Source organism: Eschscholzia californica, unplaced genomic scaffold (genome assembly GCF_041429995.1).
Source record: "Eschscholzia californica isolate CP2 unplaced genomic scaffold, dmEscCali1.0.p SCAF_3, whole genome shotgun sequence".
NCBI lineage: Eukaryota > Viridiplantae > Streptophyta > Magnoliopsida > Ranunculales > Papaveraceae > Eschscholzia > Eschscholzia californica.
Genome location: NW_028238420.1, coordinates 20,358,424 through 20,430,512, shown reverse-complemented (window position 1 = coordinate 20,430,512; position 72,089 = coordinate 20,358,424). Strand labels below are relative to the sequence as shown.

Here is a 72,089-nt window from a genome sequence, read left to right as displayed (position 1 = left end):
ATAAAATTTCCAAACCTCAGAGGTTTTGTCTCTCTTACAGGTTGATTTTTTAGTTGGCAAATCCACTTCGATTGCGGGAGAACTAGCAGGAGCAGATGCACCAGGAACAGGAGGATCAGCAGTACCAGCAGGAGCTATCTCTCCTTGAGCACCACTTTGACACTCCGTCAAATCAACCTAATTAGAACCACAACCAATATAGAAATGTCATTCTAATAGGCTGAGTTCATTTCTAAAGAACTATGACAATGAACTTCATCATCGGTTTGTAGGGATTGTCAATTTTTGTTCCGACAATCAATTTCAAACCAGCTTCCTTGAATCACCCATTTTGGTTACTATGTTTTAACAACAAAGAAGTTTCCACAATTGTAAGAACCATTTTGGTTCTTCATCAATTCGGTGCTTCTAAGTGTTTAAACAAAGCATCCTTAAAATGGAATGAGAAGTTATCCAGTATGATACCATGAATCCTACAAAACTCCAAGAAAGATCTGTTTTAGAAATAAGAAATAAAAAATGATTTAAAAATCAGAGAAGTTCTATTTTAGAAATAGTAAATAAGAAACGATTTAGAAAACAGAGAAGATTTATTTTTGAAATAAGAAATGATTTAAAAATTAGAGAAACTCTATTTTAGAAATAGTAAATAAGAAATGATTTAGAAAATAGAGAAGATTTATTTTTGAAATAAGAAATGATTTAAAAGTCAGAGAAGTTCTCTTTTAGAAATGTTTTTAAAAACAAAAAAGAAAAAGAATCTGTTTTAGAAAGATCGATGGTTAGATACTTAGATGTTAGATCTGTGTCTAACAAAAAAACTTCAATACAAAATGTTTTTTTTCTAAAGAATGATCTATTTTAGAAACATCAAACATTAAATATTTTTAGAAATATTAAAGATCTGTATCATCTATCAAGTATCAACATAACTCTTTCATCTGTTTAATCAGACAGATCGATAGGAAAAAATAATCCACTATTTTTTTAGTACATCGTACAACATAGTATCTTACATAAAGATTACATCAAATAAAATACATGATAACACATCCTGAAACAGATCAATGATCTGTTTGATCAGACAGATCACATGTTTAGATTTGTCTGATCAAATAGATCTGACTCGTGAGAGTGAAGATCTATTTTACAAACTTCAAAATAACACACAAAAATGAAGTAACAACGTAATATCATAAACAAAAATCATTAAAATAAATTATTAACTTCTCTAAGATGAGTTCGAAGGCTTAACCGCGTCATTTGATACGTAGATCATCGGCGTATACCACTTAATCGAACATCCTCGCACTGTATGTATCGCCTTTACTCCAAACCCACATGCATATCAGCATCGTATAGAAGACTAGAAGAGTAGAAGTAGATCGAAGAAAGAACATTTACTAACCATTGTTGTAGAGTTGGAGCTTTTCCTTTTGGATGACGCAGAGAGTCGAGAAATCAGAGACAGAGAAGCATAGATAATGGAGGCTACTGGTATGGTTAGTGGTAAGTGTAACTCGTTAGAGAGAAGCGGAGAGAGAGAGAGGCAGAAAGAGAGGCGGAGAGAGAGAGGCGGAGAGATTAGGTTTAGGGTTTCTGTTTATGGTGAGGGGTTTTATAAGAGGTGAAGGGGCAAGTAGTGTTGATCTAACGGCTGAGAACGAATTTCAAGGGAACCCCTATCTCAGCCGTTGGATAAAAAATATGACACGCGGATCTCGTCGGGCTCTCCATCGGGCTACTCAGCGGGCTCTTCATCGGGCTCGGTCGTCTGACGAACATAACGGGCCGGAACTCGGAATTGATGGCTTGTCCGAGTCCCGCCCTATAGGCTTGATTTCCACGGGTCGGGTAAGCCCGACTCGGGTAGGCTTCGGTGTGCGGGTCCTAACGGTCCGGGTTGAACGGGCCGGGACCCGGGTTCCCGGACCGTTTTCCCAGCCCTAGAGGCAATTGATCCTGGCTGGATATTACTGGCCAGGGATGTTGAAAGATTGTATAAGATTCACTAAATACTGCGAATCCTGCCAAAAGTACGCCAACGACCACAAGATGCATCCCAACGGGACCAGAAGGAAAGAAGCTGCTACTGGTCATCGTAGATACTTCACCAAGTGGGTTGAGGCAGCGGCGCTGTCAAAAACCCGAACAGAGGACAACATAAAGGTATTGTGGAACAAGGTGATAACCCGATACGGAGTCCCCAGAGTTCTCATCATGGATAATGGACTATAGTTCAACAACGATATGATGAAGAGCTTCCTCACGGAATACAGATTCAAGCTTGCTTACGTCAGCCTCGCTCATCCCGCATGAAACGGTCAGGTCGAGGTAACTAACAAAACTCTCGTAAAGTACAGTAACACTAAATGCGACGGTAAAGAACTGGGTAGATGAGCTCCCAAACGTACTGTGGACCTATCGTACTGTGGACCTACCGTATCACACCACGAAGGACCACAGGGGAAACACCGTTCCGAATGGTGTACGGCGTGGAACCGTGCTGCCAGTCGAGATACGAAAGCCGAGTCTAAGAGTCAAATATTTCTACCCCGTGACAAACGAAAAACTTGCACGAGAGCACTTGGACCTAATTGACGAGGTCCAAGACCAGGCAGAAATAAGGAATCTAGCCTTTAAGGACACTATGATGAAGTAGCACAAGTCCCATATGAAGGTAAAAAATTTCGGTTTGGGAGACATGGTATGGAGAAACCCAAGTTCGCCAAGAAACCTTCGGAAGCAAAACTCTTCCCGACCTGGGAAGGACCCTAAAGGATAGTTAGAGCAGTAGGGTTCAAGACGTTCATCTTAAAAAACACGTCACGGCAGATCCTCACGCATCCATGGAATGCGGAGCACCTTAGGCCAGCCTTCAGGAAGGAGGATGAAACCAATCCAGAGATGCCATAGAATTCGTCAAATAGAAAAGGGGGGGTGAGCTCATATGCATGATACCACTGGAAGAAGAACCCTTGAAATTTGAAAGAATTCTAAGAAGTTATTTTTAGAGGAGAAGTCATATGCTAAACTAGTCGTACTTAAGCCGACGAATAAGGAGAAGTCCTAGTCTAAACTGGTCGCGTTCAAGTCGACGAATAAGGAGAAGTCCTAGTCTAAACTAGTCGTGCTCAAGCCGACGAATAAGGAGAAGTCCTAGTGCAAACTAGTCGTGCTCAAGCCGACGAAACAACCCTGGTAGCTTAAGCTATGACCAGTGGCCCAAGGAAAAGTCTCAGTCTAAACTAGTCGTGCTCATGCCGAAGAATAAGGAGAAGCCCTAGTCCAAACTAGTCGTGCTCAAGCCGACGAAACAACCCTGGTAGACAAAGCTACGACCTGGGGACCAAGGAGAAGTCCTAGTCTAAATTAGTCGTGCTCAAGCCGACGAAACAACCCTGGTAGCCAAGCCACGACCAGGGGCCCAAGGAGAAGTCCTAGTCTAAACTAGTCGTGCTAGCCGACGAAAACAACCCTGACGAAAGCTACAACTAGAGGTCAAGGGGAAGCCCTAGTCAAAACTAATCAACCCTGATAGTGGAAGCTACGACCAGGGGTCAAGGGGAATCCCTAGACAAGCTTTGAAACATCAAAGGTGCCACAAAGTGATTATACAGGGCTAACTTGGGTTTTATTTTGCAGAGGGAATTAGTGAGTTAGGTCATGCATAACTAGAATATGACTGACTTTAGATCTTGTGCGCAGAAGAAAACATTCGGAGCTAAGCGTTGTAAGTTAAGAAAATCGCATTAGTAAGCCTATGATTACACTAACAATAACAAGTTTCTTCGATTAGTGTTTCTATGTGCCTGCAGGAAAAGAAGAAAGAAACGAGAATCAAACCCAAAATAGAGTTCATTCAGCTAAATAATGTGCTTCTATACACTTACAGGGAAAAAGAAACATTCGCCCAAGAACAAGACGGTCACGACGATAACTACATATTAGAAGAAAAAGAAGAAGAAGAAGGAGACCGAGAAGAAAGAGAACCACATAGGGAGGAATTAACTCTACAGAAGTACCCATGACCACCCCTACGAGCCGCCCATTCCTCCCACGAACCAAATACCCCATCACCGGTCGGCCATCGCTCAAGACCCCTCTTTCAGAAAAGTGCAAGGGACAGAAGGGATCAACCGAAAGGACCATTTCCAAATTTTCGAACACGGTCAGACCCATCCAGCGAAGAAGCCTGACGAAACCTTCACCTTCGACTTCAATATGATAACGACGAATAAAGAGGTCATCGGTAATTAATGAGAGTCAAATAGAAACCTACTCTAAGGTTATCTCTGGCGAGAGTCCTCTGAATCGACAAAGTAGCCATAAGGAAAAAAATGAAGTCACCCTCCCACTCAAGTTATATTTATAAGGGCAAGATAGTTGGCACGAACAGGCGCAATCATCGAAGGGCTTTCTTGAAAGCAAATGAAGAGAAAAATAAATCGACGAGCTCAACGCGCGGGAAAATTAAGAAACACAAAATAATAAAAGCAAGGGTCAAAAATCAATAATCAAATTTCTTATTCATCCCTGAAGAACGTCTATTACAGAAGAAATTACAAATAACGACAGCAGATCTAAAGGGATCTGATCGAGTCAATTACAGCAGAAATTGCAGAAAGGAAGAAGAAAAATCAGCACCACCAAAACAGAACAAGAGGTCGAAGAACGTGAAAGGCTAGAAGAATGACTCAGCCCCTCTGGACCTTGAGAAGACATTCCACAAGCCAAAACCCTTGAGGAAGTCCAATGGGGAAAAGAATCCTTCACCACCCATATCTTCCTCCTCTAGGTGGCAGAGCATCAATCGGCATCTGGATCACCCATATCTTGTGAAAAAGACCCCCTGTGGCATTTGGGGTCGCCACCCTCACTGTAGGCGACTCCACCTTTCGCCACCACCATTGTAGGAGAAAAATCTATCAAGGAAGCTTCAGGCCAAAACTCAAACAGGAGCTTCATTTCAAAGTTACCAACGTAGAAGAGCTGCAGAGAAATATCAAAAAGATAGAACAATTTAGATAGATTGTTCTTAGAAAAACTGAAACACCAAGGAGGCTATTTATAGTAGAAGAAGAGTAAAATAACCTCGGTAACGCACCAAGTCATAATGATTGGGCGTGAAATCGCGGCTTGAGACTGACCAAGTTAGAAGAGGAAGTTAATAAGACTCCACAAGACTTGTTTTTCTACCCAGCCAGAAGATGCCATGTACCCCACGCATGCGGATGAAGGTACTCTTGGCAGTTGCCTAAAAGATTTACGGCAAAACCGCGTGATCAGAGGATCAGATCTGTGATGTCACGAAATCAAGAAGAAAAGCGAAAGTTTATCCCTTAAGGCACGAAAACCTGAAACGTGTCACGCGTAAACCGATACGTGGTCACGCCCTTCGGAAACCACCGCCTGGCTTGTTTTAGCTAAGCAGCCCTGGCGACTGGAACTGCTCTAGTACACTTACAAGAAATGTGGCTATAAGAACAGCAGAACTAAAATCAGCTCCGGAACACGGAGCTCAAAAACCAAGAGAACGACCGAGCTTCATGAAACAACTCTGGTCCAAGTATACCCGTTGTCTTCAGGGTTACTTAAGTTATTTCTTGCTTAAAACTTGAAAGTACTTTTATTCCTTAATTTCTTTACTTTCGACTAAGGACTGGCGGGACTCGTGATGATGCACAAATGTCCAGACGTTGACTAACGTCAAGAAGTCAATAATAGCAGAAGTCCAACGAGTCAACCCGGCTTAAGGCAGTAGGACTGCTGGACCTTGAACGCTCCGCCACCTACGCCCAGAACTGGGAGGTTGGCCAGGATCAGCTAACAGTTACCAGTCTTGTTTCGTCTATAAGATGATCAGATCAGCTCTGGGATCTCTAAAGGAATGAGGGAAGTCCATGTAAGCTAGGTTGATGCCTCACGCTCTAAATTAGGGAGGCAGAAGCATGCCGCAGGCTTACCGACTCAATCTCGGAATCTCCCTAAAACATCCCAGCCGGTTAAAGATCTTAATAAGTGTTTAAGCAAGCTTGGACTTCAAGAGTCTCAAGGAGGAAACATCTCCTTGAAGATCTATCACCTCGGTCGGATATCTACGAAGTATCCTTGAACTTAGGAACTTCTATTTATCCTAGATACGAGATAAACTATAAGAAAAACCCTAACCATGAACAGTGGGAAACTACCCTAAACGGTGGTGCACTATAAAAAATAGGCTTACATGGGACACACAGATTTCACGTCTGCCCCTATTTAACCTACAATGGGGGACCAAATATGACTATTTGTATCCCAAAAATTACGGATGAAATTGGAAATAAGGATGCGCCAAATTTTGGCGGAAACATGTGTGCCAAAAATCATTTTGTTAAAGGACATTTATGTCCCAAGAGTCCCACGTTCAAGGAAGAGGCAGCTAAATTGCAGTTAGAAAGTAATCGAGACATGGAGGGGGGAGAGAGGGCAGGTGAGAGAGAGAGAGAGAAAAAAAAAAGTTGAGATAGAGAAGGTAAAACAGAGAAATCAAGGTAGAAACATTGATTAGGGTTAGTTTTTTAGAAGAGAAGCAAAAGCCCTAGGTTGGAGCTTCAAAATCCTTCATAATCAGAATTCAGAAAAAGTGAGTCATTTTCTCATTCATTCATATATGTTTCGATTTAGTTTAGATTTTTATATATTTAGTTAGATTTTTTTATATAGTTTAGGTCAAACATTAATGAATTAGTTAAGATGATTTTATAGGCCAGAGTTGTTGATGTAGTATATCTTCTTCATCTTCCTTATTAATATGCATATTTTCTTTGTTTGGCTAGCTTCCATTTTCAATCAAAGTTATTGAGATTTAGGTTTTAATCTCTTTATTCTCTCTATGTTTTTCAAATTGTGCAGTGGAATCAAAGTATTGTTGTTTTGGTTGTGCCCAAATTGTTTGATAAAATGCTTTTTAGACCTTTTGATTGATTGCAACCTTTCTCCCAACCCCTTAAAGTCAATTTTTATTTTAATTTATGACTGCTGAGTTCTTTGCATTAGTTTAGATAATGCGAATGTCTAAAGTTGCTATTTTTGTCTTCATTTATTCGGAAACAATTTATTATTTGAATACTATCTAGTATCTAGTGACCCAAAACATAATGTATATTGGACCTTCTTGATTAAATGACACTTTTTTCTTATGAGTTTATTTTTATCTTTTATTATGGAGCAAACAGTTGTAGATCGAGCCATCATTGACTTAGGCATCCTCATAAGATGCGGCGCCATAATCTAAAGGTGGTATGTATGTTGTTATGATGCTTTAAGTTATTTCATATTGTTAGAAGTGACTCGAATATGGATTGGTATCGAACCCGGTTTACGACCCCGCCAACCCGTTTACTTCAGTCTCGGCGCCGAATTTTGGACCCGTTAGCGGAGCTGATTGCTGAGACATAGCTAGTATGCAAAGCAGGGTTGTGAGGTAGAGCACGTCTCGGATTTGATAATAAGAAGAACTACTTCTTTATTTGACTAGTTGATAGCTTTTGGGAATTAGCTCACTTTCTCCTCTCTACTTGATGTTGTAGAGTAAAAAAGCACTTAGAGAAAACTCACACCTTATTCACCACCCTAAGGGTCATTATATAGAACCTTAATAAGAGTCTCACTCAAATATGGTTTCCTAAAAGACCCTTTTGAATAAGATTAAGGATATAGTCGAAAATAGAAACTAGTGACTATTTTCTCAATTCCTTGATGGGAGAGACGTCCAAACCAGACCAAAATTGGCAGATTTTACCTTCCCTATTAGGGGAACCGTCCTTCCAATTGTCAGCCCAATCCGAGCCCAAAAAGTCTTCTTTTGGCTCTAGGCCCAAAACCGCTTTTCGGGCCTTTTGTGTTATTTTTGTCCAAACTTCTTTTGGATCTATGAGACATATTTATGAGACTCTCCCATGATTATATATCTCATTCCCACTAGTCATATCATCCGATTAAATAGCCATTCTTATGTGTAACCCGTTGTAGGATCCGGTCGAAGTTAGCCGCGAATTACTTCGTAATTTAACGATCGTAGTTGGTTTCTAGCTAAACACTACGACCCTTAAATCAACCGAACTTGATGATCTTCTTCATCAATTATCCTATCCGATAAATTGCTCGCATTGCATCTTTGGTCGAAGGACATCTCCTTCAATTGGTGCACGTGCCTCTAGCTCGAGGCTCAGGGTCGTACACCCTGACGTCTGCTCGCCTAGGAGACGACATTGATTGGAAATCCCTCTGCTTTGTGTGCGATATGGCTCTTGGTCATTCCATTTCCATATTTGATAAGATAATGAAGTGAATAAGAATATTTGGTTTTGATATATGAATGTAACTGATTTTGAAAGATCACACTAAATGCATGACATAGTACCGAAGAGAATAAGGTTCAGGTCCTTCCATGAGTATTGGGGGGCGGTTCTCTTATTCGAACTCGGTGATCAAAAACGTATTTAGGTACTTAAGGTATATATGTATCATGATGTAAACTCTTCAATGATTGGTGAGTCCCTTGGCGGGGGAGGGACTTACCGGCTAAGGGTAAGTCTCTTTCTCGAGGAGATGCTAGTACATTAGCTAGTGTTAAAATGGGACGGTACTATCTAACGCACTATAGATTCACCTGAGGAACCCACTCTTAATTGGGAGCGCATTATGGGTGGACAACTAATCACTGCTATTGCTTACTAGACGTAAGGACAATGTTTTGTAAATAGTATATATGGTAACTGGTTTGATAAATCATTGTGTCATCATGTTTAGAACTTATTCAATGAACATTTAAAAACGTGATAGATTTTGGATTGGTCTTCTACCTGAATAATTCGTGTCGGTGAGTATTCTGACCCCCTACCAGTGTTAGTGTGCAGGTGCTTCGTCGTAACCTCGAGGCGAAGTGTGTATTCTAGCCCGTGATCTCGTCTGACGAGGCTTTAGGTTTTAAGTCATTTTCTTTGGTTTTTGCTTATTCGCTTTTCGTTGTTTCAAAGTTATATAGTTATTACAGAAACCAAACTCGAATATGTATATATATAACACCAAGATTTGTTTATAAGTTGTATCGATGTTTATGAGGCGTTTATAGTTTTTTTGTGGTTCGGGTTTCGCCCCAAAGTAATGTTGAGTTTGTTTAGCTTCTGCTCTATAGTGTATTTTTGTATATGTAAATGTATGGTTTGCATGACAGGTTTTACAGGTGCGACCGGTTCGATTTATAGAGGAGACTCTGCCGGATTTTTATCTCGTCTGTGAATTGTCGGGGCGTGCTCGTAGCTATTTTAGGACACGGGGCATCACAGTAGTGAGAGGATCCATGTGTGATTGAGAGATAGGAGAGAGAGAGACAGAGAAAGTGAGAGGTTGTGAGAGATTAGTAGGATCTTTTTAGAGAGAAAAAGTTGTGATGATGAATCCTCTAATGGAGGTAAAGAATATTTGTTGTATATTGGTTATTTTGTAATGCAATCCTACATTACTATTAGTTATTTATGAGTACTAGTACCAACTTTTTTTCATCTTTCCACTGATTCATCATAGTCATCTGAAATTCTGAATCAAGTAGACTAACATTAATATGTTTTATCATTTTTAATCTCAAAGAAATTCATAAGTTTTGGGTTACTTCAATTGGTTTAAGAACTCATGAATTTCTTTGATGAAATCAAAAAATTACATGGAGATGAATGAAGGAGAGAAAATTTTTGAAATGGAGAAGAAAGTGCACTGGGAGAAGGAATAAAAGTAATAATTAGGGCTAATTGATTTGACAACTTGGGATTTGATTTTGATTGGGTCAAAGTGGCAAATTAGGAATACAAAATATTGAGTCAGAGCTTTCTGATGCAATAACTAATCGAAAAGTACTTGGAGGCCAAATCGAACTCTCAAACACTTATGCTGGCCAAAACGGTGAGTTGGTCAAAAATTGAGGGTCAAAACGGAATTAATTCTATAAAGCAATTAATAGAGGGGCTGAATTAGTTGGATATAAATATGGTATTGTAATTGTACCCAAGAGAGAGAGAATTTAAATAGTAAAAGGAACACTTAATTAACCAACACTTTATTATAAATGTATGAGTATATTATTCTCAACTCAACTTACATACCAAAATTAATGAGAGGAATGGTGTATTTATAGCAAGAGATGTTGGCAACGTGGAGCATAAAGATGGTAAGTCCTACATGATGTAGGCACCTCATGCTTGTCATCCTAGTGACTCACCCAACAAGTAGGCACCTCATGCTTGTCATCCTAGTGACTCACCCAACAACACCACCTCATGTTTTCTCCCATCTTATCCTTGAGAAGCTTTAGGGGACTTGCATGGGCCACACTACCAAAGTCCCATAGCAACATTGATCTCTAATATCCTTATGGGCAGCCACATGTAGTATAACACTCCCCCTTGGATGCCCATCACTTGGAATAATTGTCTCATTAAAAACCTTGTCAGAAAAACCCGGTGGGACAAAATCTGATGAAGGAAAAGAGTACAAATAATAGATTTCGAGTGACGTTGGATACGCTAAATACTGCCTCGTTAAAACCTTGCCAGAAAAACCCATTGGGACAAAAACTGGACGAAGGAAAAAGAGTACAGAGCGTAGATAGTGATACATGAACCTGCACATGATAATAGACTCCCCCTGATGAATATCATATCTTGGAACGATGTAGTCTTACATCATCAGGCTATTCAAGCTTCGCATTCCGATGCCATCTACCAGTTTTCTGAACGTCGTAGTAGGCAGAGACTTGGTGAACAAGTCAGCATAATTCTCACACGATTGTATCTTCTGGATATCAATCTCATTATTCTTCTGGAGATGATGTGAGTAAAACAACTTAGGGGATATGTGCTTAGTCCTATCTCCTTTGATGTATCCTTCTCTGATCTGAGCGATGCAAGCCGAATTATCTTCGTGAATGACTGTGGGAGATTTTGTAATTGAATCAAGACCACTTGAGCTTCTAATGTGTTCAATAATGGATCTAAGCCATACACATTCTCTTGTTGCTTCATGGAGAGCAATAATTTATGCATGGTTAGATGAGGTAGCGGGCATACTTTGTTTACTTGATCGCCAAGAGAAAGCTGTACCACCACTAGTAAAAACATAACCTGTTTGTGAAACTCCCTTATGTGGATCAGAGAGATATCCTGCGTCAGTATATCCTGTTACTTGTGAACTATTGGATGAATTTTTCGAATAGAACAACCCCATGTCAGTAGTTCCCCGAAGGTATCGAAGGATATGTTTTATTCCCATCCAATGTCGCTTTGTTGGTGCCGAACTGAACCTGGCTAATAAATTTACTGCAAAAGAGATGTCAGGTCTAGTACATTGAGCCAAATATAATAAAGCACCGATTGCACTTAAATATGGTACTTCAGAACCAAGTAGTGCTGCATTATCTTCTTTAGGACGATAAGGATCTTTTATAGTATCTAGAGATCTGACAACCATTGGAGTACTAAGAGGATATGAAGTGTCCATGTGAAATCTTTTCAAGACTTTTCAGTATATAAATTTTGATGAATAAGTATGCTACTTGTGCTCCTCTCAATTTGTAAACCAATGCAGAATTTTGTTTTTCCAAGATCTTTCATCTCAAATTCTTTCTTCAAATATTCTGCAGCTTTTGAGACATCTTCAACTGTCCCAATTAAGTTTATATCATCAACGTATATTGCAATGAGCACGTAGTCTAATAATCTGAGCTAGTAATCGTGCAAAAGCATTATTACGTGTTGATAAAAGATTAACGTAAGACCATTTGGTAGATGCATCAATTAATACCATAAAATATCTAAATGGTCCACATGATGGGTGAATAGGACCACAAATATCTCCTTGAATCCTTTCCAAAAATTTAGGAGATTCTATATGAACTTTTGTGAAAGATGGTTTTACAATCAATTTACCAAGAGAGTAGGATTTACAATTAAAATTCTTAGTTATCAGAAACTTCTGGTTCTGTAATGGATGTCCTTGAGAATTTTGGATTATTCTACTCATCATGGTAGATCCAGGATGTCCCAAACGATCATGCCAAAGTGTCACCACACTAGGGTCGTAAAGCTTCTGGTTTACGACAACATATGATTCAATCGTTTTTATCCTTACTAGATACAATCCAGAAGAAATAGTCGACAGTCTCTCTAAATCATGCTTCTTGCCAGAAGTATTTGAAGTAATATATAAATATTCTTCATTATTTTCATCTCTAGTCTCGATGTGGTAACCATTTCGACGAATGTCTTTAAAGCTTAATAAATTTTTCAAAGACTTGGTTGAAAACAATGCGTCATCAATGGTTATTTTCGTACCATGCGGTAATATTATAGTTGCTCTACCAGAGCCTTCAATGAGACTAGATGAACCAGCGATTGTTATCGCATTAGCCTTGTATAACTTCAAGATCTCAAAATATTTATTGTTTCGAAAGATAGAGTTTGTAGTTCCGCTATCAACTACACATATATCCCCATCATCCTTTGATATTGTCTTTCTGTAATCCATACCTTATGTACACAAAAATAAGACATAAGATTATAACATATTTGTATTATATGAACATGACAATATATTACATTAATTATTTAAGAAACAAAGTAACATATACAAATTTAACACTATTCTGGGAAAATTTTGTCAAACTCTTCATCAAGTAGTTTGTCAAATTCAGCAGGAGGTAGATGATCAAAGCTACCATCGTATATATCTCTTTCGACTGCTAGGATACAATCTTTTGGAATTTCAAGATTACTGCCGTAATCAACAGGAAATAACTCAGTTTGTGATTCAGTATGATGAATTTCCACTTCATCAACTAGAAAATCAGACACATCTAATCCAGTGTTATAGGAGGAACCACCTATCTCCATCTGGTTCATTTCTGTATTGGTCGTTGATTTCTTTAACGACGCTTGATAAAGATCTACTAGATGTTTAGCAGTTTTACAGGTCCTTTGCCAATGACCTGTCATACCACATCTATAACATGACTTAGTTTGCATTTCAGAAGGTTTATTTAATGCCCCTTTTCCTTTGTCTTGTCGGCTAAATGGATGAGGTCTACTACTCGAGTTATTATTACGTCCTCGACGACCACGGCCGTAACCACGACCACGTCCACCAGAGTGGTAGCCACCATCTCTATTATTCCAATTTTGACCATTCCCACATCCTCGTCCTCCAGAGTGGTAGCCACCATCTCTGGTATCTATTTGGTGATCGTTGCCACGACCACGTCCTCTAGAGTGGTAGCCACCACCTCTATTATTTTTGTTGTGATCGTTGCCACGATCACCTCGTCCATAAGATGTCACATAGGTTTCAGATACTTCTGAATAACCTGTTGGACGAGCCTCTTGATTTTTCATAATAACTTCTCTATTTTGTTCCGCAACAAGTAGACAAGAAATTAAATCAGAATGATATTTAAAATTCATATTTCTGTACTGTTCTTGCAGGTTCATGTTAGATACATGAAAAGTAGAAAATGTTTTCTCCAGCATTTGTTCTTCACTAACAGGAAAACCACAATGTGCCAATTTTGTCGTTATTTTAAACAAAACAGAACTATACTCAGAAACAGTTTTATAATCCTGCAGTCTCAGATGCAGCCAGTCATTTAAAGCCTTAGGAAGGATAACTCTTTTTAAATGGTCAAAACGTTTCTTTAAACCGATCCATAACAATAAAGGGTCTCTCATATTTAAATATTCCGATTTTAGATCTTCACATAGATGGTGTCGGATAAAATTCAGTGCTGCCGCACGATTATGAGAAGTTTCATTATTTCCCTCTGCTATGGTTTTCTTTATATTCTTTTCCTCTAAATGAGATTCAACATCAGGAGCCCAATTCAGATAGTTACTTCCTGTTAGGTCAAGAACTGCAAAATTTATATTAGTTAGATTCGACATTTGAAAAGTAATAACACAACTTACTTTTATCTTCAAACGGTCTTCAAGACAACCCTTCGTCTATAACTGAAATTATTTACCCACTTGTAGAAACGATCGTGCTGATAACGTATTGTAATTGTACCCAAGAGAGAGAGAATTTAAATAGTAAAAGGAACACTTAATTAACCAACACTTTATTATAAATGTATGAGTATATTATTCTCAACTCAACTTACATACCAAAATTAATGAGAGGAATGGTGTATTTATAGCAAGAGATGTTGGCAACGTGGAGCATAAAGATGGTAAGTCCTACATGATGTAGGCACCTCATGCTTGTCATCCTAGTGACTCACCCAACAAGTAGGCACCTCATGCTTGTCATCCTAGTGACTCACCCAACAACACCACCTCATGTTTTCTCCCATCTTATCCTTGAGAAGCTTTAGGGGACTTGCATGGGCCACACTACCAAAGTCCCATAGCAACATTGATCTCTAATATCCTTATGGGCAGCCACATGTAGTATAACATATGGTGATATTTATTTATCAAAGATATAAGCATGAAGGACCTAAAACTAATTCATGGACCTTGGCCCTTCATATCCGGACAAGTGGCAAATTTCTTTAATATAAGTTTTTTTCCTAAAAAAGAATAACTCATGAGAATCGAAGCGCCTATAGCAGTTCTCGGGGGCGCCTACAACACTACTTACTTGACGTGCAGCTTCTCTCTTTATTGTACACGTTATAGCCACGTCCCCACCTCCACAAATGATTTAGTTCCTTTCTTTTAAACTCAATTTCAACCGAAACACAAAGGTTAGAACGAAATGTTGAGTTTTAAGGGCTAAAGGGTTGATGATTTCTTTCGTCGATTTCTTCGCGTACAGTGATTCGAATTCAGTGAAACTTATTTCAGGTAATTCTATTCGACTCGTACGACATAGTTAGAGGTTTAGAATTTTCTATTTCGTCCGACTTTGATGGTTATTTAGTAGTTCTATAGAAGATTATATAGTTGGGTCTAATTTCTTTTGGATTCACAATTCGAAGTGGTTATTTTTTAATTTCTTCGAATGATTTATGTTCACGAACATGTTTAGGATATTATGACCTACTTCGGGATGTCCATATATAGATGGGGTGTTGTCGAATTATTTTACTGCTCGAATCTCATATTTGGACTAATTTTGAGAATGAATTAGAATAGAGATGGTTAACCGAACTTTCTCATATTTCATTTGAATAGACAATTTCAGTTATAGATTTATATTATGGGGTTCATTTTATTATTTGTCAGCTTATGAAGACTCTGAAATGTGAAATAGAGTTTATGGAAAGTTAGTTGGTTGGTTTTATGCATTTCAGGTATTCGGTGGAATATTTCAGTGAACTGCATAGTGCCGATATGACATTCTTACTCTAGTTTCATACATCTTATGCATTCTTGCTCCACAACAAAACTCTTGACAGTTATGTAAACTGTTAAATGACCGTTTTGCCCTTTTATATTTCAGTAAGAATACTGTACTGCAACAGGGATCTTGAGGAGAGGTGAATCTTAGTCAGGAGTACAATTGGAGGCGCAAGAAGAGGTAGGATCCTATGAATCTTACTTGGAGCATGGGTATTCCCCGTTTCGCCTCTTTATATATATATATATATATATATATATATATATATATATATATTTATAATTTTGTTTTTATTGTTCTCTAGTCCAAAATATAATATGATATTATATGATGTGAATGTATGTGGTGTGCTCTTTGTTATGGATGTTTATCTTTTCAAAATAAATTGGTTTTTCTGAAAAATACTCACGTGGTGACGGAATCGCTTCAGTTGCATGGTCGTTTTGTGTGAACTGTAAACACGTGGTGGCGGAATCGCTTGAGTACATGTATAAGATGGTGGCGGAATCGCTTGAGTACATGTATAAGATGGTGGCGGAATCGCTTGAGTTGTGTTACGTGTAATGGTTGTTTTCTGACGGGCACTGGTTGGTCCCTTTGTTTATTTTATGTTATGGATTAGCCATGAATTCTTGCTAATGGTTACATTCGGTGCGTGGCCAGCCATTTGGTAACAACCATTCTAGTTTACCCAGAATTGAATCCGAGAGGGATTGGAAGTTGGGGTATTCTGACCCTTCGAGTGATTAGGGTATCGACCCAATGCCATGTTTGTTTGTCTATTCAGCTAAGCCACTAGTGTGTATGGTTTGAATTCTGTTATGACTTGTTGATGTAGGTTGTTGCGGAAGCGTACAAGTAATGGAATCCACCATTAAAACTATGATCAACTAATTAAATAAACTGATAAAATAATGATAAACGATGAAACGATAAATTTTATAATCAACTTGATTGATTATTCTTCAAAGATCTGAATAATAATGATAACCCAGACTTCCTTTTATAGGAACTTAGACACTTCTAGATAGACTCAAACTAAAATTCCTAAATATCAAAGATACTCAAGCATAATAACTTGTAACCCTACACTTGGTAGGAAATACTCAAACATATAAACTCTCAAATCTAACTGTAATGGACTCGGTTGTGAGGCCCAATGTCGTGGCCGTGAGGCCCATGATGATGGTCTCCATCATACTCCCCGCCCGAGAACGAACTTGCCCTCGCGTGAGACTCAACAATGCGATCCTTAATTCCCACTTTGCACGAAATTTGTTGAAAATTCGAAGAAGATAATGATGGACCAAATCACTAGCATAAATCTCATATTGCAAAGAATCTCGCAAAAGCAAATGTAGGAAAGAAACTTTCATGGAATTGCGACATCTCCCGTCGTCTTTTAGTTTGACGAAGAAGACCACAAACACCACATAACTCACTATGGAAAAATTAACTATGAATTTTATCAACCACTTCACGACTCTCTCTTTTTCGTTTTTCTCAATAATAACTTGAATTATCTTCCCTCGTTCATCTTCGTGAAGTTTAAAAACTAAAACGCAATCATAATATGTCAAGTTAGGAATGACATGAGAAAATTTACCACATGGAATCATCGTTATTTCGACTGAATGTATCGTTTAGTAAATCGAGTAAGGGACAAATCTCTAAGAAACCTAATATCGAACAAGTGATGGGCATCAACTTCTACACCTATCTTCATTGTTTCTTTGAGAAAATAGACTCCTAAAAGAGGGAGCATTTCTTGGTACTAATGTCTGCATCAAATCCACCCTTTGTAAAATATATACAACCCTTTTCTCTGACACACTGAAGTGCAACTTTAGTACATAAGGCAACTATCGGTACGGTCTGAATACACTCTAATGGAACCTCTTGATCCTTATCACCTTGAATAACAGTTAGTTTAACTTTTGACGAATTCACAGCTTCCTGATAGTCATCCAGTAGCTTTGTTCCTCCACATATCACAATGTGCATTGTGTGTCATGTTGAATTACGTATGTGCCTTGTCAAGTCCATTAACATGAATGGTAGCTCCCTTTTTCGAGTGGGTAGCTTGAGAATCCATTCCTATGTCCTATGGTTTCTGCAAATGAGGAAACAAATGCTTTTTGCCAAGTGTCCGTACCATGACATGGCTGAAGAACCAAATAGTAATGATGGCCACAGTCTTCTCTCAGCAAGTCGGTTGAGTGCGATTAAACTTGCTTTCTCTTTTGATAAAGAAAAGTAAGGACGGGTAATCAGGGTGGGTGATTTGACAGATTCCTTGGACTTTAAAGCTAAAGCCAATGCAATTATACAACCCATTGAATGCGCAGCTATATGAAAAGAATCACCGAATTGAAACTGATTGATAAATGATCTGTCCTTTATTTTCAAGTGGTCTTTCATTGTGTATAAACAATCCCATGGTTTTGGGCTTTTACCAAACCCCAATAGACACATTGCAAGCAACGTGAAATTCTTTTTTCCATTTTCTGGGAGATTGGGAAACACTAATTCTGTCCAAAAGGATGAAGAAGAAAGAACCCCATGTAAGAATATCACATTTGCAGCTTTCTTCCTCTTGGAACCCTCATTGTTTGCTTCAGAGGGTTCGTTCACAACTACGTGAAGCTTTATATCTTCAACTTTCTTACCCGATACATCACACAAAATCAATTTTGTAGTGGAAGTATTTTTTCGTAGCAAGAACTAGTGTCCTATTGACTTCTTCCTTGAATGGAAACAAGCGGGTAGGTGAAAACCCTTTTGGGGACGTTGTATCATATACGTGATGGGTGTCTTCCAATTGGTTCCATGAATAAAACCAAGATTTTGTAATTAGTTCATGATTATGAGGAGATAAAATCAATGATGACACAATTTGATGTAGAAGAATTTTGTGATTAGAAACGAGGATTTCTTCTTCCGGAATCGCGTATGAAACAAATATTTGGTCTGGACATTGTTTCGTCATATCATGAATAGAGTTTAGGTTTGATGAAGGAAAATTACTTTCGTCTTGTTCCTCGCTCATTGATACAATTTCGTTCCTTTTGTCAAGAACTTCTTCAATATCATCGATCACGGTGACCGAAGTAACGCTGGAGAACTGTCTACTTGATTCAATCTTTATTTCCGCATATGACAAATATTCATCCAAAGGAAGAAAAACATACCTGAAGATACTTTTTAATGTAGTCCATTCGTTTATGAAATTTTTCCCTTGATTAATGAGTCTCCATTGCATTGTATTGAATTGTTCATAGATTCTTTCAGACATATGTTGCTCAACCAAAAAAACCTTATTTTTGGCATGGACATCTTGATTTCTGAACCAATCTTCCATGTGTTGAATCCAGAAATTTATATGAAATTGACCGTCGAATAGTGAAATTTTAGAACTTTATGAATTTTTCTTTCATCTTCTTGATCAATATAGAATTGACCTGCATTTCGAATAGGATGCCAACATAAACGTGGAAAATTTTTTCAATATTCAAGGAGAGACTTATCCATAAAAAAAATTTCATCTGTTCTCAGATTCTTCGAGCTTTGAATACCAGCTGATGTAGGTTGTCGCGGAAGCGTAAAAGTAATGGAATCCACCATTAAAACTATGATCAACTAATTAAATAAACCGATAAAATAATGATAAACGATGAAACGATAAACTTATTAATAAACTTGATTGATTATTCTTCAAAGGTCTGAATAATAGTGATAACCTAGACTTCTTTTTATAGGAACTTAGACACTTCTAGATAGACTCAAATTATAATTCCTAAATATCAAAGATACTCAAACATAGAAACTTATAAACCTAGACTTAGTAGGAAATACTCAAACATAGAAACTCTCAAATCTAACCCTAATGGACTCTTCCGTGAGGCCCAATGGTGTGGCCGTGAGGCCCATGATGATGGTCTCCATCACTTGTGGTTGATACTTACAATGTTTTCACCAAAATGAAAGAAGGTGTTTGCCCGAGTTTTCTTAATCAGAAAATGTTTAATCACTGAAAGTGGACACCTGTAAAAGCTTCGCTTTAAATAGGGATTAACCTACCTTAAGATACAAGAACGTTCTTCTCCTGTGGTGGATGTTACCAGTTAGGAGGCTCTGTTTTTGTAGCTTTGTAAATATCACTCACTTCTTGTAGCTTTGTATATATATATTAATCTACAATAGTTAGGATAGTCTCTCACTTCTTGTGATTGTACACATGTAAATATCACTCTATCACGGGACGTCACAATTAGACCGAGTTTCTTCTATAAACTATCTGGCAAACCGTGATTCGGAACATGGGGCATAACAATTATAACATTATATTATTACATTGCTACAAAATTATATTATCTTAAAATAATAAATACTCACAAATTGTCCATCATTGTCAACAGATGTCTACGAAAGTCAAGAATATAATTTTAAAATATTAATAAAAATTTGTTATTTCATATAATAAGACAATAATATGAAAATAATAAGTATTTACCAGATGCCAACATATATTCACGGATGACTACGAAAGTCCAAAAATATATTTTTAAAATATTAATAAAAATATTTTATTTCATATGATAATATTAAAATATTAAATGTCTACCAATTGTCCATCAATGTTCACAAATATTCACCGATGTCTACAAAAATTTAAAAATATATTTTTGAAATATTAGTACAAATATATTATTTCATATGATTGGACAATAATGATAATATTAAAATAATAAATGTCCACCAATTGTCCATCAATGATGAGATAATAATAATATATCTACTACACATTTTGTTTATGGACTCAATAACTTGAAATGTTTTCCCACGACATTTTGACTATAAACTCAATGTCTTCAAATGTCTATAAAGACATTTTGTCTATACATATATGTCTTGAAATATCTGCGAGACATTTTATCCATGAGTGTCCTTCTAAATCCCTATCTACTACCACCCTCTTAGATTGATTAGTGTCAACTCGGAGATTTTCAAGAGAATACTCTAAATATAGAGGGTCCTCTTAAGGATTTCTAGAATAATTATTGACACCTCACTTTGGGGATCTGAGTTCAGTTTTGTATTTGAGATATTTTTTAAATAAAATTTCTAAAAACTCCTATGAAACACTCAAGTTTTAGGGTTTGATTATTACATTCGAGATGGTCTAAAACCAAAATTATAGACGCCTCTCTGTAGAACGTATAACTAGTTGAGGTAAAGGAGAACGGTTCAAATTCTACCATTCAAGAGTATATCCACTTTATTTATCCTCATTTCCTAAAGATAGTCCATAGAATCTTAACAAAAAAAATAAAATAAAGATAGTCCATAGAACCAAAGTCCTATATGATCACAAACCCTAACAAAAGGGGGTCAGGGACCAAACTACTGATTAAACATTTATATGCTGGGGCAGATACTTGAGCACGCATGCATCAACAACAATGCCCTTCTTTGCTTTCTTTTAATTAACTAACCATAAAGACCAAAGTGCTAAAGCTAAAAAGCTTAAAAGAAAAGAAAAATAGAATATTCTCTGAGTGTTATTGTATTTCTTTGTCCGGCATCTAACAACTAGTTGACCCAGACTTTTTGGTCTGTGATCTTTTTTTTTGCTAACTTAATTGCACTAAAAGAAAACAGCTTTTCATTTACATTAATTAATCCTATGGTAAGAAATTCACAAAGCCCTATCTTTTTACTTTTATTTTACATAAATCAAATGGTAAGAAAATGGGTGCTTAGATTTTAGAATGCAGCCTTTTAGAGGGAAAGAATATTCGAGAACCTTTCAACAAAAAAAAAAAAAAAAAAAGAATATTCAAGAACCAAAGTTGTGTAGAAAATGGGTCACCCGTAGTCTAATTTTAACAAAAGAAAAAAAAAGCATTGCCGGTCTAGAATTATATAGACACGGGAGTACGTTCTGCACTATTTTACTAACGAATATGAAAATCAACAAATATGATCGTCAAATTGAAGTCCTCAAGAATAAAAGAATGGTCCCAACCATCGCAACAATACTAATTAACTCAACAAATCGAGATGTGATCATCTGTCAAGAATGGATCGATCAGTATTCACACACAAGTAGCTATTTTCGTCAAATTAGACAAAATGTCAACATTTCTTCATCAAAATACGGGTCATGTATCATTTGTGGGCATATGACGCATTCTTATACTCGTGTATAAATCCCAAGTATATAGAAAAAGAATTTTATTGTAAATATATTGTAATTTTGGTGTATATATAGTTTTCTGTAGTTGGAGATATGTAATCACGTTACAAGTACATACTCGTGTATAATTTCCGTAAATTTCTCCTTAGTTTTTCATTATTATCCGATCATGAATATTTCTATCTGATTTTTTCATGAACAAATCATTACAATAATAAATCCTCGTCCCTTAGGTGTGAGTTGTGCTCTTGGTGTACATCAAAAGAAGTCACGGAAATTGGATGATCTCATAAAATTAAGGAGCTTCCTATATAGTGTAAGTAAGTGAATTCAGGATGCCCTAAAGGTAGGGCCTGATACTATAAGGAAGTGTCTTAAGTTAACATGACTAGAATACCTTTAACATGGTTAGAATACCTTTATAAAAGTAATCTAAGTACAATTAATATTTACACTCACATCTCCCCTCAAGCTTAGTGACAGACAACAGGTGATAGCATGCCTTTTGGATCTTTGAAACGCCACCACGGCATACCCTTTGTAGATCTACTATTTGAGTTTCACCAAGTAGATAACAGTTTCCATCGAGCTTACAAAAAATTCTCTCGTGGTACTGTAAGAAACAGATTACTTAGGTTTTTAAAGGATGAAAAACAATTGTAAAAACGATTGCTTGTTGAAAGTACTCGTAAGATCTCATTAACCTCTGATTTGTTGTCTACATGGCCTTACCCGATCATGTACGATCTCATTAACCTCTGATTTGTTGTCTACATGGTCTTACCCGATCATGTACTGGTGAAGATTGTTGGGTGGTCTTGGGCCTCTCTCGCCCCAAAAGCTAGCTCAAGAGGTAAGACTTCTCCCACACTTATGAACACACACCATGCCCCTTCCACAACCAATGTGGGATTAACCTAACAAAGATGTGGTATATATAGTTGATATATGGAAAAAGGTGGCGAGTTAGAAATATCACACAAAGTATTCTTTTTGTCGCTTGATTATACTAGTTCAGAAACTATTAGTATACCTAAATTGAAATGTTTGCTTCCTAATTTTCCTCTTCATGGGGATATCTTTCACGTTTCATTGTTGAATTTGTCTCTTATCTTAAGCGAGGGTGGAAAATCAAGTTTAAAGGTGTTGTCAAAACTTTTGATCCTCTTGTTCATGATTTAGAGTTTGATTTGCTTAATATACATGTTTCTTATGTTAATCTTTGTAATGTTGTTGTAACGACTCAGTGGCGTGGCTGAGATTTTGGGGGCCCGGTGCGAAATTTTGATCGGGGCCCTTTGTATCGCAATTTGAAAGTAAAAGAAAATCATGCACCCTAAATAATTATCCAAAATAAATTTGTTGTAATTATTGTAAGTATTCAAAATAAATTTGTTGGAATTTTTGTAAGTATTAAATCTCAAGAACTTACAATTTCATTGAATTTGTTGTAATTATCGGAATATAATAGTATTCGTACAACAAACGACCTAAACCCTATGGAGAAAAATTGAAACGTCAAATATTTAGCTTTGATATTTTCGTTTGGCTTCGTATTGGCATCTAACACGTCTAGAGAAACCTCTTAAGTGTATGAGATAACAAAAACAAGTGATCGAAAGTTAAAGAAGTGAAATAACTAACCTAGTAAATACTTAGAAGTCATTTGTGGGGGCCTACAAAATAATATATTTGAGTCTTTAGACATTAGAGCCCAAGCCAGGTCTTCATGGCCCCATAAACCAAAAAAAGAAACTGTATGTCGTACAGGGGAATCGAACCCAGGACCTTCATGTAAGTAGGCAAGAACCAAACCAGCCGAGCTGATTTGATTGTTGTTTTTTTAGAGACTTTCTCACGGTATATATAATTTTATATAAAACAAATTCAGAAAAAGGGGCCCTAAGGGGAGGGGGCCCGGTGCGATCGCACCGCTCGCACCCCCTCACCCACGCCCCTAAACGACTAATGTCACTGTGGCACCCATCAGACATTATTCCAGCAAAATTAACAAAAACTTTTTTCATTCTTCTTATTATAGTTATTAAAAAATGTTATTTACGTTGAAACTCCAAGACATATCCATTAAAGATAGGGAACAAAAAAAATGAAAGAGACATATCCATCAAAGATCGGGAACAAAAGATAGGGAACAAAAAAAATGAGGAGGATAACCCCATATCAACTTCCTTTTTCCTCTTATCGGTTTAGGTGGTTACCGGTTTTTCCTTTTGTGGAGCAGTTTAGGTAATCTTAAGCCCTTAAAAACCTAATCTAATTCAACGGCTCTAATCTATTTGACAAAACCGAAAATATGAAGTTCAGATCAGGACCATGTAAATAAAGTGTATCACTCCACATGGTCCGCATTCATGACCTTTCTTTTCTTAGCCTAGAGCCCTAGACCCACCCAATCTATGTCTCATAATTTGTATTTAATGCCTTGACTACCCTCAGTTATAATCCAAAATCCATGTCTACTGTAGGCATGTAAGGTTGCAATTTTTTCGATCACCAAAACATTGCCCAGCGGAAAAAAAAAAAATTAACATTCTACTCAAATAAAAATACCCTTTACAAGCCTAGTGGGGTGGATCTGTTGAAGTATTTAACTTCAAGGATCTTAGTCCGGATGGAATTAGATTGTGACTGAAGTTGCCATGCAAGTTTACCCAGCAAGACTTAATTATAAATAAATGGGTTTATGATGCCCAAGTCACCCTTTTCTTTTGGGAAGAATACATATGACCAAATCTTTACATAAACCTCTCAATTTTCCCCACAAAAAAAGACCCACCGACATATTTTTAGATTTCAACAAAAAAAAAAAGACATTTTTTTAGTAGAAAATGACTTATTAGGTAGTAAATAATTTCAAAATCTATTATATAAAACAGAAGGGAAAACGATGACTGGGACAAACATCCTTATTTAATTATGCTTATTGTCTAGAGGCCCTTCTAAAAATTTTAAATATAGTCCTTCGTAGAAATAAAGTTACCTATTTAAAAAACAATAATCTTTTCCTTCTTAGAAATAAAATAACAAACATCCTTATTTAATTATGCTTATTGTCTAGAGGCCCTTCTAAAAATTTAAAATATAGTCCTTCGTAGAAATAAAGTTACCTATTTAAAAAACAATAATCTTTTCCTTCATAGAAATAAAATAACTAATTTAAGAAAAAAAGAAACAAAATAAATTTCAATCATAATCTATATAATAAAATAGAAGGGAAAACGATGACTGGGACAAACATCTTTTAAAAAAAAAAAAACATCTTTTTTTTGTCTAGAAGTCCTTCTCAAAATTTAAAATATAGTCATTCGTAGAAATAAAATTACCTATTTAAAAAATAATAATCGTTTCCTTCTTAGAAATAAAAATCTTTTTTTAATAAAAGATATTGTCTAGAAGCCCTTCTCAAAATTTAAAACATAGTCCTTCGTAGAAATAAAGTTACCTATTTAAAAAATAATAATCCTTTCTTTCTCAGAAATAAAAATTTTAATTTAAGAAAAAAAGAAACAAAATAAATTTCAATGGTTAAAAAGAAATTAAAATATCTCTCTCAATAATATAATAACTAATTTAATAGAAAAGAAACAAAAAAATAATAACTAATAAAAAAATTTCTCTCTTAATAAAATATAACAATAAATTTCGTAACATTTGATTGATAAGTGTCCGTGCCCTAGGGCACGGGATATACCCTAGTAACTAAAAAAGTCCCAATCATTTACTATTAGTTATTTTCTACCAAAATATTAAGGCTAACTAGAGATTAGGTTTAAAATAATTTCATTAATTATTATTCAGGTCAAAATTTTAAATTTTTTTTTCAATATTCCATTAATACCCTTAGTTCTATTTTGCTCTCTCTCTCTCTCTACCTTATGTCTGTTCGACGGGAGAAGTGGAGAACTAGGGCACCGATTATTCAATTTTGGTAGGAGAGAAGACGATGATGAAGTTCTCTTGCTTAACCTAGTTTCATCACTGATTCATATTTAGTTGTAGGTCTTCATCTTCTCTTAGTTTTCTTTAACACAAATAATTAGGGTTTTTCCATCTTGCGGGAGTTTTTGTATTCGTCCCGTGATTTGTTCATCAACTATTCACATTCGTTTCATCAGTTCATCTTCTTTACTATAAGTTAGTTTTCTTCATCCTTAACCTAGTTTTATTTATATAATAGATTGTTGTTTATCTTTTTGATTTGTTTCTCTGTTTATATTCCTCTACTTGATGAATCTGGGAAATAGTATATATGAATTTTGTGTTTTATGTATTATAGATTGCTTTATGTTTAGTTTTTTGATTTTTTCATACATGGTTTGTTGGTTCTGATGATTTTACACATCTATTTCTGATGAATTTTGTTCTGCAAATTGTGTTTGCACAATTTGGGTAGAACTGCAGATCGTGTTTGCACAATTGAGTAGAACTTTGCTTTTGTATTTGCAGCATAGTTAATAGATCTGTTTTGATGTTCAGGAAATGGATTTAGTTGAGTCATCGAGTGCTTCATCTTGTTTTAGTCAAGCTGGTTCATCGAAGTTGTTCCAACATCCTCTCAGGTCTGAAGCTTGGGGATCTGTGTTTACTGAAGTTGGTCAGAAGTTTGAAGGAGGTGCCGATCAATTTAGGTTTGCATTGAATAAGTATTCCATCAAATTTAGTTTTGGGTATGGAATGAAGAGGAACCATGCTCATCGGGTAGTAGCAGTATGTCCGGTTGAGGGTTGTGGGTGGAAGGTTCATGGTTGTTCAAGGTTTGGTATTTCATCGTTATTTTATTTGAAGAAATATGTTCCTGAGGACACTTGCGGTGGGGGTTTTACTGATATAAACAAGCCAGCAGTTCATTCTAGAGTTGTATCTAATTTGATAGAAAGTGAAGTAAAGGTTGATCCGAAAAAGAAAAACAAAGCTATTATTACTACTTTTCAATCAGATTATGGTGTTAAAATCCTGTACTATATTGCTTACAATGCAAAGAAAAAAGCACTTGATTCTGCATTTGGTGACGAGGAATCTGGATATGCTAAACTTGATTGGTATACGAAGTCCATTATGAAGTGGAATCCTGGTAGTTATGTGCAGCTACAACTTGATATGGACACTTATCAGTTTGAAAGGGTTTTCATAGCATACGAGGTTTGTATTCATGGCTTTAAGTACTGCAGGCCTGTTATTTGGATTGATGGGACGCATCTTAAATCCAAATATAAGGGGGCTTTGCTAACAGCTTGTGCAAAGAATGGCAATGAAGGTATGATTTCTAAGTTAATGAATTCATATAGTATAATGTTATGAATAGTTGTTTGTTTATTGTTACTCAATAAAGAATTATTTTGACATTTGAATATGTAGTTTTTTCTGGTTAAATGTATGCGAATATAGTTTGTTTTTGAAACTGTTGTAGGTACTTTTTTTAGGTTTCTGTATGCAGACACCTGATTAGAACAATGTGGTATGCAAACACCTGTTTGCATGTTTGTTATGCAAACAGTTGTTTGCATCTGTGTGTTCTGCAACCATATTTGCACATATATGTCATGCAAACATGTTTTCATATTCAACCTTTACATATATATGTCATTCAAACATGTTTGGTTATGAACTTATATAGTTTTGTTTAACTAGTCTTCTAGTTGCAATTTATTTATTTAATTACGTTTTCTTTTCAGGATTTTTTACTATTGCTTTAGTTGTTGTTAGTGTTGAAAACAATTCAAATTGGAATTGGTTTTTGGAGAATTTGGCTCGTGTTGTTGATAGAAGTCGTACATATACTTTCTTGTCTGACCGTCACCCGAGTATTATCAAAGGAGTTGGTGATCTTTTTCCAAATGCACACCATAGTTATTGTGTGTGGCACATTAGGAACAACTTAGTTAATGCAATTGGTTATGGTTCTCAAAGAGCAGATTACATAGAGTCTTTGTTATATCGGGGTTGCTCGTGCGTTGACTAAGGATGAATTTATCATTCATTTTAAAGAGATGGAGTTAGTAGGTGGTAGACGTTTGACGGATTTCTTTAAGAATTGCCCATTTGAAAAATGAGCAAACGCTTATTTTGTCGGTAAAAGATATGGTGAGGTATGTTCATCCTTATGCGAAAGTTATAATTCATAGATTAGGGAGGAAAGGGGCATGTCGGTAGTTCTCATGTTAGAAACTATTCGTATATGAATGATGAAAATGATGCAAACAAGACTTGAACTAGCTGAAAAATGGACTAGTTTGTTGTGTCCGGAGATAGATAAAATCATAAGACAAAGGCGTAAGTTCGGTTCTATATGGAAGGTTGTAAAATCATCGAAATTTGTATATGAAATCTTTTCAACACCAAGTCAGTTAGTTGATTTGAGTTCGTTCTATTGTTCGTGTTTGAAATGGCAAGTTGAATGCATCCCATGTGAGCATGCTATTATAGCTATCAAGTATGATGGACGACCAATGGATACATTTGTTGAACAATATTTTACGACTGAGAGCTTCAAGAAAACTTATGAACACGCCATTATACCCATTCCAAAAAGTGATGAACCAAAGGTGTTTGCAGCAAATGAGACGATAATCAATCCACCATCAAATAAGAGAGCACCTGGTAGGCCAAGGAGTGTGGGAATTGAGAGTGTTGGAGCAGCCAAGTTTAAGAAGAAGAGAAAATGTGGACGTTGTGGCAAGTTAGCGCATCATAACAAGAGACCATGTGCAGCAATATTGAATTAAGATTAATTTTGACATTCGTTTATTCATTGTTACTCGATAAAGGATTATTTGAAAATTTGAATATGAAGTTTATTCTGGTTAAATGTATGCAAAGATAATGTGTGCAAACAAGTTTTGTATGCAGGCAAATGATTGGAAGTGTGTTATGCAAACAACTGTTTGCAGTGTGATATGCAAACATGTGTGGTATGCAAACATCTGTTTGCATATTCAACCTTTGCAAACGTGTTTGCATATTCAACCACTGCAAACTTGTTTGCACATTACATCTCTGCAAACTTGTTTGCACATTACACCTTTGCAAACTTGTTTGCAGTTGTATGTTGCAAATTTGCCAACGAGGTTTTGTTTCCAACTACTGCAAACTTATATGAAGCATTCTGTCTACAAAAAATTTTTGAGTTGGTTGCATAACCATTAGGTTTTTTGCTTTCATAAATTTTGATGGTTGTTTTGTTGCCCTCGAATTAAGTTAAATATTTTTACGGGGGTTCGGGGGCGTAGCCCCCGTTTTGTTTTAGAAAAAATTTCAGTGCTCAGCTCTTAACAAATTTTATAAAAAATATATTGATTGGAGTTGCCCAATTTTAAAAGTAAATAGTTGAATTTTTTTATTGGGGTTCGGGGGCGTAGCCCCCCATTTTATTGAAATTAAATTGTCAAATATTGTTTTGCCTTAAACCTATCAGACTGCTCCTAACAAAGAGCCATAACTCTCTATAGACAACAAAAAGAAACAATCTGTATATTGATCATGGAAACAAAAAAGACAACTAAACTCTAGCAACAGAGACTAGAACCAAAACAAAGACCCTAATCACTAACAGATTAACAACACATAAGATATAACACACAAATATAAACAGAGGAAATAACTGCAGCAGAAACCTAAACGTGTATTCAGCAAACAATGTTTGCATTATTTTTGTTTGCAGACTGGTTGAAACAGAATGCAAACACTTGGTTGCATATTTCTGTATACTTGATGAAAACAAAACATGATTATGCAAACATCCATTAGCATTTTCATTATCAGAATTTAAGATCAAAATAAGTATCATTTTTGTTGTCACTTATTCTATTTGTTGACATACAAGAAGTTAAAACATCACTTAGTATTTTCATCATCACTAACTGTTCCTTCAACCCAAGGTTTGTTTGTCGAATCATCCAAAATTGCAGCTGCAAGTTCAGCTCTTTTCCTTGAAGCCTTTTCTGACATTCCTTCTGGCCAGTTTGCCTTAAACAAAGGATTATCTTCATTTCTGATTACATCAGCATACAGAAGCACATACAGTGCACAATCAATCCTACAATACATTATAAACTAATTAGTACTCATCATTTTTATGCCAAAACAATGAAATCAAAATAGATTTTATACTTATGAGTTTGTTTGTTTTGGGCAGTCGACTTTGGTTAGCTTTGGACTTGATTTGAGTGGTTTTTTAGTTAGTCCAGCTGCATTAATTATGTTCACCAATGAGACTGCAAACCTCTTTGCTTCCTTCGCACTTCTTATACTTATTTTTGGAGTTTTCTTCAAGGAATCATAATGAAACCAACTGTCATCAATTCTATCAAATGCAATAAGATGCCAATGGCAACCTTCGTGACTCTTTTCCTCAGCACTTGTGTTTAATGGGAATAGGAACCAGTTAGACTTCTTCTTAAACGCTTTTTTGAGTTTCTTTGTTAGCATTGCAGACATGTTCTTTTCCGAACCATCAAATTTCATTAAAGTCTACATGTAAATTAATGTTCATCTAATTAGATAAATAATCTGAAACTTAATACAAAATATAGTTGTTTGAAAGATCTTACCCATATGGTTGAGCTAAAAACAGCCATATTCTTGTATCGTCTCACATTGTTTTCTAGATACCAATCAATAATTTGACTATCAACAAATTCGTTCATAATCAAACCCTCAATTTGATCTCCAGTGATGATCAACTTTTTGTTTTTATCCCAAGCAATTGAACTACAAAAAAATTCAACATAATCAACATTTTTGCAACCACACTTGTAGACACTATTTTGCAACCCTATGTTTGCAGTCATTGAGTTGCAACCAACTGTTTCCATATACAGAGTTGCAACCAACTGTTTGCAGATAAAGAATTCTAACTAATTGTTTGCAGGCAATGTCTTTGCAACTAACTGTTTGCAAATAATAGTTGGTTGGAATTCACTTGTAAAACTTTTTAAAGTAGACATGTACTTACTTCCTGTTTGCCAATGCATAGAATCCTTTAATTGTTCTCAGTTCCTCTTCAGTGAATAGATTCCATATTTCAGAACTTTTCCATTTTTTGAATTCTTCACTGTTCTTACTAGGTTCAATTTCCTTACTAGTTTCACTTCCCATCTTACTAACTTCACCTTCTTTCTTACTATCTGCACTTCCTTTCTTACTATCTTTTGTTTCCTTCTTACCATTTTCTGTTTCCTTCTTACTCTCTTCACTTGCTTTCTTTTCTGTACTTCCCTTACTTTGAACACTAACTTTCTCAATTGATGAACCTCTTATTTTGCTGTTCATAACTTTTAACTTCTTTGTCTTGACTTGTTTCTCTGGTGTGACAAAGTCAGAAGTTTCGCCAACTTTTCTTTTTTGATACTTAGACATATCAACCTCTTCAAATTTTTTTTTTTAGTCATTTCAGGACTAACAGTAACATTTTTTTCACTCATCTTGATTCTATTTGTTTTTTAAGCCACTTTTTTTTCAGGGCTCTTCTTCATTTTTGAGGTGTTCTCCTCAATCTCCTCACTGAACTTATCTAATATTGCTGTTTTTAGTTCTTCATTGTCTTTCATTAGGATCATGTTTGATTCTCTTACACATTGTATTTCTTCCTTCAACTTCTCCATTTCTTCATTTTTCATACTCAATTCCTTCTTCAACTTGTCGATTTCTTCATTTTCCATACTCAATTCTTTCTTTTGATCTTCACATTGAATTTCCAACTTTTTAACTTAATCTTCAAGATGTTTCAAATAAGAAACATCAATTTCATTACCCACAGTCAATATCCCACCAGAAATTAGATTTTCCTCACTTCCCAAAAGTGGCACAAAAAAATCTTCGGATAGCTGAAATTCAAACAATGTATTTGCAAATTACATAATGCATTCAACAGTTTTACAAAAAAATCTTTGAAAATTACAGTTCATAACCCTAGTATACAAGATAATGATTTGCAAAAATTAAATATATTATACCTGGTTACTTGCCACGTCTTCTAGAGCTTCAAGAAAATCCAACTTCATATGGTCAAGACTCCATCTAATTATGCGAGGAAATTTGTCTTTTTTATCATGTAATCTTCTATAAAGATTTGAGTGCTCGCAAAACCAGAACTGCATATATTGAACCCAAACATATTAGAAGGATCAAACCATGCAAACATCTCCAAAAACAAAAAATTTTAAGACAGACATCCTGATGAAAACAAATAATGCAAATAACATTTGCAAAAACAAATAATGCAAACTATGTAAACTACACAAAATTGAATCATGATTAAAAATTATTTTACCGGTAAAAGAAGAAGACATCCTGATGCTTTTGCTGGTCTGTCGACATTTTCTTCAATCGACCTCATCATGTAATTATGAATTATAGTAGGCCATGAAATTGAGTTAATCTTCTCCATTGATCTCAAAAAATTTTTGAACGACGTTTGTATAGTCGTTCCAGCTTGTGTTGCAAACAGGAAAGAAGAACAAATATGCATTATCATTAACTTCACAAAATCTTCTGTTTTTTCATTATCCTCTACTAAAAACCTCTCAAGTGTTGATTCTATGGTTGCTGTAGAAATCTTATACGACTTCCCAAAGTATGTAGCAACAAATTCCTAATCTTTTTTCCCTTCGAAGGGTGAAACCAACACACCTTCTTTTGGCATTTCAAGCAGAATTGCCACATCATCTACTTTGAATTCTAAATCTATCTCACCAAACTCAAATTTTCCTTTCTCTCTACTGTATCTTTTCACCAACTCAAAGATTATTGCTATTGGCCTTTCAAGATTTGTTGGTACTATCTCATCATTATAGAAAGCTTTGAAAATTGATCTGAATGGAGTTTCTGATAGTGCCATACAATGTTCAAGTTTCATCATTGCACCTATTTTTTTCATGAACATCGCTGTATTCTTCATCGTACTCCTGTAGTTGTACGTTTCATATTCCTTCTTTACTTTTTTATTTTCATTTTTTATCTCCTTTGTACTTTCAGAAATCACCATGTCAGTGTTTTCGGATTTAGCACCCTCAGTACTATCTGAGGGTACTACTTGTTTTTCTCCTCTTTTTGCTTTCACCATTTTCTGCATAAATAATCAAGTGAATTTGTTAGCAAACAGTTTGTTTAACTTTTGCTATTACATTTGAAAAACCTATTTGCAGAAGCACTAAACAACAAAATTGTTTTTCAAAACCATTTGCAGTTTTTATTTCTGCAAATAGTGTTTGCAAAATCCATTTAGAAAAGCACAAAACAATTAAGGGTATGGAATCCCCATTTGCAGATCTTATACTGCAAATAAGGCTTGCATACCCTGCATGAACAACTTGTAAAACCCAATATATTCCCAAAATCATTAACAAAAAAGGTTTTGTAAACCCTAGTTGCAGTTGTAGATCTGCCATTCGAAAACCACGAACAAATATTGTAGGTTTTAAAGACAAATTATTTGCAGATCTACAAACTAGGGTTTGCAAAGCCAAAGATTAACAAAAATAGTAGGTTTTAAAGACATATTTGGTAAATCTGATTCTATAAAACATGTTTGCAACGCCATTCATAAACCCAAAAACAAAAAAAAAAGGGTTTACAAACCCTATTTTCACTAGAGACCAGTGGCGAGGCCAGAGATTTATCCCAATGGGGGCACCTTTTAGTCATAGTTCTTCAGAAAAATCAAATATACTTATTCAAAAATATACATCTAGTGGTTCATTCAAAATCCAATACATATTTATAATCGTACAAGACGAATATACATCATTATAATAGTTCTCAAATCATTGCATCATTCTCATCTTAAGCGCAACTTGTCATTTATCTATACATTTATCATTCAATATCGTAGTTAGTTTTAACAATGCTCGTGCCTGAATATAATGCTGGATCTATGATTTATAAATATAAAATATCTAGAGCAATTTTAATACTTTAATTCATACCATATCAACGTAGTTGAAGCGCAAATTAAATTTGAAAGAAGAGCGACTGCCACATAGATATTTATACAAAAGAGCTAGTACGGTATAAAATTTGAAATATATATTAGCATAAAATATTTATGTTTTACGCCTTATTAAAATTAAGCAATATAGTTATTTATAAACAGAAAATGTTATCGACTTCTTTTTTTATATCCACATTAATTTAAAATACAAAAAGGAAGAGGAAAGAAACAAAGGAAAATAGTGAATTACAAAGGAAAAGCAAAAGAAAATTGGAGCCGGAGTTAAATTAACTTAAAAAAATTGAGGCCTGTTGGTTTCAAACCCATGACCTAGGAATTATATAACATGGGTTCTCAAGTTTTACCAACTAAGCTGCAGCGAAGAATTGGTATGTAGGGTGCGTTAATCAAATATATTTTCACTTGGAGTGTATCTGTGTAAGCAAATAATAAAAGCAACACGGGCTGTGGGGGCGCGTGCCCCCACATGCCCCTATGTGGCAACGCCCCTGCTAGAGACAGAAAGTTTGAAAAAAATCTAAAGAAACTTAAATATTCAGTTAAGATATACTTACTTGTTGTTTGTGTAGTAGATTTATGAGAAATTGAGAGGTAGAAACCCTAAATCTCGAAGAAGAAGAAGAAGATGAACGAAGAGTCGGGAAGAAAGAGGTCTGTTCACTCGCGAAGGAAAATAGAATTTTGATTTTTTTATCACTTAAAATTCATTTATGTACATTAGGATACGCGCGTCATTTTTAATTTGTTAAGGGTAATGCCGAAAATTCACAATTTCGGGATACTCTCGGGATCTTTTTGACCTCTTTAATAACTTCCAAATCTTTTCTGTCTTTCCAACTATTTCTAATATTTATTTAACCTTTATAGTAATTAACTCTTTTTTTAGATGAAAAAAAGACTGACGACATTTATACCTTTTTTTTTGGCCAGCGCTTTGGGGAAAGCTAAAAAGTTTCCGGGGTGTGAAGACTTGGTCAAAAATTGGTCAAATTTATTTGACAATTTTATTTAGGGGAAAGCAAAATAGCTTCTCCACCTCACCTCTCTCTCTCTCCACCTCACTTCTCTCTCTCCACCTCACCTCTATCTTCTCCGATTAGGTCGCCGGCCGGAAAATTTTCCGGCCGGCAACCATTAAAAAAAAAAAAAAAAAAAAATTTTCACTCTCTCTCTCTCTCTAAACTCCGGCGAAGGGGTTTCCCTTCGCCGGAGTCCCGGTCTGTTGAAGAACAGACCGGAACTGGTCTGTTCTTCAACAGACCGATCAGGCCTGTTGAAGAACAGACCAGATCGGTCTGTTCTTCAACAGACCGGAAGTGGTCTGTTGAAGAACAGACCAGTCCGGTCTGTTCTTCAACAGATCCGGCCTGTTGAAGACCGGATCTGTTGAAGAACAGACCGGACTGGTCTGTTCTTCAACAGACCACTTCCGGTCTGTTGAAGAACAGATCGATCTGGTCTGTTCTTCAACAGGCCAGATCTGGTCTGTTGAAGAACAGACCAGTTCCGGTCTGTTCTTCAACAGACCGGAACTCCGGCAAAGGGAAACCCCTTCGCCGGAGTTTCTAGAGAGAGAGAGAGTGAAATTTTTTTTTTTTTTTTTAATGGTCGCCGCCCGGAAAATTTTCCGGCCGGCGACCAAATCGGGGAAGACAAAGAGGTGAGGTGGAGAGAGAGTGAGGTGAGGTGGAGAGAGAGTGAGGTGAGGTGGAGATAGAGTGAGGTGAGGTGGAGATAGATTGAGGTGAGGTGGAGTGTTTTTTTTTATTTCCCCTTAAAATTTATTTCCCCAGAAAATCTCTAAAATTATGCATATTCCTTTTAAAATTTCACACCCCGGAAACTATTTAGCTTTCCCCAAAGCGCTGGCCTTTTTTTTTTTTGTTGAAGAGACGACATTTATACCAGTAGCGTTGCAGATGAAAATAACTTCTCCACCAAGAAGTTTTTTTTTAACAAAAAAAAAAAAGAAGAGTAAGCCAAAACTCAAGGGCATAGTGGTCAATTTGTTTGTAATTAATGAATTCATCTTCTTTGCACCATAAACTTCAGACTCCTCTCACCATCATTACAAACACTCCCAAGCAATTTAATATCCGTCCCTCTCTCTCTCTCTCTAGAATTGAAACAGCTTTTCATATTCTTTTCCTTTTCACAGGGTTCTCGAGTTTTCCATTTTTATTACTCCTTATTGTATCTAATCAACAAAGAGTACCTCAAATAAACTACTCACTCACTCACATTCCCTCTCTCTCTTCCTCTCTAGATTCACTCTTACTACTCTCTTTCTCTCCCTAGAACTTCCTTCTACAATGTCTTCTTCTACTTGTCCTCATAATCATATCTTTTATAAATCTCTAGCACTACTACTACTTTACCTACAATTTTTTCTTATCCTACCCATACCCATATCAGAATCTCTCAATCTCAATAACAAAAACAATACCAATAATATCAATAAGAACAATAATAACCATAGGAACAGAACTAGAGAGCTGAAAGTAGATTTCTACTCAAAATCATGTCCTCAACTTGAAACTCTAGTCTCATCAGTAACTTCACAAATGTTTAAAGAATCACCCACTTCTGGACCAGCAACGATTCGTCTTTTCTTCCACGATTGCTTTGTTGATGTAAGTTAAAATAATCTACTGCCTAACCATAACCAAACACTTCATTTTCATACTCTATTTCATTGCGCATTTTAGTAATTTTATTTGGTATTTTACTAATATGCGCCTGGTGGTCCATTTTTGTTGTTTTCATTGATCTTTCCGCCGTCACTAGGTGCCTCTAATGGCGCCCACCTTTTTTCCGTTGGGCCCACCTTCACTCTTGACACTCTCAGCGGAATTCCGACCGAGGAGTCAAGGGCACTCGGACTGGCCTGAATCGATACTGCTCAAGCCGAGCAGGAACGAGAACCAATCCGAATGTTCTTAGACTTGCCTGGTCTGTGGACAAGAAAAGAGCATATGGGGAACCGAGTTAAAAGGCGGGGGTGCCTACAGACACTCCGGCCGTCAATATGTGCAATTTTATATACACTAATTTAGCAGAGTGAAATTGATGAAGAAGTTGATTTTGGGTGTAGGGTTGTGACGGGTCGGTTTTGATAAAGACAGCGCCAGGGAGCGCAGTTTTAGCAGAGAGGGATGCGCAGGTTAATAAAAACCTTGGAGAGAAGGGATTCGAAAGTATCAATAGGGCAAAGGCATTGATAGAGAGCAAGTGTCCAGGTGTTGTTTCCTGTGCTGACATTCTTGCCATTTCTGCTCGAGATTTCATCCACTTGGTAACTTCTCTCTCTCTCTTCATCAATTTGTTTATTTATGTACCCAATACTTTGAACTAATTTCTGACTTCAACAAACACATGTTGATCACTAATTTAGTCAACATTTGTCCATCATTTAGTTTGGGGTTACCAGGGCTAAAACATAGGTGGCCAATACGTGGACAACCAATTTTTTTATATGGAAAACTATTTTACGTGGACATCTAGAGAAATTAAAAATTTTATACGGACAACCATTTTTAAGGGGACAACACTCCATTATTTTTCACTCAAATCCTCCGAAAATTAGAACTTATTTCAATCTCTCTTTTTCTATGAACCCTAACTTTAGTCCTCTTCTTCTACTACTTCTTCTTCATCACCAACAAATTTCTAGAGAGAGAAAAAAATCTGGGTAGACCTCTTATTAGGGTAGCTTTTTCTTTTTGAACTATACCTTAAAAGACATCAGTTTAAACATTTATTTCATAATCTTGTAAAAAAAAGTGGTTGAGAAAATGGTGGTGGATTTTAATTTCTAGGGAGACATTCTCTTATTAGGGTAGTTAGTTTGGAATTTTGATTGATCTCAAGCTGTTGTTTCAATTTGAAAAAATGGTAGTGGGTTTTAGATAAGTGAGTCTTTGAATGATGGAGCCGAAAGAGGGATATAACCTGCTTTGGTAATTTGATTTCTTCCTCTTAATCTTTTGGGATTTAGGGTTTTATCTAGTCTTTGATATTCTTTATTCATTTGCCTGTCATTGCTTCTTCATAGTAGAATAGTAGTTTCACCCATTTAAAATCTTTTAGAATAGAAGATCACTTAAGTCAGGTAGAAGAAGAAGAATGATGAAGATGATGATGAATCAAAGTTAGGTTTTCTATTTCTAATATTTGTTAATGATCCACGATTAATTACTGTTAACATTTAAGACCTTATAGAGTTGTCCCCTTATTAAATCAAAGTCAACTAAGTCAAGCATAGTTGACTTGTACCGGGCCCGAAAATAGTTGTCCATATAAGAAAAACAGTTGTCCACGTATTGGCCACCAAAACATAAGGGGGCGAGAAATGCCAAAGTTACTTAAAAGTTCGTATTTACACCATGACTTGTTTCGTCATCACGATAAAAATTCGATCCACTGTCAAACTTTAAAGTTTATTTTAGTGAAAAATGAGTTATCATGTCATCCTCTAAATAATTGTAACATCTCCCACATGGATACTTAGAAATTCATTAGAAAATAAAATTCTTATGTTCAAAAATAGTTATTAAAGTATTAATTGTGTTTCAAGAAAACATCAAACATTGTGGAACAAGTCATCAAACTGTAAACAAAAAAAAAGTAATAACAAGACCATCAAAATCCAAAACATCTGTGGAACATTTCATCAAAATAGTATGTTGGTCATGTGGAACATTTATTAATAGGGTTAATTCCGTTTTGGCCCCCAATTGTTGACCAACTCACCGTTTTGGCCCCCAATTGTGTCCGGCAGTTCGTTTTGGCCCCAAAAAATTCCTAAATGGCCCCAAATTTTTTCAACCTCCCAATTCTACCCCCATGGCATTTCTGTAATTATTTTTTTTTCCTTTTCTTTGTCCACCTCATCTAACAATTGACACATCACTCTGTCCACCTCACCCTTCTTCTCCGGCGAAAGGTTGCCGGCCGGAATAAAAAATTCCGGCCGGCCACCTTTACCAAAATAATTTTTTTTATTTTTTTTATTTCTCTCTCTTCTTCATCTCCTTCTTTCTCTCTCTTCTTCATCTCCTTCTTTCTCTCTCTTCTTCATCTCTTTCTTTCTCTCTTCTTCTTTCTTTACCTCTCTCTCTCTAACCCCTCTCTTTCCCTTTCTCTAACCCCTCTCTCTCTCTATCTTTAAAACTCCGGCGAAGGGGCGGAGCCCCTTCGCCGGAGAACCAGACCTTGAAGGTCTGGTGCGAAACCAGATCCGGTCTGGTTTCAAACCAGACCGAGATCTGGTTTCTACAACCAGATCCCGGTCTGGTTTGAAACCAGATCGGAATCTGGTTTCAACTAACCAGAACGAAATCTGGTTAGTTGAAACCAGATTCCGATCTGGTTTCAAACCAGACCGGGATCTGGTTGTAGAAACCAGATCTCGGTCTGGTTTGAAACCAGACCGGATCTGGTTTCGCACCAGACCTTCAAGGTCTGGTTCTCCGGCGAAGGGGCTCCGCCCCTTCGCCGGAGTTTTAAAGATAGAGAGAGAGAGGGGTTAGAGAAAGAGAAAGAGAGGGGTTAGAGAGAGAGAGGTAAAGAAAGAAGAAGAGAGAAAGAAAGAGATGAAGAAGAGAGAGAAAGAAGGAGATGAAGAAGAGAGAGAAAGAAGGAGATGAAGAAGAGAGAGAAATAAAAAAAAAAAAAAAATTATTTTGGTAAAGGTGGCCGGCCGGAATTTTTTATTCCGGCCGGCAACCTTTCGCCGGAGAAGAAGGGTGAGGTGGACAGAGTGATGTGTCAATTGTTAGATGAGGTGGACAAAGAAAAGGAAAAAAAAAATAATTACAGAAATGCCATGGGGGTAGAATTGGGAGGTTGAAAAAATTTGGGGCCATTTAGGAATTTTTTGGGGCCAAAACGAACTGCCGGACACAATTGGGGGCCAAAACGGTGAGTTGGTCAACAATTGGGGGCCAAAACGGAATTAACCCTTATTAATATTACTAATAGGTTAATTCTATTTGGCTCCTAATTCCCTTGACCAATTCGTCATATTAGCCTCTATAATTATTCAACTAGTCGATTTGGTTCCCAAGGATAAAAAAATTTCAATTTTTTTCGTGCCTTGGGGTCCAAAATGGAATTAGTGTTCAAAAAATTTAAAAACCTTAAAACCACCTCATCTCTCCCTCTCTCTTCCATTTCACCACGTCTCTCCTCCCCTTCATACTTCTTGTCACCTCATCATATTTTCCGAAAAAGGTTGCCGATCGACCAACTTTTTTCTGCGACCTTCAAACTTTTTTAAAATTAATTTCTTCTTTCTCTATCTTCTTCTTTCTCCTCTCTCTCTCTCTCTCTCTCTATATATATATATATATATATATATATATATATCAAGGCGAAGGTGAGGAGCCCCTTCGCCGAAACTCTTGTTTTCAGACGAAATTAGACGAGACCAAATCTCATCTTATTTTAAACAAGACGAGGTCTGGTTTAATTTCTTCTGGAAACCAACCCCTTTGCCGGAATTATAAAGAGAAACAGAGTAGATAGAGAAAAGAAAAAAGAGAGAGTGAAGAAGAAGAAGAAGAAGAGAGAGAGAGATAGAGAGAGAGAGAGAGAAAGAAGAAGAAATAAATATGTTTTTTCTAAGTGTTAAGGTCCCCGGAGAATTTGTCGGTCGGCGACCTTCGTCAGAGAAGATGATGAGGTAGCGAGAAAGATGAAGTGGAAGAGAGAGGTGATGAAATGGAAGAGAAAGGGATAGATGAGGCAACTTTAATGTTTTTTAGTATTAGTCCATTTTGGTCCTCAAGGGTACTTCGGGAAAAAGTTGAAACTTTTTGTCCTTTGGGGCCAAATTGAACTGTCGAACACTTATGGGGGTTTAAACAACGAGTTAGACACAAATTGGGAGCCAAAGCGGAATTAACCCTTAATATAGACTTGGGATAAAAAAGAAATGAAATATTGACCTCTAAGTTTGACTGTTGGAGCCAAGATGGAATGTCGGACAAATATAGGGGCTAAAGTTTCCAGCTGGTCGCAATTGGGGGTCAAATTGTATTTGACATTTCTTTTACTCAACAAATGTTAGAATCTGACAAAATTGAACCTTAACTATTAAAGATCTAAAGAGTAATCCTTCTAACCTGTACTCAAACACCCATTTTAGGTTTGCTGTAGTACATCTACTGGTGCAACTTATCTCAAGTCTTACCCAAATTGTGAATAAAATGTACTTGTTGTTCTAATTACTAATTTTAACTTTGACCAATTTTGTATGCATAAAATTATAATCAATAATAAAAATTGACAAAGTAAATGTCATGAATGATGATTATATACAAATTGGCAAAGCGAATATCATGGATATAGATCAACAAAACCAACTTCTTACTTTCTTTTCTTCTACTTGCTAGTCAGGGTGTTATTGGGGTGAAAGAGCCCCAAGACCAACCACTTTTTTTTCTTCTACTTGCTGGTCGGGGTTTTATTTGGATGAAAGAGCCCCAAGACCACAACAACAGGCGACAAATAGTAGCAGACTTCAAATTTACCGAAGTCTTTCATGTCTTATGAGGATTTTCCTATGATGTGCGATTAGGCACATTCTAAGCCATAAAAACTTCTAATCGTGCAATAAAGCATACTCGGCTTGTGCACTCTGTACTTTTTCATTACATACTGAAAGTTTTGAACTCTGGTTTGAGACTTTCATACCATAAATTACAATATTGTGATATAAAAGCTTTTAGAGATGTTAAATAGTATTGTATGCCTTAAAAATATAACCTTTTAATCAGCCAATTTATGAGGAGGATACAAGAAAATTCAATTTCACCAACCTTGGTTATAATGAGGTGGTAGCTAAAACGGAAACATTTGTTAGGTCCATATTCACACAAAGAATCAACTTATATCACCCCTCTATAAATCCTGCACTCCCTTAGGTGAAAGCTCAGTAAGAATTCACCATCTTTGTTTCGAATTATTCGTTTAGTAAGTAACCCATACATACAAATGTCAAATGAATCATTACACTATTTTATGAAAATGAAAGTGTTCTTGCTCCTTTGGTTCAGGCTGGAGGCCCTCACTACCAAGTCAAGAAGGGGAGATGGGATGGAAAGCTTTCGATGGCAACAAGGGTAGGCTTAAACATACCAAGAGCTAATAACACAATTGATGAACTTATCAAGCTCTTTGCTTCAAAAGGGCTAACCCTGGAAGACCTTGTAGCACTTTCAGGTGCCCACACTATTGGTTTCTCTCATTGCGAGCATTTTCTAACTAGGCTATATGACTACCACGGCACCAAGAAGTCGGACCCAACAATTGACCCCAGACTCGTGAAGGCCTTACAAATGTCATGTCCACGTTTTGGTGGAAACCCAAGTGTGGTTGCACCATTCGATGTTACGACTCCATTCACATTTGATCATGCGTATTATGGAAACTTGGAAGCTAAGTTGGGTATTTTATCATCAGACCAAGCTTTGTTTATGGACCCAAGGACTAAACCCATAGTTCAGACATTAGGTAAGGATAAGCAGAAATTTTTTCAGGTTTTTTCAGAGGCAATGGAGAAGATGGGTGGTATAGGAGTTAAAAGAGGAAGGAGGCATGGCGAAAGGAGAATAGATTGTAGTCAGCATGTGTTATGATTTGTAATTTGACATTTTCGAGGATATGATTTTTGGCACTAAAAAGATGTGAATGTGTGTATACATGGCAAATTTTTAATTTTTTTTTATATAGATTTAAGAGTCATTACATGACGTGGATTGCTATAAGAAATTTTAGATTATCTCAATAACTACCATCTCAAAGACATCTTGGGTCTCAGGGGCCATATATAACCCTTAAGGTCAAATTTTGGGGCATCTATTGGACGAAAATCTTCATGTTTAAACTATCTGTCAAAATTTTGGGGTTTTAACTAAAATAAAGAAATCGACATGAACTATTGCTTAGTTTTTTCTACGAATTACTATAAGAAAGTTTATCTTACATTGAGAATTGTTATATGAGTCTAATGATTCTTGGTAGTTGGACTCATGAATATAAACTTCCTCCATTAATGAAACTTCTAGAATATCAAATTTCTCAATTACTGGAAAATCATCAATGTCAACTTCCTCCATTTTCTATAATGAAAAGGAACTTCTAAAGGAGTTTAAGCGGAAGTGGTGTTTATGATGAATGATTGTTGGTGATTGTGGTGGTGGTTGTGATGGTGGTTGTGTAGGAATATGATGTCACATAATGTTCTAAGTAGAATCTCAGACGGCATATATCTAAGGTGTTTATGATGAATGATTGTTGGTGATTGTGGTGGTGGTTGTGATGGTGGTTGTGTAGGAATATGATGTCACATAATGTTCTAAGTAGAATCTCAGACGGCATATATCTAACACTAGGTTGCCTATATCTCATGCTAAAACTAATAATGAACTGTAAAGCCAAAATTGCAATAATTTGCTTTCCCATCGGACTTGTTTGATTGCCTTTTCCCGAAGATCTACAACTCCAAGTGTGCACCTCTTCTATTTGAGACACCCGAAAAATCAACTTGATCTTCCGTTCTTTAGGTTAGCTAGAACTGAATCGAATCGCTAATTAACCCTTCTTTAGCTGTGAAGATTTAGACCCACGAGATAATGTCTTGCATGTCTGAGGTGTTGGTGTATAAGGCGTCTCAAGCTTTTTTCAAACACCTCACCTTTTCATTCTCACAGAGCACCTAAGCATTTCTTTAAGAGCACCTACTCATGCCTTATAATAGCTTAGCACTTAAGCTGTGCATATGGGCATCCACCTATTTACAACAAGTGGTTTTTTTTAGACCAATTCTCCTTTTATTTGACTTTAGAAGTCGCTTTCTAAATAAAAAAAACTATTATCTTAACATCGGTTAAAGTTGACTTTGCTTACATACAAGAATATTATTTTGATCAACAGAGTGGTATATAGAGAGTTAAAGACGGTCGAGGTGACATGTGGCATACACACTGACCTACCTTTCACGTTAGAAGGCTGTAGACGGGTCAGCTAATAGTTCGGCCTGCGGCCAACCCTGCATACAACCCTCCCTTCTAAAAGTCTGCCCACCAAAATTCAAAAAACCCCGCAATTCGAAAAACCGCGGGTCCATAGGACTACAAATTTCGAGCCGATTTGGGGCTCATGTCGTACGAGTAGTTTGGAGGTTTTGAGAGGATCCGGCTGTAAATAGCTACCGACCGGCTGCATTCTAAATTTGCCCACCAAAATTCCTCCTAAAGACAATTCTGATGCCAAATCCATCAGAAACCTTAACTTGTGCTCTGGGTTTGCTAGAAACTGTGAGCTCACCCGTGACATATGGGTGAGTGCACGGTAAAGTACATTGATAGCTAAGAAGAATGTTTCAAACTATTAAAAGCGCAGTAAATTTTTGAATTTTCAAATACTTCAACGTATGGGAAGAATTCCTTTTTAAGAAATCAATTAACAAACTACTAAGACATCTCTCTCTCTCTCTCTTCTTTTTCAAATGCACACAAACCCTTTGAAAATTCATTCAAAAAGAATTAAACAATAGAAAAGAATATATTTAGATTAAATTTTTCTCGTATACAAAAAAAGATCCAATTTTCTTCCCTGTGTTCCATATCTAATTAATAGAGATACTCTGCCCGGTCTGTCTCTTGAGTGAATTCTAGCGGGGTGACGTGTTTGGGGTTAGCTTTGGAGAGAAAGTTTTTCACTTTCTTTCTATAAGGCTCGCCCGGCCACGTTAGCTATCCGAGATTCACCAGCCAGACGGGCCACAGGCCTATCGTCATTTTTCTTATCTATTTGATCAAGAATTGAAGGAAAGCATTACAGTAAACTAATATTATAATAAATTAATATAACTACACACATTTCACCTATTGTGTATGAATATTAACCACATAAAAATGATTATACAACCGCATAAGTCAAATCCAAACCCTTTTAATTCAATATATCCTCCATGAATTAAGCTGTTCACTAGATTATAGCACAAGTTTCTTGCTGTTTTTCTCTTTCTCCATTCATGGAATTAGATAAATCTTGATTCTTAAGCTGAGTTGTACCAATAAGAAATTAAAAAACGCGTCGGACGTTGCTTCCTTTATGTTTATATATTCTCAAACGCCCTTAATTCTTTGATTCTTCCATGTTTATAAATTCTAAACCACCTTTAATTCTTTGATTCCTTGAAGTTTTTCTAATCATGGGTATCGAACTCGAGCACCGAATATCATCCGATGAACTTTTAGAGAATGTATGGGCTAGTTTCATATCTGGGTCTTCAGCAAATGAACCAGAAAATGTTATGAAAACACGAAACTCATCTCGAGATTGGGTCGACTTGCCTCGTCTCAATGAGAGAGATGGATCAGCGAAACTTTTGCAGAGGCTTCCAAGCCCTGGAAGATGGATGTCAATGGGTGCTGAGAGTTGGGAAGAACTACTAGAAGGTATTATACCTACTAATTTCAATATAGAGCAATCTAGTAGTCTTGAACAAGAATTGAACCTACGAGAATCTTCATCGAATACTTTGAGACTAAATAAGGTGCAAACAAGACATTTCAGAGGAGTGAGAAGAAGGCCATGGGGGAAATATGCAGCAGAAATAAGAGACTCGTCGAGGAAAGGAGCTAGGGTTTGGCTTGGAACATTTGATACAGCTGAAAAAGCCGCATTAGCTTACGACAAAGCCGCTTTAAAGATGAGAGGTCCAAGAACTTATCTGAATTTTCCATTGGAGATAGTTGCTGAGGCATTACAAGAAGCTCGCTCGGAACAGGATTTCAATTCTATATCTACCTTTGCTTCGCCTCAAGCTAGTCAAACTAATCCTGTCTTCTATCAAACACCTATTAAGCCTCGCAAAAGAGCAGAGTTTGAACACGATATGAACAATGATATGACGATGATGATTGAGCCACAATCGAAACGACTAAGAACAATGGATGTCTTTGCAAATGGAAATGATGTTTTAGTGTTTCAGGACCTTGGGACCGATTACTTGGAGAGTTTATTATCTTCTTTATAACGATTACTAAAGAAGAACTCTAAAACAAGAAGACAAAGAAGAAGAAAACAAAGGATTACAGATATAACTAGGTATTCGCAGATTTAAACTGCGTATAATTGTTTTAACATTCTAGTAGCATTGTATTGTTTAGACTCCATACAGAGTAGGGAGTCGAGATTCATTTGTTTCTATATGTATATATGTATATCTACCTAGAAAGGGTTTTGTTAGTTATAAAACGCATATCCTTATCGAATAGAGGTAGATTATATGATTTATGTAGATGTTTTATGTGAGTTGAGCATCAATAGCACGTATATTTGTGTTTCATTTTCAACTTCTTAATTCAAAAATGAAAACTTGGTTTCCAACAAAATAAGTTGGAAGTTAAAAGAGGATAATTGGCAGAAAGCTATTTAAAAAAACAATAGCATTTATTTTGTAATTGGTGTACTCGTGCTCTTCTTGGTGCAGTAAATGTAACCAACTTTCCTGTATTTGCATAAAGATGAAAGCAAAAAAACAATTAGTCATGCTTTCTGAGATTACATGAACAATTCCGCGTATGCCAAAATATATGTAAAAACAGGATTGGTATTCCTGAAGGTATCTATGTCCTCAGCATCATATTCTACAATATCCATATCATACCTTATCAGCATAATTATCAAGTATTAAGAAACTCATGATTTGTGAATGAAATTCTTTTTAATGTCCGATGCTGACATTTTCAATTCGGGAACTTTAAGTTACACGCTTGAATGTCACAGTAGCGTCATTAGATCAGAGAATTTCAAACGAACTCCAGTTTTTATGCCCCAGAGACTTTTCTTTACGCGGCCTTCATTTACTCTCCTTCCTTACTATTACAAAAGGATCAATTATGCACAAAAGTTGCTATAACCTCACATGAAACATTGACAAAGCCCTTAACTTACATACCTATAGATGTTATAATAATAGCAATTCGTCTCCCTCCCTCCATCTCTTTAACCGTTGAATAGTTCGTGGTGGTGTGATTGGATTTTGGTGGAGTTTCAGTGGTGTTGAGTGGTAGTGGTGGTGGGATTTGGATATGGTGGTGGTGGTGGGATTTGGATATGGTGGTGGATTTGATTTTGGTGATTAGATTCTGGTTGTGGGGGTGGTTTAGTGGTGGTGTTGGTGGTCGGATTTGGTTGAGTTTCAATGGTATTTAGTGGTAGTGGTGGTGGGGTTCGATATGGTGGAGTGGTTTGATTTTAATGGCAAGATGTGGTTGTGGTGATGTGATTAGTGGTGGTGTTGGTACTCCGATCCGGTGGTGGGCTAAGTGGTTTTAGAGGCGGTGGAGATGGTGGCGTGTTGGGTGAATCAGTGGTGGTGGTGGTGGTGGCGGTATGGAACATTGAAGAAGATGGTGATGGGCCTAAAAATAGGTCTATTCCCGCAAGTATACAGGGTCAAGTTATAGTATTTATAATAAGATCGAGTATCGTCCCAAGAGATAGGTAGGTAACTTCAGATATTGAATGCGGGTTTAACCCAATAATCAAAATGTCAATAGCTAACTTAGACTAACACACACACACCCCACTCATAAATTTGATTTGATTTGTAAGAAATAAGAAAACAAAAAGAACTAACTAAACTATCTAAGTAAAACGGGCGAGAGAGATTCGAGAGAAGAGTCGGAGGAACAAGAGTCGGGAGACGGCAAGAGTTGATTCGGGCAAAAGTTAAGTGAGACGGATACTTCGATCCACAAGATTGACAATGACAAATACTATTTATTTATTCGCATGAAAATGTAATTAACTTCACCCACATTGACAATCCTAGGTGTCATATATAACTCGAAATCTAACGTAATGAACTATTTAGATTTCGGAAGATATTCTTTAAAAACACATTTCAAAATCAAGAATGTTTGATTGACTATCATATAAAACTAATTTCCTACACTATCATTCAAGATCTAAAAGGCATATCTCATCTAATAATTCAATAAAAGCATGAAATATCTAATTATAATACATGAATGACAATAAGGTTATAGAATCAACATGAAATGACAATCAATAGGCATCGACTATCAAACTTACACACACTATCTAATGGATTGAGAATGAACAAGTATGACACTAATAAGCATAATATGTCCAATTAAGTGTAATCGATCAAACGTCACTAAGTATCGATTATCAACTAAGTACACATTATCGAACTTCATGTCAATTAGACGATTAAGATCGAGGCTTCTAGTTTATAAAACTAGACGAAGACAATTAAACTCACATGTAAACAAATAATAAGCCAATCATCACATTCAAATCATGCTTCAAGAGTATCCGAATACGAGAGTTCATGTATTGAAATCCGGGAATCCATAATGATAAATCTACAACTATGTATTGTCCGATTTAATGTGTCAAATACAAGCGATGTTCGACTCTTAAGGTATGTCTATAAGTACTACGTATATCCGGAAATTATACTTAGTCAAATAAACGTCCTAAATCGGTTAATCCCGAGTCGTCGAAATCGTCTTCTAGTCGCCTAACTATGTGAAATGCATGACAAGACACATGAAATTATGATCAAAACGATAATCGAATCAAATGAACATCAACTCATAATCAAAACATCAAATCATATTAAACATAATCACGAATTCATCACATTTCATCTCATATATTCGACACACTTGATTTAGCTAACATGGTGATTGAATAATAAATGTAAAGAAGATGATGAGAAATCCCCCTTTTTCGATGTGATTCGAGGCTAGGTTCGTTGAGAAAAATAAGACTTTAAGTGTAGTCGATCTCCCCGTAGCGAATTTTCGGATTTCCCTTTAATATGGCACTTTTGGGTGTCCCGAGTAAAAATCAGATTTCCCCATAGCACCCATCATCATCTTCTCCATCTCAAGAACATCCACCATTAAAGCTTCACCAAGCTTTCTCTCTCTAAAGATTTTTCACCCAAAATCAAATCAAATTACATGGAAAGATAGATCAAGACATGGGGAGTAAAAGCCCTATGGTTTTAGACCAAGAAAGTTGCCGGAACACCATGAAAAATCCGGTCAAAGAAACACAAATTCCGGCCAACCATGAAATCCGGCCAAATAAACTTAGATCCGGGCCAAAACACCATGTCCCTAGCCGTCCCGTGCACTACCCGAGCTGCTCCATTGACTTTGTCGGCCAAGCTTTGGCCGGCCTTAGTGATGGCCGGCCAAAGCTTGGCCGACCCCTCCTTCTTCTCTCTTTTTCCCTCTCTAGCTCAACTACTAAACCAAACCCTAAGAACCCTAAAAAGTTGATGATTTGGTGAAGAAACCCTAGCCACCTTCTCTCTCCTCCCAACTTGTGTATTTTCTTAATGGAAAAGATGATGAATAGTTTACACTACTAAAAACCCTAGGTTTCTCTTGACTTAGTCAATTCATTTAGACTTTGTTGACTTGGGCCCAAGTGAGTGCTCCTAGAATCTCTACACCTTCCTTCATCTTTGAGTATTCTTGACTTTGGGCTTGGGTTTGGGCTTTGCTTCTCACATAAGAATCAAGGGGGGTGCCTTCATAAAATCTTTGTTTTAAGACCGAACCTCGACTTCTTTCTTTCACAACTTCCCCGTCCGAACTCGGAATTGACTTCCGTTTTCACCGTTGGACTCGTCTTTGACTCCTCTTCTCATATGATTTGCTTGAAGTCCTTTTCTCTCATTTTAGGCACATGAAATGATAGCGATAATTCGCTCCCTTTATTCCGAATTCCATGTTTAGCTCCAAATATGGTACCTACACAAGAAAAACACATAAAATATTATTCATAACACTCGAAAATGACTAGTTAGTCTAAGTTAGGCGCCTCAAATGTGACATTTTCGTGTCACATCAGATGGATGGGCTATTGGTGTTGGTGGTGGATTTGTGATTCAGTGAAGGTTTGATGGGCCTAGAAAGGTTATCCTTAATAGGTCTCCACCCGCAAGTATACGGGTGTCAAGTAGTAAACCCGGTAAGACCGGAGTCGATCCGCGGAGACTAAGTCAAACTCACTCTAAGACCTACAACTAACTTGGTTTTTTGAATTCGATTTTGATTTTGCCAATTAAATAGTAAAGTATTAAAATAATGTAGATATGTAATAACGGTGAACGGGTAATGGGGGAGAAGTCTAGGGGTTTGAATCTATTTTAATCATGCATAAACATCGATTTAAATCTATTATCTTTTTGTAATTAAACAAATAATCAATTCTTAAGGACTCTAACTATTATCTATCAACTATCAAGTATCCAATATTAAAGAACCTAATCTAAATATAATGGATCAAGACTATCGAAGTATAAATAATAAAAGACTCAAAAAGAAATCGAAATATGTCTAAGTACCTAAGTTGTCGAAATAATCATCTAATGATCATGCATAACTAAAACGTCATCAAAACCCTAAACTAGGTGTTTAGCTACTCATGATAAACAGATAAAAAGGGTTTTTTGAGTTTACCCCCCTGTCGCTAATCGTTAATTGAGCTTACCCACCTCATTAATTAGAAATTTAGTTTACCCCCTTCCGTGTAGCCTTTCTGTCATATTTCTGTTAGGAACCAGATTTTATGACGAAAATGCCCTTAAATTGCTAAATCACGTGGCTTCAACCCATCACGCTGACTTGGTAGCCCATTTTGACTCTGGTAATATGACCAGATTGACTTAGTCAGGCGATGTTGACCCACAAATTCTCCTTTTCTTATTTGCTGCCCCTATTCTTTTCTATTCATCTCTTCTCTAACTCCTTCATGTCTTTTTATCTTACCGTCTTCTTCTCCACCCATCTTCTCTTTTCGTATTTTTCTTTGAGATAATATAACTTTCTAAACGAAATAAATAAATATAAAATGGTAGATTCAAACCCAAAACAAGTCTATTAAAAAAATAACAAGTTCCCCAATCAGGTATAACCTGTTCATCTATGAGATATAACTTGTCCACAAAATAACTTCTGAAAAAGTAACATATCCATCTATCATGGATAAACTGAACAAAAAGTAACGTGTCCACCTACAACGTAATATGTATGCATCTATAATACCTATCCAAAAAAGTAACCTGTCCAAAACGCAAATGTCTAAAAAAAGTTCTAAGTTGGTGGCAATTGTGGTGCTGTTGAGGGTGGTATTGGTGGTCTGGCTGAAGGTGGTACTGAAGGTGTTGGTTGATTCTTTGTTGATCTTTTCCTTGCTTGCGGATTATTTGGACCTTTGCACGTCCTTGAGTTATGGCCAATTTCATTACACTTCTTACATCTTCTGCTATTACCCCTCATTGGTATTTCTTCATCTGCATCTCTTCTTTGGTGCATCATTTTCATCAACATTAGATGATACTCTACTACAAAAGATACAATGGGTTGAGGCCTTAACTCCAATATCCATGAATTAAAACTTTCGGAGGCATTATTAGTTATATGTTCACTTGAACTTGCTCTCCACTTTCTTCATCCCGATAAAGACTGCTTGAACCTTCAATAAAATCATCGTAAACGGAAGGCAAATCTTCATCACTAGAAGAATACCCAACCTCATAATGTTCCACTACAGACAACTCATCAATGTTTACATGTTCAATATTTGTATTTGGCATTTCATCTAGATCCTCATCACTTATTTCAACCTCCTCTACATCAAACTGCTTTTCCTTTATCAACACCCAAACTACAAATACTTGTTGGAGGTTCATGTGGGAATGGCTCAGACTGACTGAATCCATCTTCTGTAGATGATTGAGTTAAGTGTGGTGCTTGTGAGTCATTCAATTCAAGAACATCATCAACGAACACCCTGCACAAATAATACATACATAGTCTCCATTACCATATAAACAATAAAAAAAACACTCTTCATAGTCTTAAAACAATATATCAAACATGGTAAAACAATAACATAATAAGATATCTTCGACAAATACTAAAGAAACATTCTATGTAAATTAACTAACCATCAACCAAACAGTCTACATTATCATACAAGTATATATATATATATATATATATATATATATATATGCTTTTAGACCATAAAAGACCAGGATGCCAACAATTTCAATTTAGGGTTTTAAACCAAAAGAAATATGGTTTTAAGACTCTAGGGTTTTGCTATTAATTGATTTAAGAATTTCTTTTTTAGGGTTTGTATACATCTAAACAATAATTCAGATTTACCTCTCCCTATAATTTATAGGAGTCATCACTGAGTGCTTGAAAGAACTTCAGTTGAGCTTTTTAATGGTGGCGGGTTGCAAGTCAAAACGAGAAGATGGTGGAGGAACTTGAAGAATAATATGAGATCAGGGTTTTTTAATGGAATGTTACTGTGTGCTTCTATAGCTCAGTTGGTTAGAGCTAACATGTGATGATAAGACTAATCTTAAAATCCAAATCGTAGATAAGCATGATTGATATAGTAAAGGGTTTAAGCATGTCAACACATAATGAATCAAATAAATAAGCTCTTGTAAAAGCTAAAGGCCCCTTCAATAATGATCTTACCCTAAAATGCAAGTGCCATACGATAATGAGCACATCTATGTTCCGAAGTCACAAGACCTTGATTCCCAAGTTAGTACATTTCGCCTCGACTTCGGCCTCACGGACATACACTCCAAAAATGAAATCACTCAAGAATGGTTCGCTCGTATGTGTGAGTGTGATCACTTAAATAGGACTCAACACATAAAAAGGGGTGAGGACAACATTTTGGAACGAATGATCTTCGAAAAGGAATTAGCCACTAATAGAGTGGGGAAGCTCACTCGCCCTTCTCACCCATTCTACCCTATAAAAATGCCTTCTAAAGGTTAGCGGATACTAGAGATGGATGATGATGGTGGATTCCCGAGAACTTTGACCTCTTCATTATGGTAGAACCTCTTAAGCATCTTAACATTTGTTTCTTGCTTCGAATACTTATTCATGAACAAAAATACCAATACATATATACAATCACATCACTCACACAAAAGAGCTAACACATGCTCAAACATACACAAAAATCACTTTATTTCACTTTTTTTTTTTTTTTTCTTCTTTTCATATCACTCTTTTTTTTCATTTTTTTTTTCATTTTTTTTTTCATAACACAAATACTAACAACCAAAACAAAATACTACACACACAACTCTATTCTTGCAATCAACTTTTCATTTCATACTTGCTTTTGACATTCTTCATTCTTCTATCTCATGTCTTCATTCTCGGGATATAAGATAATGGATGGTGATGGAGTATCCGCTATCCTCTAGTTGGCATTTTCATTGGGTTTCATGGACTACAAGGGCAAGGTTAATTCGCTATCCTAATGTCACTCCTAGTAGCTAAGGAAATTGAGCACACGAGATCAAATGAGCTCTTTTATAAGTTACGAGGTTGAGTAGCTCTTCATTCTACTCGGAGTTAGCGCGGAAGAGTACACTCGAATGGCAATTTAGGCTTTGAGCTCTCACATGGGTTAAGTCTCCACTAATGACTAATTTAGGTCTCTTAGAAATGTTTCTTCTTCACTAAGATGTAACTCACATGGCACAACACAAACACTAAAAGACTCGACTTTCATGCAAAGGCCATTAGCAATCACAAAACTCATCAACTCGACACATATGCATCAAAATTCTTAAAACTATCACTAGAATCACATGCAAATCTACTTAAAATGTTCAAAATTTTTCAAATTTTGGCTAATTTGAACCCTTTTGTCTTTGAACCCATGGTCATGCATTGGTTATAGTCATATCCCGCATCCCCAAACTTAAAACTAACATTGTCCTCAATGTTCTAAGCATATACTCACCAAAAGATAAAGAGACACATCAATCTAAAGAGAAGAGTGGAGAGATATTACCATAACCGAAGGAGATAAAAGATGATACTACCAAGGCTCATGTATAAAGAGGTTCCAAGTTGATGCCAAGCTCGCGCCATCCCCAAACTTGGAACAAACCACGCCTTAGAAGTAAAACATATAAGAATTGCTCCTAAAATATCAACAAATGTCATGAGAATGAATCACATAAAAGACATGACCACATACAAATCTACCACTAACGCGGTTATACACGATTGCATTGAGCTATGCAATTAGCCTTTGATTCTCTTGGTTTCTTACAAGAACTCGAGTTATGTCTCGCGGAGGGTTTCCAGAGATGATACCCACAAACATCAAGACCCATTAATCGGCCTAACGATCATAAAGCAAAAGACGGAAGATTTGGGGGTCAACCCAAAGAAAGCTATATACAAATGAAAATCGTCTCAAAAAAAAAATAAAGAATACGAAGTGCAAATGAGACGATAAAAGAAAACAAGCCATCCCCAAACTTAGTGGGTGCACAGTCCACTAAGTAGGTATAAATAGAAGGAACGACAACAAAGAAATCATCAAAAGGATCGACATACATGTGAAGAGTCAAAATATCAGTCGAAGGCAAAAAATCATCTGGAAGCTTAGTGGACAGAATATCCACTATGTCCATAGACGTCTTTGGAAAGACGTCTGAAATGTCCCAAAAGGGATCAACAACCGAGTTTGAGATCATGTGGAAAGTCGAACTAGACTCTAAGGGTAAGGCAGTATGCTCGGGGACCAAGTCAAGGTCCATGGTTTCCTTAGGTAAATAGTCTGACAAACTATCCAACATGTCTCCAACTACTACGTCATCAATATCCTCAAAGACATCTGGGGCCTCGCAGTCAGTTATAATATCAGGCCTTCCTAGCATTGCATCTAAGACTGACTCCTTATAAGTGTCAAAAATTGGATAGTTCAGAATCGTGTCATCCTCAAACTTGCTCGTAGTGCCATCACCCTGAACATCAACGTCTAATGTAGTCCTATCATGGTGAGACGACAAATGGTGAGGAAACGAGACAACAAGGTTATCAGTTTGTTCAAGCTCTTGGGCCCTCTCAGTTGATTCGTCGACATTTAACTTAGTACTAGGGTATGACGTATTACCCTCGCCATCGGACCTAGTACCCTCTTGAGTTTGGGGTGGTAAAACCCCTTCCTCGTCGGCTAATAACTGTGACATCATCATCTCTAATGGATGATTTAGAGATTCTAATTGATGATTTAGAGACTCAAACCTCTGATGTAACTCTTGTTGCATTTGAATCTGCGTCTGTTCAAATCGATATTGTGTTTCTTCAAGTTGTAACATCATTTCAGTCAGACGACTCACAGACTCTAATTGAGATTTATCTTCAAGAGTCTCTTCATGATAAGGCTCACAAGTGTAATTAAATGAAGACTCTTGATAATAACTCCCACCATACACGCTAGGATGATACCTACTTCTAAAGTCATTTGTCTCAGAAAAGTGTGAAATGTAAGGTCTCTCATACATATTAGATGTCGGACCATATCCATCACTAATCTGATCGTCTCTACACATCCATCGGTATTCTCCTAGGGTCATACGAGATCTGTCATGCTCAAATAGTCTATTCCCCTCACGAATCGAAACATCCCTACACATCCGTTGGTATTCACCAAAAGTCATATCAGGTCGGTTAGTGCGGGGAATCCTCGAAATAAGCTCATCATCATCAACATCGAATGACCAACCGTTATAAGAACGTGCCATGATCTCACAAGGCTCAAGGAACTAACAAACAAGCTATCAATGCAAATCAAAACTTATCCAACCAATCACACACAAGTAAGAAAGAAAGAGATAGAATACGATACTAGCGGATGCTCCTCTCGTTTCGTTCTTCCTTCCGATTCCTTTCTGATTCTTTTGTTCCCCTTCGCTCCTATGTTCCTGTTTTTTGGCTTTTCTCTTAAAGTGGTACCTGAAAAAAAAAAAAAAAGATAAGAAACTACGAAAATAAAGAAAGAAAAACGTCTAAGTTAACAAATAACACTAAACTAATGAACAAAACAAGCAAACTATATCCAAACTACTAAACCCATCCCCGGCAGCGGCGCCAAAAACTTGATGCACCCGAAAAGGTTGCACACCCAAGCGGAGGTATCAAGTAGTAACCCGGCAAAGCCGGGGTCGATCCAAGGATAGGAGGGTAATTCGGATATCGAAAGGTCTTGTCCGTCGGTTTTAGTATTATAAGTTTAATTTAGACAAAACGAGAAAAGACAAAGATAAATGGGGGGTTTTAAGATTGATTGAGGAACAAAAGAATAAAACAAGTAAACTAAACTAAACAATAAAAGTAAACGGGCGAGAGAGATTCGAGAGAAGAGTCGGAGAAACAAGAGTCGGGAGGCAACAAGAGTCGGGAGGCAACAAGAGTCGGGAGATAAATAAGTGGGAGAGGTGTCGAAGTCCGGAAATCCATAATGATAAACCTACGACTATGTGTAGTCCGATTTGATGTGTCGAGGTGATGGGCCTAGAAAGTTTCCTAAATAGGTTACCACCCGCAAGTATACGGGCGTCAAGTAATAATTCCGGTAAGACCGTTTCGTTCCTCAGAGACTAAGTGAAACCTATTCTAAGACTTGGAAGTAAGACGGTTTTCGTTTTTGAAATTTTGTTTTGGTGATAAAATATTTAAATAACGGAAATAAAAATGAACTCAATTGGGGGGGAGACCTAGAGATTTTGAATCCACCTATGAAACACTTAGAAAGACATTTAATACATTAATAGAAATTTCTCTATTACTCGGACTTTAGGATATGAACTATCTAAAGTCCGGAAAATATTTCCGTTGAAACAATATTAACTACTTATCTATTCACCATTGCTATGAAATATAAAATCATCCAACTATTACTCATCAACTAATAAGTATAGACTATCAAAGAATTTAATCTAAGCATAGCATATCAAATCATGAAGCATGAACAATGAAGAATTAATTTAAAAAATAACTATCAATGGTAAATCATAACATTAAGACCAATGAAATCTTTGGTTAATTTATTAACATGTTTCTAAAAGCATCCTCATAGGTTTCACCATCCTCTCTAGTTGAAAGATTAAAAACTCATGTTTACAATTAATAAATCAAATAAAAGAGACTAAAAGAAATAAAGTAGAGAAAGAATTCACCAAAGATATTTGTCTTCTTTCTTTTAATCTCCTTGTACCTAATCCTTTGTTCTCTGGCTGTTAAACATTGCTCCCCACCGGCTGCCTCTTAATGTAATACTTTAAGTCCCGGCTGCCTCCTGGATCCTCCCCCAAAACTTAGTTGCTTGGCTACTGTTTTTTGTTCCAAAAGAATCCCCCCTCGTTGTTTACACAAAAGCCTCCTTTTATTGCTTTCCGAGTCGGTAGGTGATGACAACCCTAAGTTGATCAAATTCCTAAATTGCCCATATCCATGATAAGCATTGGTAACCAAATTGTATATATTCTATTTCCTTCAAAATGCTTCAATGAATAGGAAATTTGATTTGTTTCCTAAGGTAATGGTGGACCCCACCCTTTAAATCCAGCAAGATATCATTGTTTCCGTCCCAGCCAATCCCGTTTGTGGCCATGCAAAATTGGATGGTGGTCAACTGGTCATCCCTAAGTTTGACCAAATTAAACAAGGGTATGAGATCATTATCTATTTAAGCCACTAACTTTTTGTTGAGTCCCTTTTTATTTCTTCTTTTGATCCTTTATACTCTATCACACTGGAAAGCACCTCCTATTACATTTCTTCAGTGTAGAACAACTTTTAACCAAGACGACCATTTTATACAGTTGCACATGACTATTCACACGAATACTGACTGCTCCATATATTTGGGTTATTCTGCAAAACTCAATTAACTCGTTTAATTTTTATCAAAAATTAACAACTAACAAACAAAAGTTGACGACAAATAAGTGAGTTCTAACGAACTCATCAAACATCCCCAAACTTACATTTTGCTAGCCCTCGAGCAAAACAGAAAAATAAAACTATGCCTAGTTCACCACTTTCGTAGGGAATCACGATTGCACTTAGCTCGTGCAACAAGCCGTTAAACCTCTAGGTTGCCCTAGAGGACGAGTTTTGTCTCGTGAGGGTTTGCAGTGAATATACCCACAAAATTCAAAAATCTCAAAAATGCAGAAGGGTCTAAATATGATATGGACTAAAAATGTTCATCCGGTAGATTTTCGAAAGTTAATAGAAATGAAATACAAGTCAATCAAACCTACAAATGCTAAAAATCTCTTCACTAGTAATCAAGACTCAAAGTGCACGTGACCAGCCAATATAAGTATCATTTCGGTTCTGAAAAGACAAGACCTTGATTACCGTCTCGATACATTTCGCCTCGACTACTGCCTCACGGTCATACACTCAAAAATTAAAGTCACTCAGAATGGTTCACTCTATGTGTTAGTATGAATATGAAGGAAAACTCAACACATGAAAAAGACGGACTAAAATTTTGTCGACGACTGATCTCAAAGAAGGAAACAACCACTAACATGGAATGGGGAAGCTAACCAACTCTTCTTACCTGATCAACTATCTAAAAATGCTTCCTAGAGGTCAATAGACTATAATGATGAACTAGAACTCCTGAGAACTCGACGTCTTCAAATCTTCAAGAACTACTTCAAGGGATAAATACTCAAACACTACTAAACAAACACTTTTCCTTTTTCTCTTTTTTTTTTCTTCTTTTTTTCTCTTTTTTTTTTTTTTTTCCTTTTTTTTTTTTTTTTTTTTCATGTACTTTTCTGGTAATCAAACTCAAATACACAAAGAACTTTCTTGACACTTTCCTTGGGTATAATTCTCTCTACTTTGCTTCATGCCTTATTCTCAGGGTTCTAAATAATGGTAGAGTCCTTATCTTCCTCTAGTTGACATTGTTTTCAAGTTTCCAGACTACAAGAGAAAGGTTTACTTCCTGATGACATCCCTAGTGGTTGTAAAATTCGAACTCAAGAGATCAACTGAGCTTTAATGAATGTTGCGAGGTTGAGTAGCTCTTCTATCTACTCAGAATTAGCTCAGAAGAGATCACTCAAAACAACAAAAAAGGCTCAGAATCTCACATAGGTTAAGTCTCCACTAATGATCGATTAAGTTCTCTCAGAAAAGTCAACTCTTCACCTATCTAACACTCACATGGCTAGTGCACAAACAACTTCAAGACTCGAAATTCGTGGAAAAACCTTTAGCAAACGGATAGTCTGAAAAACTAGACTCTATAACTGTTAACAAGCAAAAACAACTAGACTCACATTTTCAATCCAAAAAATTTTAAAATTTTGAAAAATTTTGAACCCTTTTGAATTTTTGAAATAAGGACTTAGCAAAAAATTCATTCCCCTATCCCCAAACTTAAACCAAACATTGTCCTCAATGTTCTGAAGACTATGCAAAAATAACAGGGTGAAGGGAGAGATATTACCCGGTTCAGCGTCCTCTGCATGGGTTGCCTCCCAGAAAGCGCTAAGTTTAACGTCTTCAGCCAGACGAAACAGATGACTTGAACAATAGAAAGAATTATACCTACTGGATTACAAATATGTGATTAACTGTAAACCAATAATCGATACATCTGTGGGTCCACCCAAAACACAAAGTTTTCAGTGAACGATAGTCTCACATTTTCGTAACTTGGTGATAGTGTAAGTGAGACTATCAAGATAGAAGGGCAATCCCCAAACTTAGACGACAATAAGGTCGTTAAGTTTGGTACTGCACCAGAGAGATCACAGACCGGATAGAATGGGTCTTCATATAGATGATCGACAGAGGGAGTGAGTGCTTCAAAATCTACACATGGTTTTGAGGGACAAAATACAAAGCAATCTAGAGGACTATCAATGACACCCGGACTTAAACTAGGGTTCTCTAAAACAGGTACTTCGGGTTCCTTCAATGGAGAAACCCTACTATCAGACTCACAATCCCTAGAAGTCGAGTTAGATAGTCCTTCTATAATTTCTTTTATCATGTTATCATCGGTGTCCCTAAAGAATTCTAAATCTTCGCCTAAATCAGGCGAGTCAATCCTCTCATTTAGCAAATTGGTCAACCATGATTCATCATCCTCAATTGAGTCAAACGACTTCAAATCATCTTCAACTCTATTATGGTCTGAATGTATTTCAAGTTCGATAGAATGAGAGGATATCTCAATATCGGGATCCATCGTTTCTGAGATTTTAGTCTCAATAACGATGTTGTCGGGAGAACTATATTCCTCTAAAATTGTATCCTCGTCATCATAATACACAGGACACTGTGGACCGTACTCTACATTCTCATGGTGATCTTCTTCTATAATACTAGTTGTTATTTCTTGTAGAGTTCTATAGGTATTGTCATTCTTTTCTTCTAAAGTCTGACAAAACTCGAAAGTACTCTTTTGAAGATCACTAACAGTTTGGGTCAATGAAGATGATCCTAAAGATGGAGAGTCAATAGTTTCACCGTTATCCCACTGAGGTTGAGACACGTGTGGAACATAAGACTCTCCATTAATCCTCCTTAGCGCACTCATAGACTCTTCTAACATACTCATAGTTTCGGCCAACGAAGGTGATGCTAAAGATGAAGGATCAATAGTTTCACCGTTATCCCATTGAGGTTGAGATACGTGTGAAGCATAAAATTCTTCGTTATAATGCATGTAAGAGTCATTAGTTTCAATGTTTTCCCATTGAGGTTGGGACACATTTGGAGCATAAGACTCTCTACTATAATGCATGTAAGATGATCTGTCAGGATATCTACAATATGGTTCATAACCTTCTTGAGGTTGGTAATAATCTCTACGACCATCATTATGCACATTGTCTCTAGGATGACTACTACTATTCTGCCCATTTGCTAAATACCACCATGGTAGATTTGAAAAACTCTCGTCCCTTCTGCCATTATGTTGGGACCACGATCTATCCATTTCTCATCAATTTTTTTTTTTTTTTAACACGAAAACCGAGGAAGCACTACGAAGATCTTATAAAAAGTACCCACTAACAGGGGATTCGTGGGTGATTAGAGAAAGTTACCTCCCGTTCGAGACGGGCGACGACTTTGCAGAAGACCCGGGCCACTCTCCCCGCGAGTGTTCGAACCCGAGGTTTCGTTTGATTTTCGGTTACAATTTAAAAGCCCTCTAATTTAGTGTCAAAACTTTAATCCAAAAAATAAAATTAAGAAAGTCTAAAGTCTCTCTTTCTCACCAAAAAAAATAAATAAATAAATAAATAAAACTGTAAATTTCTTCTTTTCGACTCCTCCTCCTTGTTTGCGCCTTCTCTTTCGCTCCTTAATGCCCTACACACCAAAAATAGAGAAGCAAGTCAAAGTGGCCAAAAATCAAAACTTACCACAAATAAAAACTTTCCAAGTTTAGAAAAAAATTTAAAACTAGTCCCCGGCAGCGGCGCCAAAAACTTGATGGGCCTAGAAAGTTTCCTAAATAGGTCACCACCCGCAAGTATACGGGCGTCAAGTAATAATTCCGGTAAGACCGGTTCGTTCCTCAGAGACTAAGTGAAACCTATTCTAAGACTTGGAAGTAAGACGGTTTTCGTTTTTGAAATTTTGTTTTGGTGATAAAATATTTAAATAACGGAAATAAAAATGAACTCAATTGGGGGGGAGACCTAGAGATTTTGAATCCACCTATGAAACACTTAGAAAGACATTTAATACATTAATAGAAATTTCTCTATTACTCGGACTTTAGGATATGAACTATCTAAAGTCCGGAAAATATTTCCGTTGAAACAATATTAACTACTTATCTATTCACCATTGCTATGAAATATAAAATCATCCAACTATTACTCATCAACTAATAAGTATAGACTATCAAAGAATTTAATCTAAGCATAGCATATCAAATCATGAAGCATGAACAATGAAGAATTAATTTAAAAAATAACTATCAATGGTAAATCATAACATTAAGACCAATGAAATCTTTGGTTAATTTATTAACATGTTTCTAAAAGCATCCTCATAGGTTTCACCATCCTCTCTAGTTGAAAGATTAAAAACTCATGTTTACAATTAATAAATCAAATACAAGAGACTAAAAGAAATAAAGTAGAGAAAGAATTCACCAAAGATATTTGTCTTCTTTCTTTTAATCTCCTTGTACCTAATCCTTTGTTCTCTGGCTGTTAAACATTGCTCCCCACCGGCTGCCTCTTAATGTAATACTTTAAGTCCCGGCTGCCTCCTGGATCCTCCCCCAAAACTTAGTTGCTTGGCTACTGTTTTTTGTTCCAAAAGAATCCCCCCTCGTTGTTTACACAAAAGCCTCCTTTTATTGCTTTCCGAGTCGGTAGGTGATGACAACCCTAAGTTGATCAAATTCCTAAATTGCCCATATCCATGATAAGCATTGGTAACCAAATTGTATATATTCTATTTCCTTCAAAATGCTTCAATGAATAGGAAATTTGATTTGTTTCCTAAGGTAATGGTGGACCCCACCCTTTAAATCCAGCAAGATATCATTGTTTCCGTCCCAGCCAATCCCGTTTGTGGCCATGCAAAATTGGATGGTGGTCAACTGGTCATCCCTAAGTTTGACCGAATTAAACAAGGATATGAGATCATTATCTATTTAAGCCACTAACTTTTTGTTGAGTCCCTTTTTATTTCTTCTTTTGATCCTTTATACTCTATCACACTGGAAAGCACCTCCTATTACATTTCTTCAGTGTAGAACAACTTTTAACCAAGACGACCATTTTATACAGTTGCACATGACTATTCACACGAATACTGACTGCTCCATATATTTGGGTTATTCTGCAAAACTCAATTAACTCGTTTAATTTTTATCAAAAATTAACAACTAACAAACAAAAGTTGACGACAAATAAGTGAGTTCTAACGAACTCATCACGAGGTACAATCGATATTCGACTCCTAAAGTAGATGTCTCTAAGTACTATGTATATCCGGAGATCATACTTAGTCAAACAAACGTCTAAATCGGTTAATCCCGAGTCATCGAAAGTGTAGTCTAGTCGCCTAACTATGTGAAGTGCATGACAAGACACATGAAATTATGACTTAGACTCCGATCGATATCGAATACTTCGTTTCGTCTATTAACTATGCGAAGTGTTTGACAAGACACATGAAAATACGATCAAAACGATAATCGAAATAAATGAACATCAATTTATAATCAAAACATCAAATCATATTAAACATAGTCACGAATTCATCACATTTCATCTCATATAATCGACAAACTAAAGTTACCTAAACATGGTGATTCAATAAGAAATGGAAAAGAAGATGATGAGAAATCCCCCTTTTTCGATGTGATTCGAGGCTAGGTTCGTTGAGAAAAATAAGTCTCTAAGTGTAGTCGATCTCCCCGTAGCGAATTTCTGGATTTCCCTTTAATATGGCACTTTTGGGTGTCCCCGAGTAAAAATCAGATTTCCCCATAGCACCCATCATCATCTTCTCCATCTCGGCCAAATCCGGGTCCCTAGCTCTGCAGCCGCGTCCTCCATGCCGAGCACGTCCCTGCGGTCGCGTCCTCCATGCTCCGAGCAAGCTTCCCGTGAAGCGAACAACAGCTCCGAGCATATGAGGAGCTTCTGTCCCGTGCTTTAATGGTGCTGCTCGGCTGCAGCTGCTCGGGCTGCAGCTGCTGTTCCCGTGAGATGTGCACGTCCGTGACAGCATCCCGAGCTCGGAGCAGCTGCAGATCCCGTGCTCCTGCAGCTCCTCCCGTGCCATCTTGTGTCCGGCCAAAGCTTTGGCCGGCCTAGCTTGGCCGGCCAAGCTTTGGCCGGTCTCCTTCCTTCTCTCTTGTTCTCCTCCTCAAACCCTCTAAAACCCTAGTTGATTCTCTAAGTTTTTGATGATGAACACTCAAACCCTAGCCACCCCTTTCCTCCTAAGTTGTGTCTTTTCTTAATGGAAAAGATGATGAATAGTTTACATTACTAAAAACCCTAGGTTTCTCTTGACTTAGTCAATTCATTTAGACTTTGTTGACTTGGGCCCAAGTGAGTGCTCCTAGAATCTCTACACCTTCCTTCATCTTTGAGTATTCTTGACTTTGGGCTTGGGTTTGGGCTTTGCTTCTCACATAGGAATCAAGGGGGGTGCCTTCATAAAATCTTTGTTTTAAGACCGAACCTCGACTTCTTTCTTTCACAACTTCCCCGTCCGAACTCGGAATTGACTTCCGTTTTCACCGTTGGACTCGTCTTTGACTCCTCTTCTCATATGATTTGCTTGAAGTCCTTTTCTCTCATTTTGGGCACATGAAATGATAGCGATAATTCGCTCCCTTTATTCCGAATTCCATGTTTAGCTCCAAATATGGTACCTAAACAAGAAAAACACATAAAATATTATTCATAACACTCGAAAATGACTAGTTAGTCTAAGTTAGGCGCCTCAAATGTGACATTTTCGTGTCACATCAGATGGATAGGCTATTGGTGTTGGTGGTGGATTTGTGATTCAGTGAAGGTTTGATGGGCCTAGAAAGGTTATCCTTAATAGGTCTCCACCCGCAAGTATACGGATGTCAAGTAGTAAACCCGGTAAGACCGGAGTCGATCCGCGGAGACTAAGTCAAACTCACTCTAAGACCTACAACTAACTTGGTTTTTTGAATTCGATTTTGATTTTGCCAATTAAATAGTAAAGTATTAAAATAATGTAGATATGTAATAACGGTGAACGGGTAATGGGGGAGAAGTCTAGGGGTTTGAATCTATTTTAATCATGCATAAACATCGATTTAAATCTATTATCTTTTTGTAATTAAACAAATAATCAATTCTTAAGGACTCTAACTATTATCTATCAACTATCAAGTATCCAATATTAAAGAACCTAATCTAAATATAATGGATCAAGACTATCGAAGTATAAATAATAAAAGACTCAAAAAGAAATCGAAATATGTCTAAGTACCTAAGTTGTCGAAATAATCATCTAATGATCATGCATAACTAAAACGTCATCAAAACCCTAAACTAGGTGTTTAGCTACTCATGATAAACAGATAAAAAGGGTTTTTTGAGTTTACCCCCCTGTCGCTAATCGTTAATTGAGCTTACCCACCTCATTAATTAGAAATTTAGTTTACCCCCTTCCGTGTAGCCTTTCTGTCATATTTCTGTTAGGAACCAGATTTTATGACGAAAATGCCCTTAAATTGCTAAATCACGTGGCTTCAACCCATCACGCTGACTTGGTAGCCCATTTTGACCCTGGTAATATGACCAGATTGACTTAGTCAGGCGATGTTGACCCACAAATTCTCCTTTTCTTATTTGCTGCCCCTATTCTTTTCTATTCATCTCTTCTCTAACTCCTTCATGTCTTTTTATCTTACCGTCTTCTTCTCCACCCATCTTCTCTTTTCGTATTTTTCTTTGAGATAATATAACTTTCTAAACGAAATAAATAAATATAAAATGGTAGATTCAAACCCAAAACAAGTCTATTAAAAAAATAACAAGTTCCCCAATCAGGTATAACCTGTTCATCTATGAGATATAACTTGTCCACAAAATAACTTCTGAAAAAGTAACATATCCATCTATCATGGATAAACTGACCAAAAAGTAACGTGTCCACCTACAACGTAATATGTATGCATCTATAATACCTATCCAAAAAAGTAACCTGTCCAAAACGCAAATGTCTAAAAAAAGTTCTAAGTTGGTGGCAATTGTGGTGCTGTTGAGGGTGGTATTGGTGGTGTGGCTGAAGGTGGTACTGAAGGTGTTGGTTGATTCTTTGTTGATCTTTTACTTGCTTGCGGATTATTTGGACCTTTGCACGTCCTTGAGTTATGGCCAATTTCATTACACTTCTTACATCTTCTGCTATTACCCCTCATTGGTATTTCTTCATCTGCATCTATTCTTTGGTGCATCATTTTCATCAACATTAGATGATACTCTACTACAAAAGATATAGTGGGTTGAGGCCTTAACTCCAATATCCATGAATTAAAACTTTCGGAGGCATTATTAGTTATATGTTCACTTGAACTTGCTCTCCACTTTCTTCATCCCGATAAAGACTGCTTGAACCTTCAATAAAATCATCGTAAACGGAAGGCAAATCTTCATCACTAGAAGAATACCCAACCTCATAATGTTCCACTACAGACAACTCATCAATGTTTACATGTTCAATATTTGTATTTGGCATTTCATCTAGATCCTCATCACTTATTTCAACAATTTCAATTTAGGGTTTTAAACCAAAAGAAATATGGTTTTAAGACTCTAGGGTTTTACTATTAATTGATTTAAGAATTTCTTTTTTAGGGTTTGTATACATCTAAACAATAATTCAGATTTACCTCTCCCTATAATTTATAGGAGTCATCACTGAGTGCTTGAAAGAACTTCAGTTGAGCTTTTTAATGGTGGCGGGTTGCAAGTCAAAACGAGAAGATGGTGGAGGAACTTGAAGAATAATATGAGATCAGGGTTTTTTAATGGAATGTTACTGTGTGCTTCCATAGCTCAGTTGGTTAGAGCTAACATGTGATGATAAGACTAATCTTAAAATTACAAACCCAAGATTGTGAAACTTGATAATTTTTTTTAAAAAAACAAAACCCACAAATTGAATAGGTTTCACAAGATAGATCTTGATTTATTTTCAAACCAAAACATAACTGAAAGTGAAAGATAGACGAGAGAGAGAGAGATACTTGTTGGGTGTGTGTTAACAAATATTACTCTAAAGCATTAATGAAATAAATCCAAAAGTCTGATTTAAATAACAATCTACTATTATCCAAAAATAACTAAGCCAACTCAAACAACACCAAAAATCCTCAATCAATGTTTGTCTGATTCAAAATCTAATAATAATGGACATCAATGTTTATCTGATTCAAAAAAGCCACCACCATCTCCCATATCACCGTGAGAGGAAACCTACCTTCTTTAGGCTATTTCTTACAAAAGATATAAGTCCGTCTTCCCGGCGGCTGAAATTGTGTGCAACTGGATAAAACCCTAAATTACTAAAATAGTAATGAAATATATATATATATATATATATATATATATATATATATATTTAAATCAAAAATAAAAAATAAAAAAAATACCTTCCCCGTTGTCTGTGTTCACTGTTGTTGTCAAGGTCTGAAAGTCGGGGAGAAACACAGGCAACTCTACTGCTACAAATGGATTTACAAGTCCGTGTTTATCTCGATGGATTGTTTATTGTTTATTAATTCAAAAGGCAACAATATGTTTATTTATCTATATAAATTAACTAACCATCAACCAAACAGTCTACATTATCATACAAGAATATATATATATATATATCTATTATATAAAACACAATGGTGTTTTTTGAGCTCGACCGTTGATTTATCTCCGGATATTCACATATCTTAGATTGTCAGCATAGATCTTCTCATCGTAGGGTGGAAATATAACCACGTAATTAGTTTTGGTTTCTCTCTTAATGGGAGGAGATCGTGAGAGGGAGAGAAATTAGTGGGTAGGAAATCAAAACTAATTTCTCTCAGTTAAATATCTCTCTCATCAAACTGCCCCAAAATCTCTCAAAGATAACCGACCACTTTATCAACCACTTACTATATCTTACAATGGTCTTTCACGGTGAGATTGAAATCTATCATGGTGTTTTAGTTTTCTAATCTTAATTAGTTTTAACTTTTCATTTTAATTTTTTCTTCATGTACAGGAGGTAAATTTTCATTTGAAACTTGATCATGACTTCAATTTATCTACTTATATTCTTATTATTATTTTTTCCTTTTTCAGGCATTAACTTGGTAGAGGTCTAGAAGATATAAAAAAGAGTAATATCCTCATTCTCTATTCCCCTGTATTCTCTCTTTTTCATGGTTTATGGTAATCATTTTCCACATCTTTTGATTCTTCTCTTTGACTCTTTCTGCTTCAATGTCAAGTTGTTTTTAATAGTACTTCTTTTCTATATGTATTTTGATTATTTTTTTAATTGTTTCCTTGGGTTTTTTAATTGTTTCCTTAGGTTGTTTTTAATGGTAATCATTTTCCACATCTTTTGATTCTTCTCTTCGACTCTTTTCCCAATTTGTTAAGAGATATCACCAAGTTCTCATTCTTCTCCTTTTACTTTTCAATTGATTTAGGTGTTTGACTTTGCAGACCCATGAAAAATGCTTATTAATACAAGTTCAAGATTTACTACAACAATCTTCATATAGCTCAAATGTTACAACCAAGTTCATAATAGTTGTTGGTTAATGATCTTTGTGTGGTTGTTGCTTTGGTTCAAATAAATAGTCTCATATTTTTTTGGGTTAATGATTTAGTGAGACCTAATCATTTTACTCTTAAAATAGCTTTAATACTCTTTCAATTTTGTACTTAGAGATTATAAAGAATCTAATTTCTAATGATTAATTATTTATCTTTTTTTGTAGGAGAATGACAATGAATGTACTCCGATTGTATTGTCCAAAATTGGGTTTTTTGAGTTATATATAATCATCTCGCCCTCAATATTTTGTGTTTTTCACTTTGTCGTTATTCATGAAGTTTGGTTGATTGTAATTTTTTTTTGAATTGTTTAGCGTGTCTCGAACCCTTGACCTCTAGGGTGGTAGTATACCTCTTACCACTCCAACCAAGGATTGTTAACTTGATTGTAATTTTTTTACCATGTGGACTTTTAAATCCATTATAATTATGCTCAATTTTCTTATCCCTCTCTCTTCATTTCTTATTGTAAAATTTATAATTTATTTTCTGTCTTTCTTTTTTATTTTGAGAACAATTCTCACCCTTGGTAATTATTCTTATGTATCTTTGGTTGGATTATTTCTTTTTATGAACATTTTCAAGACTTCATTCAAATAGTCATTATTTGTAAAGTATGGAGGAAGTTACAAATTGAAGATTCAGAATTCTTTTAGTTCTAGCTATTTTGTGAAATATGTCGTGAATATGTTAAAATTTTAATGTATTTGAAATTCGAAAACTTTTATTATTTTATTTTGTATTAGTTCATTTTTTTTGTTCTTTACCCCCTTTAATTCTCTCTAACCAAATCGGTAAATGTTTTACATATTAAAAAAAAAAAAAAATCTAGAACCTAATTTCAAAATCATATATAGGATACTTATAATATTTTCATATCTTTAGTGTTCATTAATCATTCATCTAAAAAAATTGTAGATAATGTAAACTTTTAATGTGTAAATTTTTACAATGGATTATATTGGAATAACATTACTCTAATTTGGTTTTACAATTTGTTGTTATTTCATGTTAATTTGAATATAGTAACCTTATTTTGTATGCAGTGTATGTTATAAGTAGTCATAGGTTACTTTAGAGTCTCTAAGTAATAGCCAGTGACACTTCTTTGATTACATATTATTTTTAATAAACTTCAATAGCTTGGAAATCGCATACTTGGTCCTATAGAGTGACGAAAGAATCTTTTTTTTTGTTGGACTAGGTGTCCACCGTGTCCGTAGGACGCGGTAGATCCCTTTTAGCTAACGCTTTTGTTATTGTATCCGTCTTGGTGGACCACGCCTCAGTAGTGTGTGTATCTCGAGGTTGTGCATATCCAAATGCGAAAATACGTCACAGATTTCAGTTCTACAACATCGAGGATGACACAAAGATCTGTGATTCGCATAGAAACACAGGTCTTTGTGTCATCCTCGATGTTGTAGAACTGAAATCTGTGACGTATCTATTATATATACACACTACTCGATGTTTTTTGCATGAAAAGTGCACCACTCTTCATAGTGCTTCTATAACATGTTGTATCATAGTTTTTCTTCAACACTTTGTTGCCGTCTTTTTTGACTATTTGCTTTTTTTCTTCACCTTTTTTTAGTCATTTCTGCATACATAAAGAGAAACTATTAATGAAAATATTATTTGCAGAAGTAGAATTTACTGTTTCGGGACAGCTTCAGAATTTTTTTGACCTTTTTGATAATTTCCAAATGTTTTAAACATTTTCAACTATTTTTCATTTTTTTGACCTAAATAGTTATTAACCCATATATATATACTAGGTGTCCACCGCGTCCTACGGACGCGGTAGATCCCTTTTAGCTAACGCTTTTGTTATTGTATCCGTCTTGGTGGACCACGCCTCAGTAGTGTGTGTATCTCGAGGTTGTGCATATCCAAATGCGAAAATACATCACAGATTTCAGTTCTACAACATCGAGGATGACACAAAGATCTGTGATTCGCATATTCTATGTATGCAGAAATGGCTAAAAAAAGGTGAAGAAAAAAAGCAAATAGTCAAAAAAGACGGCAACAAAGTGTTGAAAAAAAACTATGATACAACATGTTATAGAAGCACTATGAAGAATGGTGCACTTTTCATGCAAAAAATATATGAGAAATTAAGTTTAAACCAAGTAAAAGCTTTATTAGAATCACCTTTCGGGGGATTATTCAAAGCTTTTTACAATGATGAAATAGAGAAAACAAATCACGAAAGACCAATCTCTATCATATATGAATTGGTCAGTAGATATTCAGTAGAGCGAGAAAAATTTGTTTTTGGAGATGTTGAAATGGAATTTAAAATAGAGGATGTGGCTATCCTATTGGGTTTGGCAAAGGAAGGTGTTGTTGTTTCTCCCTTTGAAGGGATAAAAGAAGAAGAATTTATTAGAACTTATTTTGGAGAAAAAGCTCATAAGGTTTCTACAATGTTTATAGAAACTGTTGTTGAAAAGTTCATTGAAGAAAAAAATGAGCATACAGATGATCTTGTTAAATTGATGATAATGCATTTAGCTTCATCATTCCTTTTCGCAACACAAGCTGGAACAACAATTCAAATGTTGTTCACAAATTTAGTCAGGTCAATTGAAAACATCAAATCTATTTCATAGCCTACAGTGATTCACAAATACATGATGAAATCAATTGAAGAAAATGTTGATAAACCATCAAAGGCATCAGGATGTCTTCTTCTACTTCCGGTAAAATCAATTATTTATATGATTTATTAACTTTATGTAATTTGATTACTTAGTCTGAACTGTATAATAACTATTCTACTTTTAACTTTATACAATTTTGGTTTTGTGAGCATACGAACCTCTATAGAAGAATCCAACAAAAGAAGGACAAATGTCCTCGAATTCTGAGATGGAGTCTGGATCACATGAAGCTTGATTTTTTTCAAACATTAGGAGAAATATCAGAGAACCAGGTATGTATCTCATAAATTTTGATTTGCATACTGTAATCATCTTAAAAAATATTTATGCAAACATGTGTTATGCAAACAACATACTATTAGTTGCATATGATGTTTTCATATGTTTAATTCATTCTGAAATTTGCAAACACACTGTTCAATTTCAGGTTTCAGATAATTTTATGTTTCCACTCTCTGAAAGTGAAGAACAGATGATTGCTGGTGGAATATTAACTATTTAAAACAATGCTGATGATTCGTATTCGAAATATCTTGAAGAAAAAGTGAAGAAACTTGAAGCTGATTGTGAAGAAAAGAAAAGAGCTCTAAAGTTTAAAGATGAAGAAATGGATAAGTTGAAAGAAGAACTGTACTGCATAAGAGAATCAAATTTGATTCTTATCAAAGAAAATGAGCAATTGAAAGGTGCAAAACAAACAAAGTGCAGTGAAGAAGTTGATGAGAACATGTCAAAGATGAAGTCAGCTACAAAGTCAAAAAGTACTGAAAAAAAAGTAGCTTCAAAGTCAAAAGGTACCATCAACATGAAGGGTTTGAATGATGGAGATCAAGTAAGTTCAGAAAAAAAAAATCAGGAGGTTGGTACAAAGACTAACCTGAAAAGGAAAGAAAAGGATGAAACTTCGGACTTTGATACATCTGAGAAGAAAGAATCCAAGTCGAAGAAGTTAAAAGTAAAATGCAACATATCAAGGGGTTCTGCAATTGAGAAGGTAGATCAAGTAACTGAAGATACTTCAAAAACTCTAACTGTTGTGAGAGATAATGATGCATTTGATAAGTGGGATACATCGGAAATTTGGAACCTCATCATAAAAGAAGAAATGAATATAGTTAAAGAATTCTATGCATTGGCAGACAAAAGGTAATGACAAATTTACTTCAAAATTTATTTTTAATTCTGTGAAAACTGCCTAACTATTTTATGCAAACATTGATTTGCAACAAATGTCATGCAAACAGTTAGGTGCATACACTGACATGCAAACATTGAGTTGCAACAATTACATGCAAACAGTTAGTTGCATACACTAGTCTGCAAACAATGAGTTGCAATAACTAAATGCAAACAGTGGGTTGCAAACTATTTTTGAACTAATTACATTGTATATGTTTTGTAGTTCAATTGCATGGAACAGGAATACAAACATAATCATCTTTGGAGAATACATTGAAGCACTACTTATGAATCAGTTTGTTGACAGTCAAGTAATAGATTGGTATATATTACATAAACTGAAATTCAACAAATTCACGACTGTTTTCAGGTCAACTATATGGGTAAGTTATTTAAACCATTACTAATTTGTATTTGTTTTAGTTTAGTTTTCTAATTAGATGAACCCCATTA

At 36.0% G+C, this 72,089-nt stretch overlaps 5 protein-coding genes and 1 pseudogene across 5 annotated transcripts; 4 read left to right on the top strand and 2 right to left on the bottom strand.

The window, feature by feature from the left end:
• Positions 1-17,118: 17,118 nt before the first annotated feature.
• Positions 17,119-18,587, bottom strand: LOC147548953 (putative lysophospholipase BODYGUARD 4 pseudogene; annotated as a pseudogene).
• Positions 18,588-26,068: 7,481 nt separating this feature from the next.
• On the top strand, positions 26,069-27,548 carry LOC147548952 (uncharacterized). The gene is made up of 3 exons (XM_086668163.1): positions 26,069-26,470; positions 26,570-26,843; positions 27,262-27,548. Exons 1-3 carry the CDS (start codon positions 26,069-26,071, stop codon positions 27,546-27,548), a joined length of 963 nt encoding a protein of 320 aa, XP_086524289.1.
• Positions 27,549-27,771: 223 nt separating this feature from the next.
• On the top strand, positions 27,772-28,311 carry LOC147548951 (uncharacterized). Its single transcript, XM_086668162.1, has one exon. It carries the CDS (start codon positions 27,772-27,774, stop codon positions 28,309-28,311), a length of 540 nt encoding a protein of 179 aa, XP_086524288.1.
• A 7,286-nt stretch (positions 28,312-35,597) lies between these two features.
• Positions 35,598-42,292, top strand: LOC147548950 (peroxidase 19-like). The gene is made up of 3 exons (XM_086672457.1): positions 35,598-36,169; positions 36,631-36,831; positions 41,597-42,292. The coding sequence occupies exons 1-3, from the start codon at positions 35,849-35,851 to the stop codon at positions 42,176-42,178; spliced, it is 1,104 nt and encodes a 367-aa protein (XP_086528583.1). The 5' UTR covers positions 35,598-35,848; the 3' UTR covers positions 42,179-42,292.
• Positions 42,293-44,532: 2,240 nt separating this feature from the next.
• Positions 44,533-45,897, top strand: LOC147548949 (ethylene-responsive transcription factor 1B-like). The gene has a single exon (XM_086670434.1). The coding sequence runs from the start codon at positions 44,758-44,760 to the stop codon at positions 45,583-45,585; it is 828 nt and encodes a 275-aa protein (XP_086526560.1). The 5' UTR covers positions 44,533-44,757; the 3' UTR covers positions 45,586-45,897.
• Positions 45,898-50,460: 4,563 nt separating this feature from the next.
• Positions 50,461-58,012, bottom strand: LOC147548948 (uncharacterized). The gene is made up of 2 exons (XM_086671864.1): positions 56,632-58,012; positions 50,461-55,408 (listed from the first exon to the last, which is right to left on the bottom strand). The coding sequence occupies exon 2, from the start codon at positions 55,195-55,197 to the stop codon at positions 53,842-53,844; it is 1,356 nt and encodes a 451-aa protein (XP_086527990.1). The 5' UTR covers positions 55,198-55,408; positions 56,632-58,012; the 3' UTR covers positions 50,461-53,841.
• Positions 58,013-72,089: the final 14,077 nt, after the last annotated feature.

Excerpts from the sequence above, each read along its gene's own strand:
- LOC147548948 (XM_086671864.1), bottom strand. The coding sequence starts at position 55,197 with ATGGCACGTTCTTATAACGGTTGGTCATTCGATGTTGATGATGATGAG.
- LOC147548952 (XM_086668163.1), top strand. The coding sequence starts at position 26,069 with ATGGATTTAGTTGAGTCATCGAGTGCTTCATCTTGTTTTAGTCAAGCT. Across the intron at positions 26,471-26,569 it reads CTAATTTGATAGAAAGTGAA|AAAAAAGCACTTGATTCTGC; the intron begins GTAAAGGTTGAT and ends TACAATGCAAAG. Across the intron at positions 26,844-27,261 it reads TGCAAAGAATGGCAATGAAG|GATTTTTTACTATTGCTTTA; the intron begins GTATGATTTCTA and ends TTTTCTTTTCAG.
- LOC147548949 (XM_086670434.1), top strand. The coding sequence starts at position 44,758 with ATGGGTATCGAACTCGAGCACCGAATATCATCCGATGAACTTTTAGAG.
- LOC147548951 (XM_086668162.1), top strand. The coding sequence starts at position 27,772 with ATGAAAATGATGCAAACAAGACTTGAACTAGCTGAAAAATGGACTAGT.
- LOC147548950 (XM_086672457.1), top strand. The coding sequence starts at position 35,849 with ATGTCTTCTTCTACTTGTCCTCATAATCATATCTTTTATAAATCTCTA. Across the intron at positions 36,170-36,630 it reads TCCACGATTGCTTTGTTGAT|GGTTGTGACGGGTCGGTTTT; the intron begins GTAAGTTAAAAT and ends TTTTGGGTGTAG. Across the intron at positions 36,832-41,596 it reads CTCGAGATTTCATCCACTTG|GCTGGAGGCCCTCACTACCA; the intron begins GTAACTTCTCTC and ends CCTTTGGTTCAG.